We start from the raw sequence: 55,680 nt of genomic DNA, 5'->3' as shown, positions 1-55,680 counted from the left end.
TGAAGCTAAATATACTTTAGTCATCTATAAGTACTTACAGTGCCATCAGCAACAGCCATATAATGAACTGTTCATTAAGAAATTTAATGTTTTCTATAATTTTCACGTTTTTGTTCCATTAGAAAGGCCTCAGAATGGAATTATGCCAGAAATACATGAAAATATACATGGTTTTATTAGACTTACCTAACGTATGTGGTTTACAAGGAAACTAATCTAAAACAGTAAATCTGTGAAAGTCATTGTTGCCTTTATAATTCCGCTTATTTAAAAAAAAAAAAAGTCATAAACACCATCAAGATTTTTTTTTTTTTAACTGGGGAATGATAGAAGGATGGTTGTAAGGATGCCCAAATCTCAAGATTTAAGCTGATACTGAATCTGATATAAACAATGAACCTGAATTTAAGAACTATCTAGTCTTAAACTAGATTTTTCTTTTTTTCTTTTTTTCTTTCTTTTTCTTGAGATGGAATCTTGCTTTGTCTCCCACGCTGGAGTACAGTGGCAGGATCTCAGCTCACTGCAAGCTCCGCCTCCCGAGTTCAGGCCATTCTCCTGCCTCGGCCTCCAGAGTAGCTGGGATTACAGGTGTGCACAACCACACCTGGCTAATTTTTGTATTTTTAGTACAGACGGGGTTTCACCATGTTGGTTAGACTGGTCTTGAATTCCTGACCTGGTGCTCTGCCTGCCTCGGCCTCCCAAAGTGCTGGGATTACGTGAGCCACCATGCCCGGCCAAACATACACTGATTTTTCTTATGCAAAATCTGCTCAGTAAAAATACATGAAATTTAAAAACTGTTGGAACCCCCCAAAACACTTTAAGCCTTTACAAAGATGTGGCTGATCTTAGTCACATATGGTTACAACTTCTGTTCTCAGATTATAGATTAACTCGTTTTCTTGTTTTTCTTGTTCTGTACAATGACTAATAAGAATTAAACAGCATCAGGGACAAAAACCTCCTGCCTTCTTAATTCATGACCCTTTTTATAGCTTAACTTCCCTCTTGTTGTCCTGCTTTGCTTAGACCAGATGAGAGAAGACTCAGGACTGTTAGACCTTCTGTTTTAAAAAAAGTGTTAAATGTACCCTTTCCAAAAAGGAACATTGCCCATAACCAGTCAAATTGCTGTAACTATTTGCCAACCTTGTATCAATAATGTTGCAATCCTTCTAAAAACGCCTCTGTCTCTGCCAATATAAATGAAACCTTAACTTCCCTACTTGTGAATGCTTACTCCATTCTTTTGGAGTTGGTGTTTCCAGGTGGTTCATTCTCACACTTTGCACTTGAATAAACTATTTTTAAATTAGATTCTGACCTTTTTGATTATTTTAGATTGACAGCTCTGATCAATTAGATCACTCCCCTAGATACTATAACAGACTTCCCCCACAACCAGAAGCTGTTCCCTGTCTCAGTGAATGGCACTAACTTGTCCATTTGTCCAAGACAGAGACCCCGGAATCTTTTTTTTATTCCTCCCCCATTCTAGTGGCTCTCAAATTCATTCTCTCTGTGGCTACCCAAGGGATCTTTATAAAGTACAAATTTGTACACGTGTCATTCCTTTGCTAAAACCCCTTAAATGATTCCCTATTGACCACAGAATAGTCCCAACTCCTCCCCCGCATTCGATTTTAAGGCTCCTTGCAGTTCACCTCCACGTCCCACCATCCCTCCTTTCCAATGGCACTTGCGGTCAAATTGCTGTAATTTCTGAAAGGTACAAGAATGTCCCTTTGATCACTGCGCCTGAAACACCCTTCAGTCCTTTCTTCCCTGACAAGCTCTTACTGCTCCATCAGGTCTCTGATTAGATTATTTCCTGCAAGTAGCTGCTCAGATTCTCTGCCTACAGGTTCTTACAACCCCACCAGCCCTTATCACACAGTAGTGTACTTACTTTTTCCTCCATTTCACCACTAAACTAAGCTGCTGACCTGTGCCCAAAAGGAAGCTGCATTTGGAAAGAGATCAAGCTTTCAACTCAGAGAGACCTGGGATCTAAATCCAGGTCTTGCATTTACAAGTTATGTGCACTTCAACAAGTTTCTTAACCTGACTGGCTGCATCTCAGTTTCCTATCTGTAAAGAAAGAGGATCATAATGAAAATTAATGAGACAATGTGTGTAAAGCATTTTGCAGGTAGCCAGGCACTTAGTAAATGCTCAGTAAATAGTAGTTACAAATGGTAACCCTCTGCCCTAAAGCTCCTCCCAGACTGGACTCCTCCCAAGAGAGTGGACAGCTCTTATCACACCAACTAGAGACAGACGAAGAAGAAAACTATAATTTTTCCTAACCCCAAAAAGTTTCATTTTAGCTGTATATATTCACAGAGGTTATTTGACTGGTCTGCTTCATGCCTGTTTATCTGTTTGAACATGCTTCATGCCACCAATGTAATCAAAGAATAGCATGAAAGTATTTTGAACAACACATAGCATTTTGAAATGATGTGTTCCTTTCTTATTATTTGTTGAAAAAAATGTGATTTTAAAACATTAAAATATTTGAAACTATCTTAGGGCTAAGGGACCACAAATAACTGAAAATAGCAAACTCTCACTTGTAGCCAAGATCCTTGACATTTTCCTTTAGCATCTTTTTACCAGAAAAGATAAGTTGTAAAACAAATCGTTAGGAATTGTACCACACTTTCTGCCACCATCTACTCTAATAGTGATATAACTAAGCAAGTGAACAGCTAGTATAATAAGACAGGCCGCAGGAAATCAGGAAAATCTGTATCTTGTGTAACATAGCCTTACATAATTAAGATTAGGGTTTTGTTTGTTTGGTCGGTTGTTGTTGTTGTTATTGGTTTTTACAATTTATCATACACATCTTTTTTATAATTTATCATACACATCTTAGACTAACAGATTATTAGAACTAGAAAATATATAGCATTCTGGAGAAAAGGAGAAGATTGAACACATACACGCTTACTTTCACTACCTCCAAATTCCACAAAAAAATGATAGTAAAAAAAGGTGGTTGTAAAACACGTAAGATAAGTATGGGAGAGGAAACATCACAACAAACTGAAAGCTGGAAAACAGTGGATGAGAGGCAACTTACTCAGACAGCTGATTTAGACCTCAATCCTAAACCTGCAGGAGAAAGCTAAAAAGCAACCCAGTTTCACTACAGAATCCAGAAAGTCTCTGGAATAAGCAGCACCAGGTACCTCTGAAAGTAGGGACAAAACTAAGGCCATTGAAGGACTGGGTTGGTTAGTTTAAGAAGCAATTAGAACTTCTGATCACTCATTTTCACTCAGTGTAGCAAACCAAATGCCTCCCTAACACCCCATCCAAACACTGGAGGTTTACTCACTTCCGATAGAAAAAAGAGTTCCAGGACTAGGAGTTGTTAGGCACAGTTGAGGGACTATTATGCTGAACCCAGTCATATTAACAGAACATTGACATGCCGAATGTTGAGAAGACAATACTTCCCTTCCAGTCTCTTCTTCAGCTCCAGAATGAAGAGAGCCAGCACTGTATATTTTAAGCAGGAAATGTAAAAATACTTCTCTAGGAAACATGAGTAGTCTTAATTAATATATATTAAGGATACCCACAAAATGACCCTGGCAAATCATCCTCCAGGAATCCCATAGTCAACAAGCTTAGAGCTCTTAAATATGAGCAAGTGGCCAAAGATCACCAGATATCTGAGGGAAAGCTATGGCATGAAAGAAACTAAAACAAAGAAATAAACGGGAAAAGCAAATTAAAGAAATAGAGACTACTGTAGGAAGAATAAATCCTTAAACGACTATAATTAATGTATTCAGACAAATAGGAAAAGTTATTTTATTCATAAGACAATAATAAGATGTTCTCTTTAAAAAAGAAATATTCTGGAAATTAAAAGTTCTTGGAAATCGCATGTATAATAGTAGAAATAAAAACTCAGTAGAAGAGTTCGAAGATAAAGTTAAGAAAATCTTCTGAAAGTAGAAAGCAAAAATACGTAGAGCTCTGCTTTGGCAGCATATATATTAAATTCGAATGCTACAGAGAAGATTAGCATAGCCCATTGCAAGGATGACACACAAATTCATAAAGCATTCCTTTAAAAAAAAAAAACAGAAAATAACAAGTGTTGGAAAAATTGTGGGGAAGCTGGAACCTTTGTGCACTGTGGGTAGGAATGTAAAAGAGTGCAACCACTATAGAAAACAGTATGGCAGTTCCTCAATAAATTAAACATAATTACTATATGATCTGGCAATTCCACTTTTGGGTATATTCTCAAAAGAATTGAAAGCAGAGACTCAAATAGATATTTGTACACCCATGTTCATAGTAGCTTTATTCACAATAGTCAAAAGGTAGAAGTAACCCAAATTTCCACTCACAGATGGATAAACAAAATGTGACATATACATAAAATGGAATTTATTCAGCCTTAAAAAGGAAATCCTCACACAGGCTACAACATGGATAAACCTCAAAGACATTATACCAAGTGAAATAAGCCAGTCACAAAAAGACTAATGTATGATTCCACTTATATGAGGTACCTGGAGTAGTTAAATACACAGAGACAGAAAGTATAACGGTGGCTACCAGGGGCTGGGAGCAGGGTTTAGTGAGGAGTCATTGCTTAGTAGTTACAGAGTTTCAGTTTGGGATGATGAAAACATTGAGATGGATAGTGGTGATGGTTGCATGACAATGTAAATGTGCTTAATTCCACAGAGTTATACACTTAAAATGGTAAATCTTATGTATATTTCACCACAATAAAAAATACTGGCACTAACTTAAGTGATATAGAGGCAAACATTAAAAGAAATAACTCAGAGTTGGAAGTGGTTTCTTCCAAGGATGGGAAAATGTCAGAGGAAGGGCTACTGTTTTTCAAAGAAGCTTTGTAAAACTATTTATCTCTTTAAATTATGTACATGTAAAACTGTGGTAACAATTTTACAAATAACACTAATAATGAACTTGAAGACTGAGCGTAATGAACAAATAACACTGATGAACTTGAAGGCTGAGCGTGACGGCTCATGCCTGTAATCCCAGCACTTTGGGAGGCCAAGGTGGGTGGATTGCTTGAGCCCAGGAGTTTGAGACCAGCCTGGGCAATGTAGCAAAATCCTGTCTCTACAAAAAACATAAAAATTAGCCGGGTGTGGTGGCATGCACCTATAGTCCCAACTACTAGGGAGGCTGAAGTGAGAGGATCACCTGAGTGTGAAGAGGTTGAGCCTGCAGTGAGCAGTGGTGGTGCCACTGCACTCCAGACTGAGCAACACAGAGAGACCCTGTCTCAAAAATAAATAAATAAAATAAACTTGAGATATTTTTAATTCCTTCAATTTCATGGAGAGAGGAGGACCTTTGACCAAAGTAATCTAAAACAGCAAGTGGCAGAATAAAGACTTGAACCAATATGTTCTAAATCAAAGTTCAGCATCTTACCACCACAATACATTGTAGTCTACGATAGCATCTTCCTTAGTACCCTAAAATAAACTTTTCTGGGTGTCCTGCCTTAAACCTTCTTAAATTACGTTTCTTAATGTTTTATAAAATGCCTAATAATACTGCAGATTTTTCCATTTTTACCTAGCATTATTCATTAATGCCTAATGACATATTTTCTAATCCAAATACGCTTTTGAAATAATATACTTTTCCTGACTTTTTTCTCTATCTTTGTACTTGAAATTGAATAGGATTTTGGGGTCCTATGTTTAGTGTTGCTCCTTAAATAGTTGGAGAGACTTTGCTATTGCTGAATAAGATACTGTTGTTTATTTCTTTTCTTCTCTTCTTTTTTTTTTTTTTTTTTTTTTTTTTTTTTTTTTTTTTTTTTTTGAGACAGACTCTCGCTCTGTTGCCCAGGCTGGAATGCAATGGCATGGTCTTGGCTCACTGCAACCTCTGCCTCCCAGGTTCAAGCGATTCTCCTGCCTCAGCCTCCTGAGTAGCTGAGATTACAGGTGCATGCCATCACGCCTGGCTAATTTTTGTGTTTTTAGCAGAGATGGGGTTTCACCATGTTGGTCAGGCTGGTCTCAAACTCCTGACCTTGTGATACACCCGCCTCGGCCTCCCAATGTCCTTTATTTCTTTTTTCTTTTCTTTTTCTTTCTCTTTTTTTTTTTTTTTTTGGAGACAGAGTCTCCCTTTGTCACCCAGGCTGGAGTGCAGCGGCACCATCTGGGTTCACTGCAACATCCGCCTCCTGGGTTCAAGCAATTCTCCTGCCTCCTGAGTAGCTGGAATTACAGGCGTGCACCACCATGCCCAGCTAATTTTTGTATTTTTAGTGGAGATGGGGTTTCACCATGTTGGCCAGGCTGGTCTCAAACTCCTGACCTCAAATGATCTGCCTACCTTGGCCTCCCAAAGTGCTAGAATTGCAAGCATGAGCCACCATGCCTGGTCAGGCCTTTATTTCTTGGGTGGGATATTGTATACTAAGTCCAAAGAGTTACCCATGGTCACCTTTAAGGCAACAAAAAGCATTGCCAGTTCAATTAAACTCAAGTCACTAGTCTAATATTAATTTTAATGTTAATTTTTTCCATTAGAAATGTGATATCATTATAAAGAGCATTTAGACTAAGGAATGACATATAATTGACCATGCTTCAGACTTTACAATGAAGCCCTTATGTGCACATCGCTTCCAACAGTACTCCATTAGTTATCAGTTGAACATATACTAATGGACATCTATGAAATATTTTTTAAAGAACTGTGAGGACCTGTCATAAGCATATCCTCCAACACCGATGAAGTGCCTTTTCCCAGAATAATGTGCTTGATAAGTTATCAATGTGAAAACTCTAAATAAGATCTATTATGCTTTTAAGATATCATTCCTTATCAAAATAGTGTCGATTACTGTGTATGGTTTCTCGTCTTATGTGACTGTTTCAGCAGGGTTGTGTGCTTCTTGAGGGCAAGGTAGTACAGGACTACACACATAATAAGTGATCTTTAAGCATTTGTAATAAGTAAAGAATCAGAGCAAGGAATCATGGAAAGTTACAGCTGAAATGGGGCTTAGGGATCCATGGCCTACCTACCTCTTTTCACAGTAAAGGAAATACTAATTGATATTTGAATATATATTTATGTGGGATATTTCATATGCATTTACTCACAACAGCCCCTCTAAATAAGTACTGTTATTACCCCCTATTAAAGATATTAAAAAGAAGATCAGAGAGGTCAAGTAACGTACTCAAGGTCGCATAGCTGGTCAGTGCTTACACTTGGACTGTAGCCAAGGTGATTGAAGTCCAGAGCCTGTGCTTTGCTAAAGTTTAGAGATAGATGTTAGCTCATTTACATGTGATCATATGGCTGGCTGCTAACAGAGGCAGGCCTAGAATTCAGATTGGTTGGTTGCCCAGAGCAAAAGCTTATCTTGGGAACCACTGATGCATATTTTAAGTTAAAAATAAGTTTCTGTCTAGGGATGCTCTTGGCTATAATTTCTCATTTTTATATAGCAAAATTTGAAAAGACTACATGTAAATTACTCCTGCAAAATTGTCTCTCTGAAACACATATCTCAGAGCTGAAAAAAGTTAGCATTGATTCGCTTCCATTTCTTAAAAAAGGAAACTGGCTCAGAGAGATGAAGAGACAAATCCGAGACCATCCCACAGCTAAGGGAAGGTGGGCAACTGGGACCAGGTCCCTTGCTTCCTGGGGCAGAGCTGCCTCCCCCGCATTCTGGTTCCATGTGTCAACAGAGTCTTCTATTCCCCGTGCTCTATAAATCCATATTCCAGATATATCCTTCTGGAACTTTCCATTTCCCTAATTACTTTCATCACATTTCCAATCTCTGGTTTACTCCTTAGCTATTACTGTCTATAATATCAGACTCAATTTATGCACATCCTCAGATTAGCTCTTGCCATCTGCCCCCTGCCATTTGCTCAGTAGAAAGCCCTGGCCACTGCCACCATTGCCTCTCCACCCAACACTGCAGGATATCTGGTCATTCCATGGGGGGAGGCCAGAGGCTGCGTGGCCTCCCTTGGGCCCCACATGGGAGCAGCTGTAACTGCTCCAGCATCAAATTCAGCTTACTGACTCTCTGAGGCCCTGTGCTGTGCAGCATGGGATGTGGATTTCCCATCAGCTATCCCAAGCAGTCAAATCACATGACAAAAATGGGGCAAACTTTGACCAATGAGAGACATAACACATGAAGAAACCAACAGACAAGTTTATTTCATTTCATTTCTTTCCCATGACTTTTCCATGGACACCTTCAAGGCATAATGGTTTCATGTAGCCTATCGGGAGACATCCTTGTAATCAAAATATTAGCTGCATTTTCTTTTGAAGCTTTTTCCAGTGCAGTAATGTTCTACAACTCTCTCTGTATGGCCCCTCACTCTTGCTACCCTGGGGTTGCACTCCCCAGTAAAACAGTGGCAAGAACACTTTACCCTATGCCTATCACAAAAGCTTCATAGCAATGAGCGAGTTTTGGAGGAATAAAACTCAAATTAAAAATATCTTTGGCTGGCCACAGTGGCTCATGACTATAATCTCAGCACTTTGGGAAGCCAAGGCAGGCGGATCACTTGAGGTCAGGAGTTCAAGAACAGCCTGGCCAACATGGTGAAACCCCGTCTCAACTAAAAACACAAAAATTAACTGGAAGTGGTGGTGGGCACCTATAATCCCAGTTACTTGGGTGGCTTAGGCAACAAAATCGCTTGAACCCAGGAGGCGGAGGTTACAGTGAGCCAAGATCACACCACTGCACTCCAGCCTGGGTAACAAAGCAAGACTCTCTCTCTAAAAAAAAAAAAAAAAAAAAAAAAATTCTTTCACAAATTCATTTGGCAGTTGTGGTGGGTGAGCATTCTTTTCTGAGATCTCCTGAGTCCTGGCAAGGACGAGAAGGGACATACAGAGGTTGGCAAGGAAGAGGTCAAGGGAACTGTAATACTCATCATGGATCTTCATTTCTTTCCTCCACTTTCAAACACTTCAGCTCTCAGCAGATTATTTTTGAACCTAGGAGAGGAGGTCCTCAAGTGAGGAGAGGTCATGGATGTGTATATTCTTCTAGGATATCTAGAATATCTAGGCAATTAACTTAGAGTGTGGAATCTTTGGGTTGCTGTTAAATTCAATGCTGAGGGCCAGGTGCTCCTTCCCCTTTGAAAGTGAGGTGTTGCTACCCACTCTGACTCTGGAGGAGGGAAGAAGTTTCACTGATGGGAAGGAAAAAAGCCTTTGGAAAGGAGCTGGCAGCCCTGGAAGTTGAGCCAGCAGCAGATGGCTCTGAGTGTCCAGCTATGGAGGGGACCTGGGCAGGACTCAGGCAACCAGGCATCTGGTATGGGCACCTGTGCTCAGGTTATAACTGCTACTACCTACTGAGCATTTTCTACGGTAAGCACTACTTTAAATGCTTTGCAAAAGTTAACTTATGTGATCTTTGCCATAAACTGTAAGATAGGTAATATTATTATCTATACTTTATAACTAGGGAAGCTAAGACAAGGTAGCACAGGAAGGTTCAGTAACTTACCCAAGCTCACTCAGCTTGAAAGGGGCAAAGCCAGGATTCAAATCCAGTCAAACTGACTCCAGAATCTACTCTCTTAGCTATTGTGGCACTGTAATACTGTCAGGGAAGCTGCAAAAACCCCAGCCCATGGAGAGGACAGAGCAAAACCTTCTTCTGTGGTCCTTCCTAAGCTATTGTCTCTCGGCTTCAAACACATCCTATACTCGGCTTTGTGATGCTGTTGCTAGGGCTCTGCCAACCACATTTCAGCTTTGTCAACTGGCTTGTCTTTAGCCTTGCCAATGGGGGCTCCATGGGAGACTTGCAAGGCTGGAAGAGGAAGAAGGGGCCTGTCTCCTTCCTGTGGGCTTCTTGTTCCTCTCTGTCTTCCTGCTCCAGTAAGCAATATTTCAGTAATTCTTCTCCACCCTGCAGGAGCCCTGCCTTCCTGCAGCAGCAGCTAAATCCAGTTTACAGTTTTTCCAGCATTTATAGAACCACCTTCATCACATTCTCTTCAGAAACGTCCAGCACTAACTGGCTGGAGGTCCCTCCTTAGAGGTTAGGGTCCCAGTCGCCAGGCCCCCTCCTCTGAACTCAGAAACGCTAGTTCAGCTGAACAGATCTCCTCCTCAGAGACCTGAGTTTCAACTCCATGGGGCCCTTATTCTAAATTTGTAAGTTTTCATCATTTCAACCTCTTTTCTTTGTTTCCTCCGTGCTAGGAGTGGTAGAGTCACTTCCTGCTGTTGCCACCTCCATGATACAGAGTTCTTCTTTTGTCTTTTACCTAGTCAACAATTATTCACATGAAATTTTCTAAGTCAAAATAACTGTTGTGTTTTCTCCTTCTTGACTAGACCCTAGCAAATATACCATCTTATGGTTAATCCTGGCACTTGAATTTGCATCAGAGTTTAATAATTTATCAATAGCTCGTGACATATTGCCAAAGCTGGGGGAAGGTATGTGTGGAATAAACCCAGCCAGTAAAAATTCTGGGAAAACAAACAGATTCAGATCAATTTACAATGTGACATCCTCAAGAAAATAATGCTAAATTCCTCACACCTGCCAATATTTCATCTTATGCAACAATGATATTCTGTCTTCACCTTTTATTAAATCAATACTGGAGACAGATTCAAGTATCTGTTGTCAATAAAGGTCACGATAGTCTTATGGAAATGGAGAGGATTTCAAAAACGTATATATAACAGAGAGCAAGATCTTGCCCTGTGACAGACTTCTCAATGACATCTTTATCTTCCTACCACATAGGAATCACTCAGCTAGGCTAGCTATTTTTGTAACAATGGGTAGTGGGAAATACTCTGGAGTGGTAACAAAGTACTTGGGTTCTAATCCCAGCTATGCCATTTCATATTAACTTGGTGCTTGGCCCTTGGGAAAAGCACTAACTTCCCTGAACCTCAGTTTCTTTATTTCAAATGGAGTTATTAATACTACTTACTCAGCCTCCTTTATAGGCTTACTCAATTCGCTAAATATTTATTCATCATCCATAGGCAAGATGTGTGGTAGGTATCCGAGGATTTCGACAGAAAAGTGAAATACGAGTCAGGCATGGTGGCTCATGCCAGTAATAATCCTAGCACTTTGGGAGGCTGAGGAGGGCAAATCACTCTCAAGTGATCAAGCCAGGAGTTCGAGACTAGCCTAAACATGGCAAAACCCCTTCTCTACTAAAAATACAAAAAATTAGCCGAGCATGGTAGTGCGTGCCTGTAATCCCAGCTACTCAGGAGGCTGAGGCACAAGAATCGCTTGAACCCCAGAGGCAGAGGTTGCAGTGAGCCAAGATGGTGCCACTGCATTCCAGCCTGGGCAACAGAGCAAGACTGTCTGAAACAAAAGAAAAAAAAAGAAAGAAAGAAAAGTAAAATACAGCCCCTGCCCTAAAGAAGTTTACAATTCAGTATTTCTTCATGCTTTCAACAGTTATGAAACACTATCTGTCAGGCACTGTGCTAGGAGCTGAGGATACAGTGATGTCTAAAGTATGATTCCTTTATTCAAAGAGATTACAGTCTGTACAGCGATAAGACAGCAGTGCAGATAACTAGGACAGGAGGCAGAGTGTACAATAGGGAGATGAAACTAATGAGTTAAAGAAACAGAGGACGTGCACCGAGTTGAGAGGGTCAGGAGAGGCTTTGTAGATCTGGTGTCATTTGAACTGACTATGGACAAAAACTTAATGAAGGAAAGACAAAGGGAGTAATTAAAAAACCTTAGAGGCCAGGCATGGTGGCTCATATGTGTAATCCTAGTGCTTTGCGAGGCTGAGGTGGGAGGATCACTTGAGGCCAGGAGTTCAAGATGAGCCTGGGCAACATTGCAAGACCCTTTCTCTATAATTTTTTTTTTAATTAGCCAGGCATGGTGGCATGCATCTTTGTAGTCCTAGCTATTCAGAAGTCTGAGGCAGGAGGATCACTTGAGCCCAGGAGTTTGAGGTTATGGTGGGCCAAGATTGTGCCACTGTATTCCAGCTTGGGCAACAGAGCAAGACTCCATCTAAAAAAAAAAAAAATCCTGAAGTGGAGTGGAGTTACTGGAAATTAGAAAGAAGAAATGAATATAAGTGATACTAGATGAACAGTGCTCAAAAATCCATATGGGGCAATTATAATAACAAATGAGTTACTGTTGAGGATATAGTAATGGGTAAGGCAGATGTGGTCGGTTTTCAACAAGCTTTTGATTAGTTGAGGCTACAAAAAAGTTTTAGTTTCCTTAGTATGGTCTGTTTTAAAATATAGTGTATTGATAGAAAATTTGAAGTTCCATAAGGCCAACAGATCGGGAGTCTATTGCCAGTGAAAAGATGGCTTCATTTTACTCACAAATCCCAGGAGGAAGGGGCACACCATGTCACACAATGGAGTCAGGGGAGACACAGGGAAGCACCAGGGTTGGTCAGGAGGTAGAGGGAGGGGGAAATTGTGGGCAACCGCTTTTATTACGGTTTCCACAGTCAGGAACAGATGACACAGGGTTACCAGGTTTAGGATTGGCTAGTTTGAACAATTTCAGCGGGCTCTGGAGCATAGCGACTGGCCTAATTGTCTAGCACTTGGCTCTGGGGTGATTGGGGCAGATGGCCAGGAGTATGAGATAAAGAAGGTGGAGGGGTATGGGGTCTGGATTGGTTGGTTTGCAGCTGAAAGTTATACTCACAGGTGAGGTTTTTACTATCTCTAGAAATTAACTAACTCTGGGAGGGGACATCCCTTCAGGGTCAGCAAGGCCCCAGATATCAAAGCATCAGATTACAGAAAATAGATAGTTAACACAGCCTCCTTAAAATAGGGGAGCATATTCAACTTTGCATCCCTAGCATCCACCATAATACTTTGCACATAAGGAAAGTACACAGTGTTTGTTGGATGATCAGATTGATAAATCCCCTCCTTGACTCTTTAACTCTGTTAGAGCTTGACAACTCTGACACATCCTTCAGTTCTCAGCCAGATGGTCACTTTTTTAGGGAGACCCTTTCTAATTCCTTAGACAAAGCAAATTATCACTGTGGTGGACACGTCGATGCACTCCCTTCAGTGAAGGAGGGCTGACAGATAGCCTTCAGTAGGTTACGCATGAAAGCTAAGGAAGCAATCCTTTTAAAAATTAAAGGTACTTTTAAAACAGAAAATGAAAGGTGAATAAGTGGTTATTTCCTTTGTGGCAAGGCTACTTTATATCATAATTAGTATTCTTTCAACTTCAAGAGACAGAAATCCAACCTAAACTTACTTAAGAAAAAGAAAAAGAATGTACTGGTTTATATGACTGGAGAGCTATCTTCAGGCATGGCTGGATCCAAGGAGTCAAATGACGACATCAGAATTCTCTCTATCCTCATTTATCTCACATCTATTTCTCTTTCTGTGCATGACCTCATCTTTTTCTTTTTTTAACTGAAAATAGCCTCCCTCTCTGTCAGTGGGGACAATGGTATCAAGCAGCTTCTGTTTACCTTATACTTACAGCTCCCAATCCAGTAAGAAGATAAAGATCATCATTTTTTTCACAGAACCTGTATAAAATTTCAGAGGACATTTATATCAGTCAGGATCCATTCTGGACACAGAAACCACACTGGTTATCTGAACAGGAAAAATTTAACAAAACAAATTTTAACCAGAGCAGTAGAAGGTGGTTCAGTAAAAGTTAACATCCCCTGCAACTTTTTAAAATAAATGACCAAAACAGCACACACACACAAGGATGCTATTGAGTCCAGAAATAGCAGGTACAAAAGAGCAGCTACTAATTGTAGGCTCAGGATGAATTAACAATAAAGGAACCAAGGACTAAAGGAGCCCTCCCCTGTTGAAGGATGAGGCTGAGACCTCTTTGAAAATGATGTGGCTAATGCAGGAACAAGAAGCCTGCTGGTGGTAAGTCAATTTGCCATAGGGCACAGACCACAGCCAGCCTAGAGAAGCAGCTTGCAATTGAAAGAGGGTGTGGATAGGCTGCAACTGGTCTGTTGAAGCAGCCCACTGCTGCCTGAGGGTGTGGCTGAGCATAGCTACTGAAAAGTAGCTGCAGATGGGGAGCACATTGCCTAAGGATACAACTAGAGCTCCCTGGTGCAGCCCCTGGGCTCCCACCCTAATTAATAAGAACAATAATGATAAGTTATGTATTTAATATGCAGCATATTGTATACATACATATAATAATAATGTAGGACCAGGACCTGGAAGGGAAGATTCTTCTGCTGCTATTGCCTTGCAGGGACACTACATTGTTCTCGATTGGTGCAGTTTAACATTCCACTAACAAGCATACGAGAAATGTTTACAGGGCTCAGTTCCAAGATCCCAAAGCAAGGAAAAGAAGGATGGGTTTGAAGCTGGGAGACGGTAAGTTAGGCACAATCCTGCTTGGGTCATATGCACAGCCCTGAACCAATCACTGTGACTAGGGGAAGGAGGACTCTGAGTAACAAAATCCAGGCCAGATTCATGAGTAAGCAAGGGGCAGGAGGAACAGCTCCACCTTTACACGTGGAATGGCTTCTTCATAGAAAAGATGGATTCTTGGCCAGGTGCGGTGGCTCACGCCTGTAATCCCAGCACTTTGGGGGGCCGAGGAGGGCAGACCACGAGGTCAGGAGTTCAAGACCAGCCTGGCCAATATGGTGAAACCCTGTCTCTACTAAAAATACAAAAATTAGCCGGGCATGGTGACATGCACCAGTAGGCCCAGTTACTTGGGAGGTTGAGGCAGAAGAATCACTTGAACCCAGGAGGCAGAGGTTGCAGTGAGCCAAGATCATACCATTGCACTCCAGCCTGGGCAACAAAGCAAGACTCTATGTCAAAAAGAAAAAAAAGAAAAGAAAAGAAAATTGTACCTTTATTTAATGATTAAAATGTCCAGATAAATATGTGTACAGTTTTTTTGGCAACCTTTTTTCTTTTCGTCAATGTTTAAGTTCAAGGGTACATGTGCAGGTTGTGCAGGTTTGTTACATAGGTAAACATGCGTCATGGTGGTCTGCTGCACAGATCATCCCATCACCTAGGTAATAAGCCAAGCACCTATTAGTTATTCTTCCAGATGCGCCGCCCAACCCCCAACCTCCAAAAGGCCCCAGTGTGTGTTGTTTCCCTCCATGTGTCCATGTATTCTCATCATTCTGCTCCCACTTATAAGTGAGAACATGCAGTGTTTGATTTTCTGTTCCTGTGTTAGTTTGCTGAAGATAATGGCTTCCGGCTACATCCATGTCCCTGCAAAGAACATGATCTTGTTCCTTTTTATGGATGCATAGTATTCCATGGTGTATATGTACCATATTTTCTTTATCCAGTCTATCATTGATGGGCATTTAGGTTGATTCCATGTCTTTACTACTGTGAATAGTGCTGCAGTGAACATACACGTGCATGTATCTTTATAATAGAATGATTTATATCTTTCTGGGTATATACCCAGTAATGGAATTGCTGGGTCTAATGGTATTTCTCCCTTTAGGTCTTTGAGGAATCACCACACTGTCTTCCACAATGGTTGAACTAATTTACACTCCAACCAACAGTGTAAAAGCATTCCTTTTTCTCCACAACCTCACCACCATCTGTTGTTTTTTAACTTTTTACTAATAGCCATTCTGACTGGTGTGAGATGGTATCTCATTGTGGTTTTGATTTGCATTTCTCTAATGATCAGTGATATTGAACTTTTTCACGTCTGTTGGCAGCATGTATGCCTTCTTTTGAGAAGTGTCTGCTCATGTCCTTTGCCCACTCTTTAATGGGGTTGTTTGTTTTTTTCTTGTAAATTTGTTTAAATTCCTTGTAGATTCTGGATATTTGACCTTTTCAGATGAATAGATTACAAAAATTTTCTCCCATTCTGTAGGTTGTCTCTGATGACAGTTTCTTTTACTGTGCAGGAGCTCTTAAGTTTAATTAGATCCAGTTTGTCAGTTTTTGCTTATGTTGCAATTGCTCTTGGTGTTTTCATCATGAAATCTTTGCCCAATGTGTACAATTTTTTTGAGACGGAGTCTTGCTCTGTCGCTTAGGCTGGAATGCAGTGGCTCGACCTCTGCTCACTGCAAGCTCCACCTCCCGGGTTCATGCCATTCTTCTGCCTCAGCCTCCCCAGTAGCTGGGACTACAGGTGCCTGCCACCACGCCCCGCTAATTTTTTATTTTTATTTTTTGTATTTTTAGTAGAGACGGGTTTCACCATGTTAGCCAGGATGGTCTCAATCTCCTGACCTCATGATCTACCCGCCTCAGCCTCCCAAAGTGCTGGGATTACAGGTGTGAGTCACTGCGCCCTGCCAATGTGTACAATTTTTTTTAGCAAAGTTTTTAACCACTACTTATGGTCAAATTGGAACAAACCAGTAGATACAGTAGTTAAGAGCATAAACTATAGCACAACACTGCCTGCATTCAAATCAGCTCTACTAAAATGTGACATTGGACAAGATATAACTGGTAATTTGTGTCTAAGTTTCCTCATATGTAAAGTTTGAACAATAATACCTATTTCATTGGACTGTTTAAAAGATTAAGTAAAATAACGTCTGTAAAGCTCTTAGAACAGTGTCTGGCAAGTAGTTAGCACTATATGACTGTAAGGATCATTATGAATTGGTTGTTATAGCTGTTATTATTATGAATTGGTTATTGTTAGTTGGATATCAAGTAATATAATTTTCACTCCATTTGCTAATTTGAAATCCCCTTATCTCCAAAATTAGGAAAAAACTTATTTTAAAAACATCTAACTGCTATATATATGTTGGCACCCACAAAACAGTACTTTTTTTGTATATCCTATAGGAATAATTTTATTCTTTTCATTACTTTATGATATTGAAGTAGCCTCTTCATAAAAATAAATCATATTTCACAGAACCAAAAAACAAAAAGCTTGTTACTGGTATTATTCTGTAGAATACGGAGGAAAATACAAGTCTTTTCTTTATAAGCTTTATTTAAATATTCATAGACTTGTATGAAAAGACCATCTTCCTGAAAATCTATTTGTGTATATATTTTGTCAGAAGAATGTGGTGTTTTTTTTCGTGAAGTACTTTTAGGATTTCTTTTATTTTTCTCACTTAAAAGGAAACTGCCTCTGTAAAACCAATGTTTTAAAATCACACCAGAACATTCTGAGAAAGAGATGTATTCCAGCTCTGGCTGAGTCAGAGAAACCCCTAATGAGGACTCTGGCACTGACTATGAACCTCTGAGGCCTTCCTACTGTGACACATTCTGCAATATTAGTGATAAACTGATGTCTGAGGTATCAGTCGTCTCAGCAAGTCCTCATCAGTGAATGTTACAACGTCAGGGAAGAGTGGTCACAAAAAGAAGCAACTATATTTCTTTTCCTTTCAGAAATAGGATTGATTCTTTATTAACTCTTACAATAGAGTTGTGGGATTACAAACATCCATAACCAAATGGAAACAAGAGAAAACACCTCACAAAGTATATCCACTTGAAACCCATCCTTGATCATCATAGTGTGCACAAACAGGCACACACATATACACACACTCACATGCATATACACACACTCACAAAACGTTCCTAAACTACAGTCACCAAAGAAGTATGAGATTAAGTAAAACTCAGATGATACAATAATAGAATTTTTATATGTAATAGAAGATTAAATATTTGGATAACAACACTATCCTGATTCCTACAAATAAATTTAAGCAATACAATATAGAACTGGTATTTTCCAATCTGGTATATAATCACACATAAAAAGATATCAAGTTCAAGACTCTATTAATAAAGAAATTTTAGTTACAGCAATTTTTATTACTAAATATTGATTTAATAATAGTTAGCTTTAATTCCTGAGCTTGTGATTTCAATGTTACTTAAGACATTATTACCAAGGGTGGAAGCAATAAATGTGAATCAGAGATGTATTATTTTCCTTGTCAGGCTTTGAGGAGGGCTACCATGTTGCCATAGAAAGCTCTGTTTCCTCAAGACAACCCACAGAGTAGGAGAAAATCTTCACAATCTATACATCTGACAAAGGACTAATATCCAGAATCTACAAGAAACTCAAACAAATCAGCAAGAAAAAAAACAAACAATCCCATCAAAAAGTGGGCTAAGGACATAATTGGACAGTTCTGAAAAGAAGATATACAAATGACCAACAAACGTATGAAAAAATGCTCAACATCACTAATGATCAGAGAAATGCAAATCAAAACCGCAATGTGGTATCACCTTACTCCTGCAAGAATGACCATAATCAAAAAATCAAAAAATAATAGATATTGGTGTGGATATGGTGAAAGGGTAACACACTGCTGGTGTGAGTGTAAACTAGTACAACCACTATGGAAAACAGTGTGGAGATTTCTTAAAGAATTAAAAGTAGAACCACCATTTCATCCAGCAATCCCACTCCTGGGTTTCTACCCAGAGGGAAAGAAGTCATTATACAAAAAAGACTCTTGGCCATGCATGTTTACAGCAACACAATTTGCAATTGCAAAAATATGGAACTAGCCTAAATGTTCATCAATCAATGAGTGGATAAAGAAATAATGGTATATATATACCATGGAATACTACTCAGCCATATAAAGGAATGAAATAATGTCATTCGCAGCAACCTGGATGGAATTGGAGACCGTTATTCTAAGTGAAGTAACTAAGGAATGAGAAACCAAACATCGTATGTTCTCCCTCATAAGTGGGAGCTAAGCTATGATGATGCAAAGGCATAAAAATGAGACAATGGACTTCAGGGACTCAGGGAAATGGTGGGAGGGGAGTGAGGGATAAAAGACTACACATTGGGTACAGTATAGTGTATACTGCTCAGGTGATGGGTGCATCAAAATTTCAAACATCATCACCAAAGAACTTATTCATGTAACCAAACACCACCTGTTCCTCAAAAACCTACTGAAACAAAATAATAGTAATAATAATTTAAAAAGAAAACTCTGTTTTCTCGTAGATAAAATGAGGATGATGATATCTACCGCTTAGCTTTGTTGGAAGATTAAATGGAACAATGTATGTTTCAGAGGCCAACACACACAGCCTGTCATCGATTAGTGCTGGTAAATAGTATTTCTCCTCCTGTCCTAGAGGTCACTCAAGGACTTAGTGATGTGAGGCCATACATAACCGCCTAAGCCAAAAAGGCTTTAGAATGTGGGTCTAAAAAAGACACGGAAGTTGGGGCCCAATCCTTATTTGCATAGTGTTTTCTATTACGTACTTATGCACCCGAAGAGCAGCGCTGAGAAGAACTTTGGTTTAGCAAACTCCCAACAAGGCCAACTCTGTAATTCCAGAAGAGCAATTAACTACCTTAGCTATGAACTCTGTACGAACGTATCATTCGAGTACTTTGTGAATGTGCAAAGGGGATTCCTATTATCATTTGCTCACATGATGATCCTATTACTTATGTACAGGTAGAGGACTTCCAGATTTCTTAAGCAAATAAATAATTCTATGGTTGCAAAAAATGTGAAAATTTTAAAGACCACTTTGGGAAATGATTAATGCAAGATTCCAAAACTGAAAATTAAAAGAAAAATTATTCTTTATCTCTGAAAACAAAATTAAGGATAAAATAGGTCTGGACTAATTTTAGACTTAAAAATGATAGTTGACTCCTTTAATTGTGGATATTTTAGAACCCAGGCTTCAGTTTCTCAACTAACTTGAAGTTTAATCTATAGATCTTACATGCAAGGAGGTTTTTTCTTCTAAGTAACTAACCTTCCTCTATACCATAAGGGCTACATCCACATAAACTGAGGCCTCCCCAGCCATGCTTCATCACTTAATCAGATGGCGAATTAGCTGAGCCTCACTAGTGCAACAATAGGTATTAAAAAGTCCTTTCTTATAGGAAATACACTTGGGGGACATTGGGGTTCTTAAAATGAGTCTTTCCAGAAACATACCATTTTGCCACCGTTTCCTCTTTATCACCACTGACAATTCTATGAATTTCAGAAAATAAATTTATAGACTAGAATAATCTTTAACTGTGAGGAAAAAATATTTTACAAGCTCTATTAAATATCTTACGGAACATTTTTTGGATATATTTGTCACTTTTCAATGACCTCTTGTTTTGAGGTTAGTTTTCAAAGATCTGATATTGTATTCCTCCTAATTAACAAAGAAATCAAGGTCTCTAAAAATTTTCCTTATTTTCACTTTTGGTGAATTTTCTTTCATACTCCTTTTAAAGCTGAATCCTTTGAATTGTTTAACTTAGGTAATGTTTTGATAGATTGTAGAATTATTTAGAACCTTAAGAAAGACATTTATTAGCATTTTAACATGACTCTTTCACTTTTCCCTTTGACTCTTATGGTTTGGGTCTGTGCCTCCACCAAATCTCATGTAAAGTTGTAATCTCCATGTGTTGAAAGTGGGACCTGGTGGGAGGTAATTGGATCATGGGGGTGGTTTCTAATGATTTAGCACTCTCTCCCTAGTGCTGTATCATGATAGAGTTCTCAAGATACCTGATTGTTTAAAAGTGTGTAGCACCTCCCACTTGTTGTGCTCTCTCTCTCTCTTTCTCTCACCATGTAAGACGTGCCTTGCTTCCCCTTTGGCTTTCACCATGATTGTAAGTTTTGTGAGGCCTCCCCAGCCACACAGAACTGTGAGTCAATTAAACCTCTCTTCTTTGTAAATTACCCTGTCTCAGATAGTTCTTTATAGCACTGTGAAAATGTACTAATACAACTGTCAAACAAATCGATATAAGAATATTCAAACCAATGGCATATAGTTTCTGAACACACTTACTTGATGGCACACATTTCATTTTGGAACAACAAAGTCACTAGGTCAGTTCCTGAACTTCTGATTTCAATGTTACTTAAGACAATACTGGAATACATACACATTCTTTTCTTAAGAACTTAAAGAGAAAGTTGCAGTAGTTTCTCCAGAAGTGCATCTGAGACTCACAACTAAAGACCATTTTTCCTCCATCTGTAAGGATATACCACTACAAAATCGGCTATGCAAAGAATTTCTAAAAATTCATTACAAGATTTTTTGATTTACTTATTTGTTCTTTAGTAAACATTTACAAATAAATTAATAAATGAACACAAGAATGCCCATTATATGTAAGACACTACAGCCCACCTATCTTGGATATGTAGTAAGAGAAAAAGCATGGTTTCTGCCCTCATAAAACTTGTAGTCTAGCAGGTAACAAAACATGATACAAAGAATCATGAAAATCATTATCTAATTACAATTTCAATAACAATATTGTTGATGAGTTGCTGAGTCATATGTTTTTTTCCTCCATATGACGATGAAAACATATAAGACATACCTTTTTTGTTTGTTTGTTTCTCTGTCACCCACACAGGAGTGCAATGGTCTGATCTCAGCTCACTGCGACCTCCACCTCCCAAGTTCAAGCGATTCTCCTGCCTCAGCCTCCCAAGTAGCTGGGACTGCAGGCATGTGCCACCACACCCGGCTAATTTTGTGTATTTTTAGTAGAAACGAGGTTTCACTGTGTTAGCCAGGATGGCCTCGATCTCCTGACCTCATGATCTGCCCACCTCAGCCTCCCAAAGTGCTGGGATTACAGACATTAGCCACTGCGCCAGGCTGGAAATACTTTTTTAAGTGTAAAATCTGAAAAATAATTTCTCCTCAAAAACCTATCTCCCATGATGGGAGGCCATTTACTCATTCCCTAGGTGGAAGTAGAAAGCAGTTGTGTCATATTGACTTCACTTTCCATCTTTCACATTCAACTTTGTGCTACTGCTTACTGATTTTATTATCAGATGTATCTCATATTCATCCTCCTTTCTCCATTTCCATATCCAAACAGAGTACTAGTTGATATGGTTTAGATTTGTGTTCTGACCCAAATCACATGTTGGATTGTAATCCCTAATGAAGGAGGAGGGACCTGGTGGGAAGTGATTGGATCATGGGGGCGGATTTCACCCTTGCTGTTCTCACGATAGTGAGTTCTCATGAGATCTGGTTGTTTAAAAGTGTGTTGTACTTCCTCCTTCTCTCTCTTCCTCCTGCTCCGGTCATGTAAGACTGTGGATCCTTCCTCTTCGCTTTCTGCTATGATTGTAAGTTTCCTGAGGCCTCTGAAACCAAGCTTCCTGTACAGCCTGTGTAACTGTGAATTGATTAAACCTCTTTTCTTTATAAATTACTCAGTCTCAGGTATTTCTTTACAGCAAGGTGAGAATGGACTAATACACTAGTCCTTTGATCATCTTGCTCGAATTGTTTTCATAGATTCCCAGAATCACAGACAAAATAGGAGGATATTAAAGGTTGGAAAAGATCCTAGAGAACATTCTTCAGATGAGGAAATTGAGGCTCAGAAAGGCAAATCTCTCACCCAGTACTTCATAATTCAGCCTAGCTACAGGCATGTCATAGTTTTTCTTTAGAGCAGCCATGGTAGACACTGTTGGTTATCTGCTCATAGCCATTCTCATCCCTTTCTTCTTTGTTAGAAAATCCCACCTCCCATAATAGCAGTCAAAAAAGACAAATACCGTTATGCATCACTTATTTATCTTCTGAGAAATGCACCATTAGGCAATTTTATCACTGTGCCCACATAATAAAGTGTACTACACAAACCTAGACGGCATAGTCTACTACACACCTAGGTGGGCTATATGGTATAGCCTATGGCTTATAGGCTGCTACAAACCTGTGCAGCATGTACCATAGTGAATAGTGTGGGCAGTTGTAACACATGCTTAGTATTTGTGTAGCTAAACATATCTAAACATAGACAAGGTATTGAGCTGACATCGTGGGGTCTATGACATCACTGGATCATAGGAATTTTTCAGCTTCATTTGAGATGATGGGATCACCATCCTGTATGCAGTCTATTGTTGACTCAAATCTTGTTATGCAGCATAGGACTGTACTAGCTTTCCTAGGGATGCCATGCGATCCATTTATGGCCACTGAGATGTAAATGAAAGTGTGTGTGATGGTTTTTGAAAAAGATTTTGCTTCCTTATGAAAAGAAACAAAAAAGAGCCACCTCTCCTACTTTCTGTCTTTGGATCTGAACCACACAGCCTCAGGACAAAAAAGCCAACATCTGAGGAAGGTAGATCGGAAGAATGGGAAGCATTTGGGATCCTTATCTATGAGCCCTGAGCTAACTCTTGGGACTACCTACCTGCAGACTTTCTATTACATGAGATTATTTATATCTTTATGTCATATATTCTGTTACTTGCAGCTGAGTGCACCCTGAATGTACTACTGCTTTATTTCTTCGTTTTCTATCTACTGCATTGAGCTCCATAGAGCAAGGAATTGGCCTATTTTTTCATTGCCATATCACCAGTTCTTAGAACACAGCCTGGTACATAGTTGATTCTTAATAAATTTCTGTTGAATGAATAAATGAATGAAAGAATGCATGTCAATAACCTTAATTGGCCCTCTACTTCTATAGAATAAAGTCCAAAGGCTTAGTTGGTATTTAAGGCCCTTCATGATCTGGCCCCAATCTATCTTTGCAGGCTAATCTTTTACCTTCACATACCACACAACTCAGGAAAGCTGGGCTACTTCCTGTCCTCCCAAATATCCTGTCTTAGTCCTTCTGTGCCGCTTTTACAAAATACCACAGACTGGGTCATTTATAAGAAACAGAAATGTATTTCTTACAGTTCTCCAGGCTGGCAAGTTCAAGATCAATGCACTGGCAAGTTCAGCTGTCCGGTGAGGGCTGCCTCCTCCAGATGGGAAGAATGTTGTGTCTTCACATAGCAGAAGGCAGAAGCGCAAGCCAGCCAAACCCATGTGAAGCCACTTTTAAAAGGGCCTTAGTCCCATTCAGGATGGAGTCACCCTCATGGCCTACTCACTTTTTGTAAGGGCCCCACCTCTCAATACTGTCACATTGACAACACCTGCGTTTTAGAGGGGACCCATTCAAGCCATAGCACAGCCCTCATGCTTTTTTGATGCAGGACTTTGACTCCCTGGACTGATACATGCTCCTCCTCCTCCACCTCTCCACTTTTCTCTCATTCTTCAAGCTCCAGATCTTCTCCCATAGCCCTTTCTCCAATACCTGTCAGGAATAAATGTCTTTTCTATTCTGTGTTTCCTTCTTCTTTGTGCCTTTATCACTCTTACACATTTATGATAACTCTTTGGTGTACTCATTTCTATTAGATTAGAAGTTCCTTGAGGCTAAGAAATTCACCCTTCTAAGAAAAATACAATGTTGTACCCTAGTAGGTGGCTAACACATTTTTGTGAGTGGAGGCATAAATAGTATTAAAGTGAACACATGAAAAATTTCCATTTTAAAAATAATTTAGACCCAGGAATTGGTGCAGACTGTCATGGAAGCAGAGATCAGGAGGAGAAAGAAGGGAGGGAAAGAGACTTGTTGGAAGTGTTAGGAGCAAGCACAAATGTCTTTTCTCTTGCCGATGATAGCAAAGTTCTTAATGGAAGATGATCCCAATCAATAGAGCCAGACAGTTGATTTATATAATGGCATCAAGCTGAAATCGTGGTCTTCACATCGTGTTGTGAAAGGGGAAAAGGCTACCAAGACTGGAACAGCCAGGGGACTCCACAAGTAGATCTGTGAGTATCAGTCGGTGGTCATAAATATGTTTCCCCACCAGCAAGCCACGGAAGAGTTCAGAGAGCAGCCTGCTGGAGGCTGGTCGCGGAAGACTGACGGTGGGGCTAGTGAGGCTGCTGTATTTTGGCTGCCGCTGCCGCTGCTGCCACTGGGCAGATACCGCAGTGAGGGGTCTGACCGCGCTGAGTGCTCTCGGGAATCTGGGCTCTGGCTAGGAATGAGAAGTTAAGAGAGGGAGGGCTGGAAGGTGGGCAGGGCTCACCAAGGAGCTGCAAACCCAAACGAGAAATCTAGGGAGCAAAAGGAGAGGAAAGAGTGAGCTTGAGCCAAGACATCAGGCCAAGTGGAACTGGAGGAAATGTCATCATTGGTAAAGGAGGACTTGGAGAAGAAACTGTTTAAGCCACTCTCGCAGAATCTGTACGAGTTTATTGAAATAGAGTTCTCCGTCCAGGACAGGTATTACCTCTGTGTGTCAGGTAATCTGTTCCTTCTGTTATCATTTCAAAAAGCAAGTCACCCAAAGATGCTTGGATGATAGAGGGAATTTTATTTTTTGTATTTATTTTCCTATACAGCACGTGCACCTTCTTCTGATGAGAACTTAACTATGCCAGGTTTAAGAATTTGGGTTCTACAGAATTTTTTTTAAGTGTTAAAAATGAAAGAACAAAACATTGTATTAGAACATTTTGGTTAATCGTGGAGAAATGAAACTGATATGTACTTCTCCTGATTTGATTATTTTGTCTCCAATCGTTTGTTTAATTCATTTGCATGGCATGGAATTTTATCGTGTAAGAGCTCATTTTTAAAAATGCAACAGAGAGCTGACCGTATACTTTTAAATACGTTGGAGAATAGAGTTATACAGCACCATTTGCAACCAGTCTGGACAACCGGCATTATCCCTTTTCATTCTAGGAAAAAAACAAAGCCTTAGATTTTCTTCCGAGGGCTTTAGACTTCCTGGTGGTTTATTTGAAGAGAGAAATTATATTTTAAAACTTCTTTATCTTATAGGAAGTGTGCTCACAAAAACAGTAGCTTAATGGTGAAACTAGTTTATGAAAATGGAACTTTAAGGATTAGAGCATGTTCTCCAAACTATTTAACTAAAATAAAGATTTTACCCTCATGTTTCTAAAATTAATGAAAATTGTCCAAAGCTAGAAAAATGATTTTACACTTAATTACGATTTGCCTAAACTGTGATTTCTGTGCTGAATTTAGACAGGAATGCTCATGCCACTATTGAGCAGAATATATAGCACTCCCTTTTCTTGGTCTATGCCTTTTAATACTTTTCAGGGGCTTAGGAGAAAAGAGCTTAGAAGCTTCGTGTTCATTGTGGACTTGCCTATCTAAGGCACACACCCATTTTCAGAAAACAACTTCTTATAATTCCCTTTCTGATAATTGACTTAGAAGGCCTTTTCAAAGTTGCTGGGAGGGAGTGCTGTAAGGGAAATAGAATGTCTTTAAAGAAAGTGCCAAGAATTTTTTTAAATTCTGTCATTTCTAATAAATATAGTAATATTTACCCAATAATGGCATTAGAAATATTTATCTGACACTTTAGCATATTTTGCTATATAACACAAAGTATAGAGGGTATTCTAGTGACATAAAAAAATTAATTGACCCAGGAAAAAGAAATTAAACATTTTAAAAAGTCAATTTAAAACAATTTAAGAAACTATACTGTATCCTAGCCATCACATCACTGTATCTTAAAATATTTTTACTGAATATATTAGAGAAGATGCTTATTCCAACATTAAAATGTAATAATTGTGTACTTGTTGTAATTTCCACTTTCTAAAGTTGATTTCTCACCGGTAACATTAGTATACACATATTTTTGAAGAAAAACATGAAAAATTAAATAATCACAATAATTTATATATCTAACTTACCAAATACATCTTAGTTTCTCCCTCCAAATTATGTAATTAACTAGACTTGTTCTATCTGACATGAAAAAAAAGTCTCCTAGATTTAAATGTTTGGAAATAATTCAATAACTCTGTCATGTAAGAAGCAAGGAAAAAACAAGATCTTCTCAGAGATGAAGAAAAGAAGACCATATTGTGCTATTCTAGATACAAGTTAACTTTATAAGCCCTATCAGTTTACTAACTTCACGACTCTCTTCTACATCACATCCATCAATTTGAGAGCACTTTCTCTAAATGTAACACTTTTTTATGGCAATTAAAAATACATTTTGCTGGAACGGTAATTTAAAATAAGTCAGCGTGTTGCTTGAATAGTCTTGGCTTTGACCATGCTGGACTCAGACAATTTCCATTGGTAATGAATCAAACAGATCACATCACAATTGTTGAGACACGGAACTCCGTACTTTGAACGATGCCACCTTCATGGAGTAGAGTCATATTATGATTTCCTCTTCATTCCCTACAATCTAGCACTTCTAAATTTGTGAGACTCACGAGTCCAGTGTAGTCAAATTCCATCATGTATTTTTTCAATTAATGAAAACATGTTTAAATATGGTTAAGCTTTCTATTTATCTGACCAGAGTCTCTTTTGCAGGGGTCTCGCAGTCAAAGGATTGTGACTTACCATTAAATCTTGATATTTACCTGGTTGATGTTAAAACTAGATGTCAAAAACTCAAATTTCCCTTTCTGGTTTGCTAGGATGTACATGGGGGATTTCCTGGGACCTCAGCCCACTCCCACCTTAGGGTTTGCATAGTCATTTCTCCCTGGGACTAGCTTCCCCTACCTAACATTATCACTGGAAGTTAAAAGCAGCATCTTCTTATAAAGGAGGAAGGAGCTCTGTTATGTGCTGGAACTAGAAAGGGATAAGTCACACGTGCAATGAAGAGAGTACACGTGAATTAAAGAAACGCTGAAGGACTTGACACAGCGTATTAAGGCATTAGCCAAACCTGGATGGAAAGTAACAGGGCATAGTGGAACAGACTTTCACACACTTGGAATCAGGCAAACTTGGTGTGAAACCTGGTGCTGTTTTGCCACCCACCAGCTGTGAAATTTAGGGCAAGATAATTATGCTCTCTGGCCTCAGTGGTGACATCTCTGAAACGGAAATAAAAACGCTTATATCTGCCCACAGTGCTCCCTGTTAAATTCTTACTAGGATAAAACCAAATGTGATACATTATATTCTAAATAAATAAAATTAAATTAAGGTTATAATTTTCAGATATACAGAAAAAATAATTTGCCATTAAAAATATGCTGAAATATATGTTTATATATATATTATAAATACATATTTGTAGTAAAAACAAAATAGTAAACACGTGTGTATATTTAATATAAAATGAAAAATTAATATATTTTATATTATATTAATTTAAAATTGTATGTATATTCAGATGTTATTTTTCAGTATTCTCATACCTCTAGAAAAATATCTTCCATTCATAGATATTAATCTGAAAATAAATGGCGTTTGCTAGAATTATAAAAATAATATGCATAAATTCTCTATACATATTGTTTTTTAAGCCATACCAGAACTTCTCTGTGAACCAAAAAATTTAATAATTTTGTCAAATAATTTACAATAAGAATGTTAATAAGATTGTTAAATAAGAACAAGTTAACGAGAAAAGGAGGTTGCTAAAAACAATTTTAAAGACTTCATTTGGTACCACTGCTGCTATATTTGCGAATTCCCAACATCTTAACAACAGAGCACAACCTAAAGAATTTCTTTCTTTAAGTTGTCATTTCAGGAGATAATAGTATTGTCTGGAAGAGGTTAGTTTAATTTTTCAGCTGTGAATTGAGAATAAATTATCCTGATACATAGTGTTTTGAAGAATTAAACATGGACTAAGGTTTAAAAAGTTTTCGTATAATTAACGATGTTATTAGCAGTAGTAGAATAACAATTACGCAGGCCAAAATATATCCAAACAGCTATACATATGTTCTGATTATAGAGCCAAACATAGTTTATGTGTATATTCTTTTTTATTTTTCAAGTTGCAGGTTTACTCAAGGCTGTTTTTTTGTTTTGTTTTTTGAGACAGAGTCTTGCTCTGTCGCCCAGGCTGGAGTGCAGTAGTGCGATCTCGGCTCACTGCTGTCTCCACCTCCTGGGTTCAAGCGATTCTCCTGTCAAGGTTGTTTTGCTACACAATAATTTAGTATCTTCCCTTTCATGACCTATAATACTTCCTTTAATAAATATGAATAGATTTGGTTCTGTGACAAGACAGAAATCTTGTGCTCAAAAGGAGATCACACTTGAAGAAATTCTAATTTGACGGTGTTTATTATCCTCTATGTTAAAAAATTATGAAAAGAAGAAAGGTAGGATTGATTTCCAAGAGATACATTTTATTAAAAAATAAAATACATATATCATAAAATTCACAAAACTTCAGAATTGTCAAATGGGGAACAGGCCTTGAATAAAAAGGTAGGTTTTATACTTTAAAATTCTTGCTCTTTGTCTTCTAAAGGTAGGAAAAAAACACTTTATTATTCTTGTTCAAGACTCTCTCTATATATATTTTGTTCCGGTCTCTCTCTCTGTCTCTCACACACACACATACACACACACAAACACAAGATGCATTTGTGGAATATCACTAAATGTCTCTATGGAGGAATTTATTTTAATTTAATTTAATTTATTTTGTTTTTTTGAGACAGGGTCTCACTTTGACACCCAGGCTGGAGTGCAGTGACCTGATCTTGGCTCACTGCAGCCTCAACCTCCAGGGCTTAGGTGATTCTCCCACCTCAGCCTGCTGAGTAGCTGGGACTATAGTCATGTGCTACTATGCCTGGCTAATTTATTAGTCTTTTTTGTAGAGACGGGGTCTCACTATATTGCCCAGGCTGGTCTCGAACTCCTGGCCTCAAGCCATCCTGCTTCAGCCTCCCAAAGTGCTGGGATTACAAGCATGAGCCACTGTACCCAGCCCTGTGGAGGAATTTAAATAAAATATTCTGACTCTCCAAATCAGGGTAATTGTAGGTGAAGGTTACAGTATGGAAATGATGAAGCTCCCATTTGAGTCCTCTTGTTACCTTGCATTTATTGTGAGTTAGTGTTTGGTTCTAAAAGGGCCAGTGGCTTGGATTTTAGAGTGGGGATATTATCATTATCTCTAAAATGAACAACTCACATCACCATCATCAGTTAGTAACTTATGAGACAGATTCTCCCAGTGGCTAATCTATTACCTTGGAGATCTAAATATGGAAAGATCTAAATGTGGCTAATCTATTACCTGGGAGAGCTAAACTCCAAGCCATTTGCCTCATTTGTAGAGTGAATAGGAACTTGATTTCAGAGCTTTGAAGGGGAGAAATATTTAAAATATTTCATTATTAGTATGGCATTATTGATGATGCAATAAAAGGGATAGCCTATCATGTAAAGGCATGCCTGCTGAGTGCCAGGCACACGTCCATTTAGTACCATTTATATTAATCTTCACAACCACCTTATGTGATAGACAAAATTCCTGTTTTACAGATGAGGAAACCATAGGTCACAAGAAGTTAAACATAGTCCAAGGCCCACAGGTCATAAATCTAAATCTAAAACCCAAGTTTTTTTCCACTTTACCACATTGCTTCTAACCAGTAAGAGTAGATGCTTTTCTTAACACATTTGCCGGCCACTATGGTAAGTCCTTCACATATTTTATCCTATTTGCCACATCTATACATGATAAAATTGAAGTACACAGTAGCTAAATAACTTGCCCAAGATTATCAGCTCATAAGTGACTAATGGAGGCTTTAAATGCAGGTCCACTTGTGCCAAATTACTATGCAATATTACTTTTAGTAGGGGCACTGAGTAATGCTAGATTGGAGCTCATAAAGCCAAACCTTGCATATGTCTCGTTGGATGTCCCTTTTCTCTTGGTGCTTCTATTCCCACAAAATCACTTTCCTTCTCTTTCATTCTATCTCCCATTCTGTAAAAATATCAGCAACTCATGTCCTTACTTGCTTATAGCCCATCTTTTTCATTTTAAAGACACTCAGTGCAGCACAAAATTTGATTTTAAAAAATATTTCTAAAGAAAAATGTTACATGAAAACTCCTCTTTTGGCCATGCATAGTGGCTCACACTTCTAATCCCAGCACTTTGGGAGGCCAAGGTGGGCATCTGGATCACCTGAGGTCAGGAGTTTGAGGCTAGCCTGGCCAACATGGTGAAACTCTGTCTCTACTAAAAATACAAAAAATAGCTGGGTGTGGTGGTGAGTGCCTGTAGTCCCAGCTACTCAGGAGGCTGAGGCAGGAGAATCGCTTGAACCCAGGAGGTGCAGGTTGCCATGAGTCGAGATCGTGCTGTTTCACTCCAGCCTGGGCGACAAGTGTGAAACTCCATCTCAAAAAACAAAAAAGAAAGAAAGAAAGAAAATTACTCTTTTGATGAAAGCAATGATAGCCTTCTCAGTGAACCCAGACAGCACCATATATAACATTTCACTATCGCTGCTTTTCTGCAATATCTCATAGTAATTTCTCTCCATCATTTAACTTAAATGATGAAAACAATTGTATAACAATACGACATAAAAGAAGAGTTGTTTCTTTAAAGCATTCTGTGCAACTTACTTGTGAGCTACTGTTTTCTTCTATTCTGCCAAATTATATTGGATCATTCGGGCAATGTTCCTTCCATTTAGCCTCATGAATAATAGTGACTATTTTATCGTGGTAACAGAGGCATTTATTAATGACAAAGTTTATTTTAAAATTTAAAGTGAAAATAAAGTGATTGGCATGAAGTTAAAATTATAATTCTGAAAATGCTGATTAAAATTAAAACTGGACCAGATTAACTCTGAAGTTCCCTTACACTGTAGATATTATTCACTAAATCATAATTCAATAACGGAAACTCTGATGTAACTGAAAACAACTCTGTAACATTTTGATTATATAAACACATTTCTGTTTTAAGACAATGTGATAGGTTTCCACTTTGCCACTGCATTAATGTGGATACGGCCATTTAATTTTAGCTGGCAGCAAAGTTCAAGTGTGGAAATTAGGGATTGGGTTGACTCCAGGCTGAGTAGACTTCTTTGGCTTGTGGCTAAAGACAATTCTTGGAGCCTCCTTAGCTACAAAGGAAGCTGTTTTGTCAAAAGGTTAACTTTTAAAGAATGCTTTTTTATTTTCTTAGTTTGGTGTTAATGGGACACTGACCATTAATATAAGAAAATGTGATGACTTGTAGGACTCACCTTCTTCACGTCTCTTCTCTCCATTCCCCACCTCCAACCTATCCTTTATGGAAGATCCCAAAAGAAATTTCTGAAATGTAAAAGCTCAGTCTGTCCATTCACTTTAAATCCTTCAGTGACAACTTCTCTCTCTTACACAGATAAATGCATGACTTTCAGAATAACCTTTGATCTTCTCAGCCTGATATTCTAGACTCCTCAGGGACTAGTCTTGCCTAACTTGTTCCCTTCCACCTGTCCACCCTCAAACCTCATGCCAGCAGTACCAGATGCTTTTAATGACTTAAAAATGTCAAGTATTTCATGCCTTCGTGTGAATGCTTTTCTAGAACTACCTTTACCGCATCTTCATTCTGCTAACTTCTACTGCCCTTTACAACTCAGGTTACCTCTCTCAGGAAGCTCTCCCGGACCCCCATTTGGATGAAGACATCCTTCCTCCACGTTCCTTAATTACTTTGTCTATTTCTTCTTTGCAGAACTGTGAGCACGGGTTTTCTTTCTGAAGACCCCACTCCCTACAATCTCAGCGACAGCAGGAATGATGCCTTATGAGAATTAATGTTTTCAATTCCTAACACAGTGCTTGGTATAAAAAGGGCACTCAAATATTTATCAATTTAATGAGATGAATGAATGGCCTACAGATGACCATAACATGCCTATCATAACACGTAGACGAGGCAGTGGAATTTGCTCAGTGAAAATACGTTTTCCATACCTCCCCAACCCCATTCTCTCCCACCCCCTAAGCAGCATGTGAGACAGCTAGCTGGAGCAAGAACATAATCCTTTGGTTATGGGGTACAGCTTCTTTCTGGGCATACAACTGCCTCCTGGTGGAGGAGAATGTCTCCAAGATCTTGTCCTTAGTAAGCATGACAGATTCAAGTGTGCCTCCACTTCACCACCTCTGCCTAATAGCTTTACTTTCAATCCTTTCATCTTCCCAAGGCTAGCATCTACATCAGTGGAGATAGAACCTTTTTAGTGCTAGAGAAGGATAGATGGACCAGAAGCCCACCAACTTTGGCACACTGTCAGGGGGATCACAGTCTCTAAACTAGCTCATTGACCCCAAGCTAAGATATTCTGCTTGAGGTCCTCTCCAGAAGGTGTGCCTTAGTCACTTCCTCTGCCTCCAAAATGTACAATCCCTCCTTCTCCAAACTCCTGGAATATGTGATCTCAATCACAGCCTTTAGTCTTCATTCCTATTATCTTTGTAAATCCTACCTAACCTTGAGGCTGGCACACAATGTGCACTCAAATAGTGTTGGTGCATGAAGGAGTCCTCTGCAGAAGGAGTCTTCTGCCCTCAGCATTCTAGAGAAACTGCCCTCATGGAGGAAATTCATGATCTTCTTCCAAGTCAGATTCAGTGCTAGGGCTGAACTCTGCCTTACCTAGTAAAGGGACTTCATGGGATAGTCTCCAAACCTTTAAACTTCACTATTCTCTTGATTCCCATAGCATTACACACCTGGGCCTGTCTCTCAGACGTCTTTCTTGGCATCTATTCTTCTTCTCACTTTCTCTCACCTCTTTCCTCTGCTCTTTTCTCTACAAATTTGGTTTGGGAGCCAGGCATGGTGATTCTCACCTATAATCCCAATACTTTGAGAGGCAGAGGCAGGAGCATAGCTTGAGGCCAGGAGTTTGAGACCACTATCGCTATCACTATACAGTGAGACCCATCTCTACAAAAAAAGATAAAAAATTAGCCAGGCATAGTGGCGCATTCCTGTAGTCCCAGCTACTCAGGAGACTGAGGTGGCAGTATGCTTGAGCCCAGGAGGTTGAGGCTGTGGTGAGCCATTATCATGCCACTATACTCCAGCTTGGGTAACAGAGTGAGACCCTCTCTCAATATGAAAAACAAACAAACAACAACAACAACAACAAACTGCCCTTGAAAACTTTTCCACACACAAAAAAACCCAAGTCTGTATCTCCATTCCTAAACTACAAAACTTCCATCTCATTCTCTTTTGAGATAATTTGTGGCTACTTCATCTGTGTGTCAAAAACAAAACTCATTTTTCCACCCAACCAACTCACCCTCTCTACTTTCCTATTTGGGTTTGTGTCCAGTGTTTGGTTTTCATCCAGTGTTATTTCCATCCAGTGTTATTTAAAATCTTACTTGGATTTTCCACTTCTATATCCATGACCCACGTCCCATGCCCAGGTTACTACAACAGCCTCTTAAACAAAACAAAACATTTTTAACAGTTACTGTAAACCAGGCACTATCTTAAGTTCTTTATATATTTTGTCTACTTTAATCTTTACACCCTATGAATTTGATTCATTCTGATGTCTGTTTTACAACATAAGAAAACTGAGGTTTAAACTCTTTAGAGATTAAATCATTTACTCAGACCATGCTGTTCAGAGGTGGTGTCGTGATTTAACTCCAGAATGTCTAGTGCCAGAACTCACTAAGCTGCACTGCATTTTCCAGGGTCCTCCAGTTCCTCTTTCATTTCTTCTCCCAGGTGTTCTGTACATCACTGCTGCCAGAAAAAATTCTTCTTTAATAGGGCACCATTTTATTAGCCTTTTGCTACAGAAGGAGGGAGACTTAACGAACAGGTATTGCTACATGAGCTTTCGCTGACCACCCAACACAGTGCCTTCTTCTGAGATTTGTCAGACTGCTCCCACTCCTTCTCCTGAGGACTGAGCTCCATCATCAACTCTCAGCTCATCTGGCTGCCTTGATTTCAGTATCACTGGCACCTTCAGGCAATGGATGCTCCGTTTGCTAGACCCAATTCTAGAGCCCTTACTATAATAGGTCAGCCTCACATCACTCCATCCAGAAAAGAGAATTCAGACACAGGTCCAAAATGGTTTCTGTTGCATTTCAAATCCAGAGTCTTTCAAAACATTTTCACAACCTTCTGTACCTAGTGAATCCTATTGCCCACAAATCTTAACATCAACCAACCCATGCAGTGCACTTTCTTTAATTCTACCTGGTGACGTTAACTTCTGTTGTGATGCATTTCCACATGCTGTCCTTCACCTAGAAATGTCTGCAGTATGACCCTTGTCTTTTCAAAATTTAAGCCTTATCTCAAATTCTATTTCATTTGTAATTCCTGCCTTAACTACTCCAATCCTTTCCCTTCTCAGAACTCATTGAACATTTGGTCTGCTCCACATTACTTATCTTTCACTACGATTATACTGTGATGTATTGTTTCATGTCTACAGAGCTGGGAGAGCATGTCAAAGTGATGCCTTCCAGAACCAAGAGAGAGTCTTCCCTGCCCCCCAAGAAAAAACTCCAGAGTCATTCTTAGAAGACAGAACCTGCTTCCTACTCTCTAAGTGACATTACTCATCTTGAAGGGAAATCCTAGGCATTCAATCCCCACCTGCCACCTCTTTACAATATGCTATTGTATGTGACATGTGTGTTAGCCTTGTCTCCCCAGTGAAACCATAAATTTTCAGAGGACAGGGACCATGTCTTTTACTTGTATCCCCTGTGGCATCTATTACAGTTCTATCACATGAGTAGCAAATACTCAGTAAATACTCCTTTATTATAATAACTCATTGATAATTTTCAACTTAAGAGCTCTATGCTCAAATATTGATTCTTCTGATGTGTATATATAAGACTAAATGATTTTAAAACCAAAAAAAAGCATTTCCCTCATTTTGTTCCCACAAAATAAGCAAAAATATTCCCATATCTTTCAAAGTATAGTACTAAAACCTTTTGTGCAAGTGGCACATTTTGGATACTAGAATTTGAGAGACACACTTGAGAGGATTACAATCTCAAACAATACCAAGCAGGTTAACAGTAGCTGTGATGCAAGCATTTCTACATTGTAAGTCTCAGAGCGAATTTAAAGGCAAGTGTCCACAGTTACTGCAGTATTTGCTTGGTCACTCACTCTTCAACACTGTGTTGCTGGAAAGCAGTACTGTTTACTTCCATGACCTCACTTTCTTATATTGTCATAAATTAAAATTCTAACCTGTTCTGATAAACACTTGGCACTGAATGTATGCTAAGGCTAAGCCTCTTATTTCCTGCCCCAAGGTGAACACTATTCTCTACCACAATGCTCAGAGCTCAAAGCACACAGCTCAATGTTCTATTTAACAGACATTACTGTGGCAGTATGTAACCACAACTGTAGCAAAAATAAAGTTAATACGTTGAGCAAATTTGGGTGCATACTGTGAGGATTCAGATACATCAGGGCTCACAATTGAGGTGCAGCTGTAATACGGGTTCAAGGTCATTTTATTAAAAGGGGATACAAAAATACCAAAAAGTATAACTTGAATAATTTATTAGCTTCTAAGAATTTATGTAAACTAAGTATTTTTCTGTCCTACAGTGACCAAAAAGGAAGAAGTAAAAATAATCATGGTGAAACACTACAGAATAGGTTTAGATGAAAAATATGAAGTAACAAAAAAGTGGTCTTTGAACGATCTGAAGATGATTGATGGAAAAGAAGCAGATACTGTAAGTGTTACATTTTATAAGGAGATGTGGAATCAATATGCTGGAGATCTTTATGTTCAATATCCTGCTTCATATATTCGTGGCATGTACTAAGTGTTAAGATGACATTATATTGTTCATAAGTGGAATGGTTTAATCTACTGGGATGATGTACCGGTTTTTTGGTTCTGTTTTTATGAGTTTCAAGTGGAATTTTGTCTATTAAATTTAAAAGCACCTTTCCCAAGGGCCTCTTAACAGGTAAACACAATCTACCAGTCAATTCTGAAAATTTAAATGCCATTTTTCCAGATATATGATGCTTCTACCATCACTTTCTCCCCACCACAATTTCCTCTATAAATTTAGGGGATTCCTTCCCTCATCCTCACATTTTACCGTCAGCAAGCCCACTTCATCCTCTAGAAGGATGGAAATCCTGTAATCTTAGAGTTGAAAGGCGAGAAAGAGTAGATACTCCAATCTCTCCACTTGAGCCCTGGCAAGTGATTTTCACAGTCTGTTCTTGAACTCTGCTGTTGATGGGGAACCCTTCCCCCTTGAACTTTCTACATCCACAGTGCTTACGTACTGACTCCTGAGGCTTCAAATGTCCAATTACCTTTAACTGCTACCCAGATTTCCCGTTGAGTAAAGTCCTATTGACTCTCCGCCCTCATACACTCATTATGGCATGGGTGGAAATGTATTATAACCGTAATCCTACAAACTGCAATTGTTGGGTTACTCTGTATTCCCTCTAGATGGAGAGCTCCTTAAAAATTAGGACCATGGTTTTCATCCTTTATCGTAGCCTGATAGATGATAGGCACTCACTAAGTCTTTGTGGTATTATTGTTGAATGAATTAGAACTTTAAGCTCATTTATTTTTAATCTTAATAAATGCCATATTCTTCACTTGGCCTATTATTCCAACCTTTAAAATCTTCTAATATCGTTATTTTTTAGTATCACTATAGTATGATTCAGATTTAATGAACACAACATTTAGGACTTCATCCAAGTCAATAATAAAATTGATGAGGCAGGCAGGGCCAAGTATGTACCTCTAAATCATTGATGGTTACCGTTACTGCTACTAGTAGTACTGTTACTTGCTACTACCAATATTCAGTAAACTTTTATGAGGTGCCAGGAGCCAAGCTAAGCTCCTTTCATGTATATTTTTACATAATCATCATAAAACCTCATGATTTAGATTCCATTATTCCATTTTACAGATGAAGAAAATGAGACTTAAAGAGATTGACTTGCCCAAGGTGACACAGCTATTAAGTGGTAGAGCTAGACTTTACCCAGAAATCTATTAATTTGCCTTCTTCGGATTGGTTGTTGAAAGTTTCTACAAATTTATATATTCATTTATTCCTTCATTAATTTATTGAGAATTTATTGTATACCAGGCATTGCTAGGCTCTGAGGATACAGTAGAGAATTAGCCAAAAGCACTTATTTCTGCCCTAATTATTCATCTAACCTGAATATCTAAAATTTGTCGTTTACTAAAATCAACATATACTATCTACTGTTACTTTGACTTACCACCTTACAAACCTTTTTTTAAAAATTGATGTGTTTGACATGACTTCTTGGCAAAAGAATGCTGGATTTCATTGCTGTGTTTCCTAAATATTCATGTAACGCTTTTCTGACAATGTGTTCTACCTAAATGTTTGATGCTTAGGAAATGGTTAAATATATCATTACGTATTTATATGATAGAATGTTATACAACTGTTATAAAATAGGCTTCCAAAAGAATATCTCAGAACACAATTGTTCAGCCACTTAACAAGTTTTCTAAAAATCAGCTAAATATAAAACTTTTCTAAAATATTATGTCAATTTTGCATATTTAGTTTGTCATGTTATTGAAATATGAATCTTAATATTTTTACAAAAAATATATGTCACTATATGTATATGTGTATATATGTATGTGTAAAACAAACCAGTACTTTAATAAGTTATCTCAGTGATAAGATTACACATTTTTTAACTATGATTTTATTTTTTATATTTTTCTGTACTGTCAAATTTCTATAATACTGCATTTAATTTGATCAGAAGTGCATGTCAAGTTCACTAAGCTGTAGTTTCAGGAACTATCCCCACAAATTAACTATCCCCACCAATCTTTGGCCCATTTTCCTTGTCTTTTTTCTCCAGCTCTCAAATATTACCGATGTTATCGTTGGTTTTTACAAGTTTGTTCAATGCCCAGGATTGTATTCACCAGGACTGTCAATTTAGGCTCATTTCAAATCAACTAACTGTGGTCTATTTTTTCCTCACTTTTCATGGCCTTTAATTCCATCCCAACATTGTTGATTCTTCCCTTTCCAATTTGAAGATTATTATCTTTCATAGTAAACAAGATACAAAAGATAAGCTGAGTATTTCTGGTTTTCTCATCATTTTAGGACTTAAAATATTAAATTGCCAGAAGAAAAACCATAATATCCAAAGAATAGTTCTTTGCAAGATTTATTTTCTACGGATGAAGTAAAAATATTCTGACTGTTCTAGGAATTCCTATTTCTCTTTTTTGGAATCAAATCCTTGGGGGTCAGCATTTATTACATTTTTTACATTTACATGATTGCATTTAATTTATAATAAATTTACATTATTTACATTATTACATTATTTACATTATTACATTTACATATCAATAGCAATGATACAGTTTTATAGACAGCAATTTTGAGCCAAAAAGTTGTCAACTTTAAAATGGAATGGAATTGAAATTGAAGTCAATTTATAAAGCAGAAATCAAAATGACTGGGGATTTGGAGACTGACTGGTGCAGCAGGAGACAGGATGATGTAGCAAAAACTGAGCTTGTGCTGATTGAGAGTTTGAGTTTTGTCCTGGCTCTGCCAATAACTAAATGTGTGACCTGGACTTCATATCTCTGGAAACTACTGTGTAATCCCAGCTAAAAACAGGAGATCAATAAATGATTCCTGAGATCCCTTTTAGTTCTAGCATTCTATCAAAAGAGAGAGAGACAGAGCCAGGCAGATTTGTATCCTATGTGCATGCATACTCAGGCTCCAATTATTAGGCTAAAGAAAAATATTACTCTTCTGCAAGTATCTTAAAGGCATGAGGGGTATTTTCTATCTGATGAGGAGCAAATGTTTGCAAGAGAAAACTCCCTAAGGAGCTTGATTGGTATCTGGTGATGCAATGGATGTGATTTTTCTTTATGGAGATTCTTGGCAGAATTGTCTTTCAAGCTGTAGTTATGAGCACCAGAAAAAAAAAATTTTTGAATGTGACTATAAAAGTGCTGCACTTAAAATCACACCACCTTTATACGTTGTTTTTAAAGCATGATTATGGTTTTTTAATTTTTATTTTATTTCTTTCTTTTTATTTCAATAGGTTTTTGAGAAGCAGGTGGTATCTGATTACATGAATAAGTTCTTTAGTGGTGATTTCTGAGATTTTGATGCACCCATCACCCAAGCAGTGTAACTATACCCAGTGTGTAGTCTCTTATCCCTCACTGCTCCTCCCACCCTTTCCCTGAGTCCCCGAAGTCCATTGTGTCATTCTTATGATTTTGCATACTCATAACTTAGCTCCCACTTATGAGTGAGAATATACGATGTTTGGTTTTCCATTCCTGAGTTACTTCTCTTAGAATAATGGTCTCCAATTCCATCCAGGTTGCTGTAAATTACATTATTTCTTTCCTTTTATGGCTGAGTAGTATTCCATGGTATGTCTCTATATATATATATAAAAAATATTAATTATATATATATATAATTATTCCTTTATCCACTGGTTGATTGATGGGCATTTGGGCTGGTTCCATATTTTTGCAATTGCAAATTGTGCTGCTATAAACATTCATGTGTAAGTATCTTTTTCATATAATGACTTCTTTCCATCTGGGTAGAAACCCAGGAGTGGGACTGTTAGATCAAATGGTAGTTCTACTTTTAGTTCTTTAAGGAATCGCCCCCTTCTTTTCCATAGTGTTTGTACTAGTTTACATTCCTACCAGCAGTGTAAAAGTGTTCCCTCTTCACCACATCCATGCCAACATCTATTATTTTTTGATTTTTTGATTATGGTCATTCTAGCAGGAGTAAGGTGGTATCACATTGTGGTTTTTATTTGCATTTCTCTGATCATTAGTGATACTGAACATTTTTTCATGTTTATTGGCCATTTGTATATCTTCTTTTGAGAATTGCCTATTCATATCCTTTGCCCACTTTTTGATGGAATTGTTTGTTTTTTTCTTGATGATTTGTTTGAGTTCCTTGTAGATTCTGGATATTAGTCCTTCGTGGGATGTATACATTGCAAAGATTTTCTCCCACTCTGTGGGTTGTCTGTTTGCTCTGCTGATTATTTCTTTTGCTATGCAGAAGTAAAAGCATGATTATGTTTTGTTTTTAACTTTTTTAAATGGTAATATCACAATCTTTAGGAACTATCATTTATTAAGCTTCACACTCGTTTATATGATCATTCTCATGTAAATTTCACAACAGCACTATCTAAAATAAGGAGAAAAATGAGAGTCAGATCAAATAAGCATTTTGCCCATGGAACAGTCAAAATAGTTGTCTAACTTTAAAATTCATGCTCTATTTACTACCTCCTGCAAGAATTTTCCTATTTAAAAATCAAATTGCAAATATGTAAGTTGCTTGTATATGATGTTACATACTACATGACAGTGAATTATTAATACTCTGGTTTGGTTTAGTCCTTCTCTGCCTATTTGTTATTTGGGGCAATGTTTGCCTCCACTTCTCCTTTCTTAGGAATACTTCAGGTCAGTTCAACACATACTTGTTGAGAAATTAGTAGTCATCATGCATAAGTACTAAGAACATGATGATAAATAATGCAAAATCTCTGTCTTAAAGGAGTCAGGAATTAGGCAGATAATGAATGTGAAAGCATTTTGTAAACTTTATAAATGCAAGGCATCGTTGTTACTGCTATTAACAGTAGCAGTTATTATTTTAACATATAGGACCTAGATCAGGTTTGGCTTCCACTTTTTCTTGAAATATTTCTGCTACAGATATAGCAAGAGCCCAGAGGCAGTCTTTAGTAAATTTGTCAGTTTCAGTCGAATGATTCAATGGTCCTTGCTATTACCTTCAAAAGTAATTCCTTGCTGTAAAACTTCAAAGACAGAAAATTGGTGATCTATAGCATGCCAATAGCTAGCTATTGTGTATTTCTTCCTTATACCTTTGAAATAGCACAATGAACCAACCTCCTACTAAAAAGGGAGAGAAACCTTTTCTATTTTCCAGAAGTCTGTGAGTTTATTCTCTGCTTTATTTATTCCCTACTCATCCTCTCCAATTCATTACATTGAGCAGACTTAATAACCACACAGTCTGAGGCACATTTTATGTGTATACTTGAAAAAACATAGATGCTTCAAAAATAACCTTTCTTATTGTTGATTTTTAGAAGCAATTACTTTGAAGTAAGTAGCTTTGGAAAGCCCATTTGTAGATTTTAGAAATATGTTTGATACTGATACTTTACAATCAATAAACATATCCAAGAGAATGTAAGAGAATCCAGGAAACCTAGCTACTTTCTTGGCTACAAACTAAATCATGTCTCTCATTCTCTTCCAGGACAATCCATTTTTTGATCTGCACTTCAAGAAAGTGTACAGTTTGGAAGCATATAGCTGTGCTTCTAAATATGCCTTTGCTCGAACGGTAAATAAGCTGAATCATGCATATCTTAAGAAGGACTTACAGATTGTGAACTTTGATTCTACATACATTAACGATGATTCCATTTGGTCTTCCAACAATAAGGATTGCTTGGTCCTTATGAGAATATGCTTTTATGCTTTCAATCTTGTGTGCTTGTCCCTATGTCCCTTGCCACTCTGAAGCTGTGTACCACGTTCCTTCATCAGTGACCTATGAAAATGGTTTCCCAAGTAAATACTGACTGTCATAATTTTGTTTTTCCCTTCATCAGTGATTATTATAATTTAAATAAAAATAAAGTAATGCTTGTGAATTGCAGTGAAATATATTTTAATGTAATCATTCAACATTCAAGACTTCTTGCCAATGTGATCCTTGGTAACTTTGGAAGGAACTGTGAGGTTTTGACTAAATTAGTATTCTCCTAAAGAGTGTGAAGAAAAACCTTAAAAGACCTAAGTATGTGGAAAAAGACCTTGTGTTCATGGATAAGAAGACTTAATATCATCAAGATGTCAATACTACTAAAAGCAATCTGCAGATTCAATGCAATTCCTATCAAATTTCCAATAGCCTTTGTTGCAGAAATGGAAAAGTTGATCCTCCAAATTCATATGGAATTTCATGGGGTCCCAAATAGATAAAGAAAAAGTACAAGAAAAAAAGTACAAAGTTGGAGAACTCACACTTCTTGATTTCAAAGCTTATTATTAAAGCTATAGTAATCAAAACAGTGTGGTACCTATATAAGGACAAACCTATAAACCAATGAAATAGAATTGAGAGTTCAGAAATAAACTCATACATTTATGGTCAACTGATTTTTGACAAGGGTGCCAAGTCCATTCAAAAGAGAAAGAATAATCTTTTCAACAAATTGTCCTGGGATGACTGTATATCTACATATAAAAGAATTAAGCTGGAACCCTACTTCACACCATATACAAAAATTAACTAAAAACATAAAACAAGAACAAAACATAGAGGTAAATCTATAGGACCTTGCATTTGGCAATGGGATTTTGTGACATCAAAAGCATGAGCCAAAAAAAAAAAAAAAGATAAATTGGACTTTATTAAAATGAAAATCTTTTTGCATCAAAGGACGTTATCAAAAAAGTGAAAAACCTACAAAATGGGAGAAAATATTTACAAATCATGTATTTCATAAAGGTTTAATATCCAAACTATATAAATACATTCTACATCTCAATAACAAAAAGACAAGCAATGCAATTTAAAAATGGGCAAGAGCTTGAATAGACATTTCTACAAAGAAGATAGACAAATGGCCAATAAGCACAGGAAAAGATGTTTAATATCATTAGTCAAGAGAAAAATGCAAATCAGAACTGCAAAGAGATACCATATCACTGACAATACCACTTAGATACCACTAAGGATGACTATTGTTTTAAAAATGGCAGGGGTGGGAGGGAATAAGTGTTGGCAAGAGTGTGGAGAATTGGAACCATCATACATTTCTGATGGGAATGTAAAATGGTGCAGCCACTATGGAAAACAGTTTGGCAGATTCTCAAAAAGCTAACAGAGAATTAATATATGACCCAGCAATTCCACTCCTACGTATACATACACACAAAAAAAAATGGAAACAGGGACTTGAATAGATATCTGTACACCAGTGTACACTGTGGCATTATTTACAACAGCCAAAAGCTGGAAACGACTCAAGTGTCCATCGAAAGATGAATGAATAGACAAAAAGTGGTCCAACCAAACAATGGAATATTATTCTGCCTCAAAAAGAAATGAACTTCTGATACATACTACAGTACAGATGAACCTTGAACATGTTATTCTAGGTGAAATAAGCCAGACACAACAGGATATATATTGTATGACCCTCCTTATGTGAAATATCTAGAATATACAAATTCAGAGACAGAAGTAGATTAAAGATTTACAGGAACTGGGAGGACAGAAGAATGGAGAGTTATTGCTTATCAGTTACAGAGTTATTGCTTATCAGTTTCTGTTTGGGGTGATGAAACAGTTTTGAAAATGGTGATGGTTATACAACCTTGTGAATGTAATTAATCCCACAGAATTGTGCATTTAAAATGGTAAAATAGCAAATTTAATGTTATATATATAACTACGAGTTTTAAAAAAAATGTAATAAGCCAAAAACCATTGAACTGTATACCTTACATGGGTAAATTTGTATGATATGTGAATTATATCAGTATCTACATAATTATATAACCTAGATCTATAATCTATAATTATATCTAAGCCTATTAAAAAGGGAAAAAGTGGTCTTTAAAAAGACCATCTTGTCATTTGTGACAATATGGATAACCCTGGGAGACGTTATATGAAGTGAAATAAGCCAGGTCCAGAAAGATAAATACCATATGATCTCATTTATATGTGGAATCCAAAAAATCAGATTTCATAGGTGAGTAGAGTAGTAGTTACCAGCAGCTAGAGGGTTGGGAGGGTTAGAGGGATTAGGGAGATACTGTTCAAAGGACATGAAATGTCAGTTAGACAGGTGAAACAAGTTCAAGAGATCTATTGTATTATATATTATGGTAACTACTGTTAATAATTACATATTGTTTACTTGAAATTTGCTTAAGAGAATAGATTTAGCTTGATTTACCTATTGTTCAATATATACATATTTCAAAATATCATGTTGTACACCATAAATATATACAATTTTGGCCAGTGCTTTGGAAAGCCACAGTGGGAAGATTGCTTGAGACCCAGGAAATTCAAGACCAGCCTGGGCAACATGGCAAGACACTGACTCTAGAAAAAAATTAAAAATAAGACAGGCACAGTGACATGCTCCTGTAATCCCCATTACTCAGGAGGCTGAGGCAGGAGCCCAGGAAGTCAAGGGTGCAGTGAGCTATGATCGCACCACTGCACTCCAGCCTGGGCAACAGAGTGAGACTCTGTCTCTAAAATAAATAAATAAATAAATAAATAGACAAACAAACATGGGAGTAATTGCTGCAGACATGACCAACAAATTAATGCTTAAATTAGTGGGTAAAAGTTTAGGTAGAGATGGGATATTTTAATAGCCTCAAAGTGTTCCCCCTAACATATTTGTTGACTAAAAACGAAAAAAAATAGTAAGTTTGCAATGTAGACACCTGCTAGACATCATCTTAACCAGGGATCAAGGATAGCATTCCAGTAATGGGACATATCTATATTGCATGCCACTGGATATGAGGCACTAAGAAAGGCACATCACCTCTGATATTCCTCCCAAATCCATAACCCTAGTTTAGCCATGAGACAATATCAGGCATACCCGAATTCAGGGACATTCTACAAGGTCCCACTCTTCGAAAGTGTCAAGGTCAGGAAAGACAAAGAAGAACTGAGTGTATTTGTTTGCTAGGGCTGCCATAACCAACTATCACAAATCGAGTGACTTAAACAACAGAAATGTCTTGTCTCACAGTTCTGGAGTCCAGAAGCCCAAAATGAAGGGGCTGCAGGGCTGGTTCCTTGTGAGAACTGTGAGGGGAGGATCTGTTCCTGGCCTCTCTCCCTCGGGCTTGTAGATGGCCATCATCTCCTTGTCTTCACATCATCTTCATTCATGTCTTTGTACAAATTTCCCCTTTTTATGAGGATACCGGTCCTATTGGATTAGTATTGGATCACCACTCTATTGATATCGTTTTAACTTGATTACCTGTATAAAGATAGTATCTCCAATTAAGGTCACATTCTGAGGCACTGGAGGGTAGGACTTCCACATATGAATTGGATGTAAGTAAACACAATTCAATCCATAACCCTGATGAACAGATTGGAAGGAAGTTTAAGGAGACATGAAAATGATGTACAATGTAGATTGCTAGAATGGATCCTGGAGCTGAAAAAAAACATTGGTGAAGAAGCTGGCGAAATCTGATAAGGTCTATAATTTAGTTAGTGGTATTATACTGAGGTTAATTTCTTAGTTTTGATCATTGTACCATGGTTATGTGAGATGTGTTAGCTGTGGGGGAAGCTGGGTGACGAGTGTGTAGGAGTTCTCTGTACTATCTTTGCAATTGTTCTGTAAGGTTTTTTTTTTTTTTTTTCAAAATAAAAAAGTAAAGATCTATTCAAGTTTATTTCCTATGAAGGAGCTAAAATATAAAGGCCATCATTTTACAGACAGCATCAAAATGTGGAAAAATTAGTTAGTTTAATCTTATTCCCTGAAAACAAGCCATCTAGTATCTAGTTGTGTTGAGAATTGTCCATATTGTTGAGAGTTAACAAAGAGGGTAAGAGGTAAAAACAACTTTTGATCAAAGCAGGGAATGAAAATGATGATGTGCTTAAAAAAACTCATATATCCTATGCCAAGTCTTGCATTGCCCTCTTCAATGAATAAAAACCCATCTATATAGTTCATGTGTTTGATTCTTGGGGGAAAAGTTCAGACTGTGGTTAACAAAAGTGACCACTTCCTATATTAGAGTGATGTCTTTCTAAAGAGAATAAAGATAGTATCTCATTCACCTTTGGATTATATACAGGAGGCACTCAAGATATATGTATTTAATTTTTGACATATAATTTTTATAAAGGAAATATGACTTTTGAGGTATTTGTTGAAAACCTAATCACATTAGCACTACTTCCTCTTATGTTTCTTTTCTCTCCCCTTTGCATTCTCCGTCTTCTTTTCTCCCCCCACTCTTTCTGTTTAATTCCTCTGTAAGCCAAAATATCTTTATTTATCTACACTCTGTCCTTATATATTTTTTCTTTTACTCCCTTTTTGCTGTAACCATTGCAAGCAGTTTGAAACCCCTAGAGCCTAGGCACCAAGAGTGGCAGAGTCACCCATAGTGGCATTCAGGTTGTACACCACACCTAAAGGAGAATCAGTCCTATCATAGACGTAAATTAACTCAGATGACAAAGTACAAGTGAGCTCTACAATTTTAGGCCACCCAGCTGAGTTCTGGAGCAGTGGACAAGAGCTGCCTCTTTCATAAACCCTCATCAGCACACACAGAGAATACCCATAAACGTCCTCACTGGTGCACACTCCAGCAATTGTCTGCACTCTCTTTCTCTCTCTCTCTCTCTCTTTTTTTTTTTTTTAAGAAACAGAGCCTTGCTAATGCCCAGGCTGGAGTGCAGTGGTGCAATCATAGCTCACTGCAGCCTCAAACTCCTGAGCTCAAGCGATTCTCTCACCGGTAGCTGGCACTATAGGCACGTTCCACCACACCTGGCAATTTTTTTTTTTTTAAATTTTTTTTTAGATACTGGGTCTCACTATGTTGCCCAGGCTGATCTTGAATTCCTGGCCCCAAGCGATTCTCCTGCCTTGGCCTGCTAAAGTGCTAAGGTTACAGGCATGAGCTATTGCACCTGGCCTGCATCCTCTCTCGGCCACATTCTGAGCATCTCTTTGTATTAGCTTGTAACTGAACCCAGGTTCAGCTGCTTGTCACTTGAAAGCCTAACACAAGAAGTGAGGTTTGGTGGGAGAAAAAGCAGATTTTCACTGGAAAGCCTGCAAACCGAGAAGATGGTGAACCAGCATTCTAAGGTACCATCTCAAGTTTTAAAACTTACTACAGGATTTTTAAAGGAAAACTTGGTATGGAAGACATGGGACTGGTGCAGGCTGCAGGGTCTGTATGTCTTGTTCCAATGGCTGTCTTGGGTAATTGCCCATCTGGAGGTCTGGTTGGTGTTATCTTGACTTCAACCAGATGACGGCGGACTAATTTTTCACAACTCCCCCTGAGCAGGAGGATTCTGTAGGGGCTTCATGCCTGGGTTGTTTCAAAATTAGCCCCTGAAATTTTAAACAAGCATATAGTTAAAGAAGCATGCATGGTGCAAGGGAGAGAAACAGAGTTTCAAAGTACATTTCAAGGTCATATTTTAAGACCCAAGAAAAAAGTTTTAAAATGCATTCCAAAGCTGAGATGCTTGGTTACAATCTGGTTATTTTCCCAATAATGCTATGTGACAAATAGTCATAAACTGAGAGGCTTAAAAACAAGCAGTTAGCTCTTGCTCATGCATCTGTAGGTTGACTGCAATATGGTTGACCCAGGCTGGATTAGGCTGGACTGGACTGGACTGGGCTGGGCTCCAAGCTTCAGGTTAGGTTCAGGTTTGTTCCGCATCTCCTTTCCTCCTGCTACTGACATCTCTTTTCCTCCTGCTACTGACAACTACCCGAAACATTTTTTTTTTTCTTTTTCTTTTTTCTTTTATTTTGAGATGTAGTCTTGCTCTGTTGCCCAGGCTGGAGTGCAATGGTGCCATCTTGACTCACTCTAACCTCCACCTCCCGGGTTCAAGTGATTTTCCTGCCTCAGCCTCCCAAGTAGCTGGGACTACAGGCGCATGCCACCACGCCTGGCTAATTTTTTTTTTTTTTTTTTGAGATGGAGTCTGCCACCGTGTCACCCAGGGTGGAGTGCAGTGGCATGATCTTGGCTCACTGCAACTTCTGCCTCCCAGGTTCAAGTGATTCTTGTGTCTCAGCCTCCCAAGAAGCTGAGATTACAGGTGTGTGCCACCATGCCTGGCTATTTTTTTGTATTTTTAATAGAGATGGGGTTTCGCTGTTGGTCAGGCTGCTCTCAAACTCCTGATCTCAGATGATCCGCCCACCTTGGCCTCCCAAAGTCCTGGGATTACAAGTGTGAGCCACCACGCCCGGCCAATTTTTGCATTATTTTTGTAGAGAAAGGGTTTCACTATGTTGGCCAGGCTGGACTCAAACTCCTGATCTCACGTGATCTGCCCCCCCTCGGCCTCCCAAAGTGCTGGGATTACAGACGTGAGCCACCATGCCCAGTGCAAAGCTTTTTTTTCTTATGGTCAAAGACAGAAACACAAAAGTCAAGTTCAAGTATACAAGCACATTTCAAACTTTTACTTACATTATGTCTGCTAGTAATCTATTGTTCAAAGCAAGTCACTGGGCCAAGTCCAAAGTTAAAGAACAGGGAACTACCATGAGGTCATATCAAGGATTTGAATGAATAGTAGGAACAAAGGGGGATAATAAGGACTAATAATTCAACCTACAGACCCCTCATGTTGCTTCTCTTGCTCACATGCTACTCTCAGAAGCCTGAGCCCTACCTGCTATTGTCTCCTCACCTAGATGGGGATTGGGAGGAAGGCTGGTCACACAGAAGGCATTCTGTCTGCCTAGGTTCTGGATATCCCTTGCATAATTCAAGCTATTCAAGAACATACTGCTTACATTTTTATTATTATTTTTACTTTTAAAAAGCATAACATATGCTTCACTTAAATTCACACCAAGGTACTTCATGGGCAAGGAAGTGGTAGCCCCACAGAGTGACTATAGCCAAGGTCATCAGTTTTCCGTCCAAGATTCTTGAAAGCACATTGAAAACTGGTTCATCTTTGGGCTCTTTATGGCACATAATATACTGTCTGCTCCAATACATGTCTTATGTCTTCATTGCTTGAAATAAGTGAGATTTGGAAAATCTGATTTTTTTTTTTTTTTTTTTTTTTTTTTGGTAACAAGGAGACCTAAATTTTAAAGGTATTTCGTTGATTGATATTTGCCATAGTTCCCATTTGCAACATATACATTTTTTATCCTTACTCAAGCAGCAAATGGGTCTATGATTCTGCAAATCCATTGACTATGTTTTTTTAATTACAAAAAAGTTCCCCTTGAAGTCTGGTTGTGGGATAAGCTTGAAAACTTTCAGTTCTTGCCTAAAGTGAAGTCAAGCCCTGATAAAAGAGAACTGATGGATCTGTGACCATTTACTTAGATAACCTCTAAGAATAGCTTATTCATGATGTGAGAACAGTCATTTGCCCCTTCGTGGGGAAGTTTCAGTCAAGAAATTATGAATTAACATAATTATTTCCCAGAGATTGTAGAAGTGCTTAAAGAGACAAATATTGTTTATCTTACACAGTATTTTTAAATCATCTAATTCTCTACTAAAAAATTCTATTAAAAGAAAATAACACTAAATAGAACAGTGGTTAGCAGGGGTTGAGGGGAGGGGAAAGGGGACTTACTGTTTAATGGCTATAGAGTTTCAGTTTTCAAGATGAAAAGCATTCTGGAAACGGATGGTTGTAAAGGTTAGACATTATGAATGTACTTAACACCATTGAACTGTACACTTAAAGTGATTAAAATGGTAAATTTTATGTTATGTGTTTTAACACAATGAAAAATTTAAAAAGAAAATATCACTGAAAATATTAAGAAAATAAACAATTTCCTGTGCTTTCAAAAAATTTTCCCACCCTTAGGGAGAGCATTAGGTCAAATGTGACCTAATGCATGAGGGGCTTAAAACCTAGATGACAGGTTGATAAGTGCAGCAAACTACCATAGTACATGTATACCTATGTAACAGCCCTGCATGTTCTGCACATGTATCCCAGAATTTAAAGTAAAAAATAATAACAATAAAAATCCCACCCTTACACACACACACACACACACACACACACACACACACAAATAGAAAAAAAATACCCTCAGCCGGGCGCGGTGGCTCAAGCCTGTAATCCCAGCACTTTGGGAGGCCGAGACGGGCGGATCACGAGGTCAGGAGATCGAGACCATCCTGGCTAACACGGTGAAACCCCGTCTCTACTAAAAATACAAAAAACTAGCCGGGCGAGGTGGCGGGCGCCTGTAGTCCCAGCTACTCCGGAGGCTGAGGCAGGAGAATGGCGTAAACCCGGGAGGCGGAGCTTGCAGTGAGCCGAGATCTGGTCACTGCACTCCAGTCCGGGCTACAGAGCAAGACTCCGTCTCAAAAAAAAAAAAAAAAAAAAAAAAAATACCCTCTCCTCAAAGTTACCACTGGGACTAAAAATTCAATCTACAGACGCTTCATGTTGCTTCTCTTTCTTACACGCTATTCTCAGAAGCCTGAGCCCTGCCTGCTATTGTCTCCTCACCTAATAGGGATTGAAGGATGACTGGTCACACAGAAGGCATTCTGCCTGCTTAGGCTCTGGAAATCCCTCTCAGATGGGATAGTTTCAGTGCATAGTTTAAGTGCTACTTAACAGAAAGTTACTAACTACTGTTTAAACACTTACTACTTAATACATGTGAAAATATATCTTCTTATTGAATTTAATCCATACAAATGCTGAGCAATTTAATAACTCTTTGGAATAAAGGAGGGGTATACGTTTAAAGCAGAGTATTCAACATTAAATCTGATTTTTAATAAAAATGAATATGGTCAAGCCTGTGTAGTCAATTACGTTTATCTTGGTTTGCTTACACTTTTAGGGTGCAGGTCTAGGCTTGCTAGTGGCAAAGCTCCTGAATTGCCCAAGTACAGAAAAGAGAAAATCCTGTGTCCAGTGCTTGACCTAAGTGTATTAACAAAGTCACACTGAAAATCATTAACTTCCACTTAAAGCCAAAATATGCATATGATATCTATGGTGACTAATTCCTAGAAGAGATGCAGAATGAATTAGGTAAGAGATGATCTCTGCACTTCTGAGAGAATCTCCTGGAATGTGTGTAAGGAGTTCAGCACTGTGCATTTGTAATGACTGCTCTTTATTGTAATATCACTCTACAATATGTATATTAAATAAGGCAGCTGCGTAAGAAAAGCATTGAGACACACTGTGATTCTGCAAGCCAATCTTTGCCTTCCTTATATTTATTTGTATGTCACATTATATTACTTTATTATAATGATGTCAAATGTGCATCTACTATATAACTAATATTTATTTATAATATTTACTTAATTAGTATTGATACGGATAATTACCATCCTCATTTAGTGACTCCCTGACTTCCTCCCATAAAGCTATGAAGAAATGGAAAGTATCATGTGGGGGTATTTACATCTATTTCTAACAAAACCTAAAACAAACACCAATTGCTTTATGTATTTAACAGTAGAGACATTTCTTCTTTGCTGCAATTGTTAGAGATATTTAGAAAATAAAGAATCTGGTGAAAGGCCGAGGTGGGCAGATCACTTGAGCTCAGGAGTTCGAGACCAGCCTGGGCAGCAAGGCAAAACCCCATCTCTACTAAACCCTGTCTCTACTAAAAATACAAAAGATCAGCTGGGCATAGTGGCACGTGCCTGTAGTCCTAGCTACTTAGGAGGCTGAGGCAGGAGAATCGCTTGAACCTGGGAGACAAAGGTTGCAGTGAGCTAAAGCCGTTGCATTCCAGCCTGGGTGACAGAGTGAGACTCTGTCCAAAAAAAAAAAAAAAAAAAAAAAGAAAAGAGTGAAAAAGAAAATAAAGAAATAAAGAATCTGGAGAGTGCAGCACTGTAATTCTCATTGTCCACCCCCCACCCCCACAAAGAGTTACTTGGTGTTCTTTGTGTTGATACTAATAGTCTTACATCTCTGAAGAAAATTTCTTTCTTTCTTAAACAGGAACATGCATCATTAATTAAATTATAAGAAAACAATGCTAAGAAATAGAGAAGAGAAAAATCAAAGTAAATATCATAATAAATGTCAAATGTTTAAAATGTCAAATTTCAAAATGAAATTATATAAATCTACATTATTTTAAACATTTGAACATTTTAAACATTTGAAGATCCCTTAGCTTTATACCCAAATTAAAATTAATCAGACTGATATCAAAGGACAGTTTGGATGACAGTAAAAGAAGCATCCAAATATGAAATATGAAAGTCCACTTCCATAAAATCTATGAGTTTTCTCACTAAACAATGTCTTCAAAGCCAGTGGAGCTACCACCAATGGATGTGTCATCAGAGAGAGCCCTAGAGGGAGTGGGGCGCCTTTGCCCTTCCTCCTTCAGGGGTTCAAGCTGAGGAAAAGGATTGTCTCCTTCCCCCTTCAAAAGGTGCAAAATGGGCCGGGCGCGGTGGCTCAAGCCTGTAATCCCAGCACTTTGGGAGGCCGAGACGGGCGGATCACGAGGTCAGGAGATCGAGACCATCCTGGCTAACTCGGTGAAACCCCGTCTCTACCAAAAAATACAAAAAACTAGCCGGGCGAGGTGGCAGGCGCCTGTAGTCCCAGCTACTCGGGAGGCTGAGGCAGGAGAATGGCGTAAACCCGGGAAGCGGAGCTTGCAGTGAGCTGAGATCCGGCCACTGCACTCCAGCCTGGGCGACAAAGCAAGACTCCGTCTCAAAAAAAAAAAAAAAAAAAAGGTGCAACATGGATTCAGGTCTTGAGAAGAACACGAAGTCTTTACAGTCTTCAAGCCTCTGCTTTACCGGTGCACAGTAACAAGAGTGAGTTCTCTGTATAAATCATCAATATTTACTATTCTTCACCATTTAGAAGAGACTTTTCCCTTGGAGCTTACTAACAATGGAAAAGTTATCTCATGTTATGTAAATATGAGATTCCCTCATATGTGATATATGTTAATATATGCATCCTTCTTTCTATGTAAAGGAAGCAGGACCTCCGAACCTCCTTGGGCAGAGAACTGGGTGACTATTTTATGTTTTACAAGAAGGTAAATCTGCCCAATTTAGCCTACTAAACCAATCTGCATGTAATAACAGCTACCATTTATTGAATGCTTACACTTGTGCCAAGCAATGTGACAAGTGCTTTACAAGAAACATCTTAGCAAATCTTCCCAAGATGGGATTACTGTTTTTTATTTACAGATGAGAAAATGGAGGCTATGAAGAGTTAAGTAACTTGCCCTGTGGTCACTGACTCAGTAAAGGGTAAAGACCAGATTTGAACCCCTGGTTCGTGTGATTCTGAAACAGGAAAATTTCCCTCATCCCCCTCGCAGGGCATGCGATGGGGGTGTCACTCAATTCCTCAATGCCCCACTGCTCAAGGCTTTAGGGGGAGCATGCAGAAGGGCAGGTTGTGGGGCTCTGACCCCACAGCAGCACATAGGGGTGAATGTTTACAGCTCCTAAAGCCCCACTTGGCATTGTTACAGGGTGCTCTTTTAGTTTATGTACGGCTTGTGTTAGCTAGCTCAATTAGACCTCCTGCCTTATCGCAAGGAGAGGGCTTTCTGTATCCTGAGGTTTCTTGCCTTGGTGTACCAGAAGAATCGGATCCCACGTGGGCTTGGAGAATGAGTGCAAGGTTTTATTGAGTGGAAGTAGCTCTCAGCAGACGGGGACGCCAGAAGGGAGATGGAGTGGCAAGGTGGTTTTTCCATGGAGTCCAGCTGCTTAGCAGCCCAGATCTCCCCTGACCACCTGGGGCCAAAATCTGCATCATTCCACCGGTGGATGGCCTGCTGGGTGATGGCCTGCCTGCATCTGTTGGTGTGCTCTTCCCCTGGCATACTTCTATGTGCATCCAGTTGCTTGTGTATTCCTCTCAACACCCGCCAATGTGTTCCTCTCAATGCCCAGCTGCTTGTGTCTCTGCCTGCTAGGTCTCAGGGTTTTTATAGGCACAAGACAGGGGTGTGGTGGGCCAGGGTGGTCTTGGAAAATGGAACATTTGGACCGGAAGGCAGGAGTGCCTATCCTCGCATAGGTCCGTGGGCACAGGCCCAGGGGTGGAGCACTAGCCAGGGACCACACCTTTCCCTTCCCAGCACTTCCCTGCCCCACTCCCATGTCAATTCCAGTAATGATATACTTTTCATTATTTCAGGTTGCTTCTTAAGTCTACTTTATGCAGTGGACTGTGGTGACATAAAGATATTCATTGAGAGACTACCATGGTATACCATGTGTCCTAGGACTAGACAATTTGTTCCTCAGTTTTCTGATTTTAAAATGAGGATAACCAGATTCCTTCCTCACAGGGTAGTTGTGATTATTAAATTAATTAATACATGAAAAATGCTTAGAATAGTACATAGCACATAATAAGTGCTATATAATTGTTAGATATTATTCTGAGTTCCAGGAAACAGAGATATATCAGTGAACAAAACAGATAAAAATCTTTGCTTTTATAAAACTTCATTCTAGAGAAACAGCAAATGAACAAAAAAATAGCATATACAGTATGACAAAATGTAGCAAGAACCATGAAGAACAAAAGCAAAAAAGGAAGATAAAAAATGCTGGAAGGAGGGTGGTTGGGGAACTGTTTTACACAGGGTTATCTTGGAAGGCCTCAGTGAGGTAACATTTGAGCAAAGACTTGGAAGCGACATGGTAGTAAGCCACGCAGATATTTAATGGCAAATCATTCCAGGTGGAGGGAATAGCAAGTGCAAAAGTCCTGAGGCAGTTTGCCTGGACTTTTGAAGAACCAACAATGGGTACAGCAGGGGAGCGTGGGTCAAAGGAACTGGAGTAGACCAATCAAAAGGGGGTAGTAGAAGATCAAGTCCCAGTGGCTGGGGAAAGAGGACTTGTAGTTCTCACAGGTAACTATAAGGATTTTTGCTTTTACTCTGAAGCTATTGGAGCTGAGCAAAGAGTAACTATGATTTGACTCATGCTTTTAAAAAGATCATGCTGACAGTTGTGTTCAGAATAATCTGTAGACAGATAAGCACGTGGTGCCCTATAGGCTCATGTCTATAATCCCAGCATTTTGGGAGGCCG

The 55,680-nt window shown here is 38.5% G+C and overlaps 1 protein-coding gene and 1 pseudogene across 2 annotated transcripts; both read left to right on the top strand.

Annotated features, from left to right (window-relative positions):
• The first annotated feature begins 4,005 nt into the window (after positions 1-4,005).
• Positions 4,006-4,102, top strand: LOC119623715 (U6 spliceosomal RNA; annotated as a pseudogene).
• Positions 4,103-24,780: 20,678 nt separating this feature from the next.
• On the top strand, positions 24,781-42,484 carry EXOC1L (exocyst complex component 1 like). 2 transcript variants are annotated; one of them, XM_037989376.2, is made up of 3 exons: positions 24,781-25,159; positions 36,312-36,442; positions 42,080-42,484. In XM_037989376.2, the coding sequence occupies exons 2-3, from the start codon at positions 36,341-36,343 to the stop codon at positions 42,344-42,346; spliced, it is 369 nt and encodes a 122-aa protein (XP_037845304.1). In that variant the 5' UTR covers positions 24,781-25,159; positions 36,312-36,340; the 3' UTR covers positions 42,347-42,484. The 2 variants fall into 2 exon arrangements, with proteins under 2 accessions (XP_037845304.1, XP_007996856.1); XM_007998665.3 differs by having other exon boundaries at positions 24,781-25,179.
• Positions 42,485-55,680: the final 13,196 nt, after the last annotated feature.

Source organism: Chlorocebus sabaeus, chromosome 7 (assembly GCF_047675955.1).
Source record: "Chlorocebus sabaeus isolate Y175 chromosome 7, mChlSab1.0.hap1, whole genome shotgun sequence".
NCBI lineage: Eukaryota > Metazoa > Chordata > Mammalia > Primates > Cercopithecidae > Chlorocebus > Chlorocebus sabaeus.
Note: the sequence above shows the minus strand (reverse complement) of the source record. Positions and strands in the feature narration are given on the sequence as shown.

Excerpts from the sequence above, each read along its gene's own strand:
- EXOC1L (XM_007998665.3), top strand. The coding sequence starts at position 25,059 with ATGTCATCATTGGTAAAGGAGGACTTGGAGAAGAAACTGTTTAAGCCA. Across the intron at positions 25,180-36,311 it reads GTATTACCTCTGTGTGTCAG|TGACCAAAAAGGAAGAAGTA; the intron begins GTAATCTGTTCC and ends TCTGTCCTACAG. Across the intron at positions 36,443-42,079 it reads ATGGAAAAGAAGCAGATACT|GACAATCCATTTTTTGATCT; the intron begins GTAAGTGTTACA and ends ATTCTCTTCCAG.